General features: G+C 36.1%; 1 protein-coding gene across 3 annotated transcripts; it reads left to right on the top strand.

Annotated features, from left to right (window-relative positions):
- Positions 1 to 30,390: 30,390 nt before the first annotated feature.
- On the top strand, positions 30,391 to 59,384 carry LOC122315773 (serine/threonine protein phosphatase 2A regulatory subunit B''beta-like). Of its 3 annotated transcripts, none has more exons than XM_043131919.1 (13): positions 30,391 to 30,843; positions 34,337 to 34,546; positions 34,929 to 35,034; positions 35,104 to 35,203; positions 41,224 to 41,329; positions 41,513 to 41,603; positions 50,159 to 50,300; positions 50,474 to 50,621; positions 50,854 to 50,963; positions 54,394 to 54,550; positions 55,907 to 56,032; positions 56,148 to 56,298; positions 58,890 to 59,384. In XM_043131919.1, the coding sequence occupies exons 1-12, from the start codon at positions 30,694 to 30,696 to the stop codon at positions 56,286 to 56,288; spliced, it is 1,587 nt and encodes a 528-aa protein (XP_042987853.1). In that variant the 5' UTR covers positions 30,391 to 30,693; the 3' UTR covers positions 56,289 to 56,298; positions 58,890 to 59,384. The 3 variants fall into 3 exon arrangements, with proteins under 3 accessions (XP_042987853.1, XP_042987852.1, XP_042987851.1); XM_043131918.1 differs by having other exon boundaries at positions 30,392 to 30,843; positions 34,337 to 34,579; positions 56,148 to 56,294; XM_043131917.1 differs by having other exon boundaries at positions 30,392 to 30,843; positions 34,337 to 34,579.
- The last annotated feature ends 12,705 nt before the right edge of the window (positions 59,385 to 72,089 follow it).

The following is a 72,089-nucleotide window of genomic DNA, read 5'->3' as shown; positions in this document are numbered from 1 at the left end:
GCTTATTGGGCTGTAAAAAAAAGTTTAACTTTGATTTGAAGGCAGCAGGTGAAAAACGACTTCTTCAATTGAATGAGATGGAAGAGTTCCGGAATGATGCATATGAAAATGCAAAGATCTATAAAGAAAGGACGAAGAAGTGGCATGACAAACAGATTCTTAGGTGAGAGTTTGCACCAGGACAACAAGTTTTACTCTTCCATTCACGACTCAAACTCTTCCCAGGAAAGTTAAAATCAAGATGGACAGGTCCTTATACAATTCATGAAATTTTCTCTTTTGGAGCAGTAGATTTGAAGGACAAGACAGGGAATATTTTTAGAGTTAATGGTCAGAGATTGAAGCACTATTATGGAGAACAAATGGAGAGGAACTATGCATTTATTCCTCTTGGAGATCCTAATTGATGATGATTGAAAAGTTTGGCTGTAGACTTTAAAACAAGGTCTTATGAGAGGTAACCCATAAATCTTTCTTTCATTCTTTCATTTATTTTATTATCTTTATTTATTTAGTTTTAATAAATTGGTTTTTGATGCAGGTTTATTTAGCATGAATAAAGAGCTGAAAAATTTTAAACCTCGGAAGATTCATCATGCAACCAGGGAAGTTCCTTTTATTTCTTCAATCCTTTTTACTTTTGCATTACAATGAGGACATTGTTTAGTTTAAGTTTGGGGGTGTAAACTCCAATAGTCATTTGATCCTCTTATTTTCTAAGTCTTGGGTTGTTGATTGGTTGTTTGATTCTCTTACCAAGCATGCATTGGAGTAAGATTGAATTCTCTATGACTCTGAAATTTGTGATTGAAGATGGTTTTGAGAAAAATTTTCAAAAATTTCTTTTATGTCAAGTGGAGTTTCGTGGATACTTTGGTTTAAATCTTTAACCTTGAATATAATTGAGCACATAGTCGTTTTTCTCTTATTCCATTTTGGTTATGAAGAGAAGAAGTTGAATTAATTGAAAGAGGGAAGTTCGATTTTACTTTACTCTAGAATCCGTTGATTGGTCCTTGAGGAGAAATCCTAGTTGAGACCAAATATTAGAGAAATAATCTAGGCATTTCTTTGGCATAACCAAAAAGCTTTCCCAGCCGTCCTAAATATCATACCATCATTACATGGTGTGTTTCCATAGTCAACCCTCTTGAGCCTTTATAAGCCTTTATTTATTTTTTGAACTACATAAACCATGCCCGCTCTAAGCCTGAAAAACAATGAATCTACATTTGATAGTTTGAGAAAATACTTTGGTGGAGAGTACATTTCAAAGAGAAAATTGGTTTCATGATGAACCGTATTATGTTTGCTCTGTTTGATCAAAGAAGAAGAAGAAGAAGAAGAAAGGAAGTGACTGAAAAAAAAAAAGAAAAAAAAGAAAAAGAAAAAGAAGTCGCTAAGCGGAGTGTGAATTACCTCAGATTTTGTTAAGGGAATTGTTGGTATTGCATCAGTGATTACAGTAATAATAATGTCACAAATATGAGCATATTGCTAAGAAAGAGCTATGATTTGAATCATGTGGGTATCTCTTTTAATGTTCTTTTTACTAAGTATTTTTCCAGTTTACTTTGATTTTCCATATCCAGTTCTTTCTTAACCCTCACCCTGTGGCCTATCATTACAACCTTATTAAAGACCTTTTGATTTCTGATTTTGGTGTTGACTACATTAGTGGAGAGAATTTTTGAAAATTGGACTTATGGGGTTAAGTTTTAAGAGAATTCTTCTGATTTTGGTTGTTCTACTTTTATCTGAGTTTACAGGTGGTTTGAGGTTAAATTGACTATATCACACACACACTCAAGGTCTTAGCTTTAGGTTGAAGTAAACGCCTAACTCTTGCTTGACAAATTGTAAAATTTTTTATTGATTTTCTTGCTATCTTTGATGTTAAAAAAGTAAAATACTAGTGATGAAATCTAAATTCATAAAAGCTTGGTGAGTAATGATACTTTTCTTTGGGGTCAAGTTGATATTGCCTAAACTATCATTTGCTTTTCTTTTTGTTTGAGGACAAACAAAGTTGTAAGTTTGGGGGTATTTGATGACTTGTAAAATTTCGTATTGCAGATTTTACAAGATTGCTCGAGCGGAGGCTTTTGGCCGCTCGAGCGAATTCAGGCAAATTCAAACGCTCGACTGCCGCTCGACAGTGAGCTCGAGCGAGTTGCTGAAAAACAAAGATCGCTCAAGCGGAGACAATCAGGCAGAGTCGAACGCTCGATGTGCGCTCGACACCCCGCTCGAGCGAACATTGTATTTTGACAGATCTAGGGTCTTCCGCCGTCACATCATATAAAAGTGATTTTTCAGTCTATGGCCGCACCTTTTGACTGGAGAACATTTTTTGGGACAGAAAAACACAGCTAGAAGGATTCAAATCATCTGTTTTGGAATCATACACGAGCACAGACGGGAGAAAAGCATTGAAACATTTCCTTGAGTTTTTGAAGACGAGTTGCGGCTGCGAGGAGTATTTTTCAGTGTTTATTTTCTTCCAATATTCTCAAAACAATTATGGTAAATTCGTTTATGTTGAATTCCATTTCTAGCATGAGCTAAATTTTATTTATTCTAAGAAAACGATGTAACCTAGTTCCGAACTATACTTGATTGTCTATGCTAATTTAAGGCAATTCTCTCTTTGTTTATCTGATTTATTCTAAATTTATTGCTTCTAATTAACTGGCCATTGATTAGATGATATTTAATCTTGTGATTTGCTATCGAAAGAGGGAATCATAGAGTAGATCTTGAATATTTCAGCATAGGAAAGCATAGAGATCGAAAGACTTGTATGAACTTATGTAGTAATTAAATTATTGGTCTTATTACTTTCTTGCTTTATTAATTTGCATATTCTTGTGTGAATTAATGAACAAGAATAATTTCCAATTGACTATCGAAAGAAGCTGTTGAATGAATTAGAGATTTGCTAATGAACAAAAAGAATTAAATTAAATTAGCTGGATGAGAAAAGCGTAGTGAAGAATTAGGTAAAATCAATTTCCTAGAAGTTTTCTTTCACATTAATTTGATCTTCGAACATCAGTTTTATTGCCTTTGCGTATTTCTCTTTGAGTTTATCTCAATTTAATTTACAACTACAAAAATCTTAGTGATTCCTCTAGATAAAATCGAGATTAATATAATTTTGGTATTTGGCAAAAGTAGGGTACCAATCCCTGAGGACGATACTCTTCTTATCACTTTATTATAAAATTACGATACTGTGCACTTGCAGTTTTGCACCAATCATGCAGCGTCTAATTGCCCAGATACAAAAAATGATCTGTTGTCGTGCCCTTCTCAAGGTCCTAATGTGAATTGAATTCCTCCTACCCATTAACGTGCGGCACTCTATCCATCACCTTTAGGTACCGTGCGTGAGTTTAATTTCAACTAAACCCAAAAGAAGTGTGGCTTAAATTAATGTGTGGCTTAAATTAATTCTCCATCACAAAAGTGTTGCTGTGCATTAAAGACTCCCAAGGTCAAAGTCCTCCTTTCATTTATTAGCCTATATAAAAAAAATAAAAATAAAAATTAGAAATAAAATAAAATAAAAATAAAGAATAGAATATCAAAAATATGTTATGCATGTAAAGGAACATTGTTAAATTAAATCACAACTTATAATATTAAGCAAAAATATGCTATTTATCAATTTAAATCACAATTCGAATGTATGCATCTTAACTATTTTTTCATTTAAAACTAATAATAATGTAATGAAATAAATAAAATATATTGGTTCTAAATGTATAAAATATGCAATAACTCAGCTCAATCACACCCCCTAACTAACATTTTGCTAATCATTGAGCAAAATAGTAAAAATTAATTGAGATGAATGTTGCATAAAGATCGAAATTGAAACAGAAACAATCAAACACAATTATGAATTCTCACAAAAGTGACACGTTACTACTCAACCCCCAGGGCCTATACCCACCAAGACTATCTCAACAATCTTTCACATAGAATTGAGGCAAATGTCTCAGAACTTAAATGTATGTGTGGAGCTAAACTGGCCGTGTATTCCTCATTACTAGCCATTATTTGACATAGGATTTTTCAACCTTACAATTAATCATTGCTGATTTTAACTACCTCAAAGCCCAAGGGACTAACAGTTTTAACGCCAGCTCTATTTTTAAAGGTTGAACACTCAACCCCCAAAGTCTTGGGTAACTGTTTCTAGCCCTTTTACTTAGAAAAGTTCACTAAGTCGCCTTTATTCTTTTTTTTTTTCTAATCTTTTCAAATCTCCTTTTTTTTCTTCTCATTTTCTTCTTTTTTTTCTTTCCCTTTTTTTTGAAGCATGGCTCGGTAGTCCTGCAGTTTACTTCTCCTGTGTTAAATCAGTGAATAGTAAATAAGGAACACTACAAGCATAAGCATGTGTAAAATGTCCTTCAAAATTTGCCATTCGTTCTACAAAAATCTTATCAAGTCTCATCTCAATAAGTATAGCATCCCAGTGTTTCAAACCACACATTAATCAAATATAATGCATCAAAAATCATGCTCTATGCTTAAATTTGAAAATAAATCTTCACAAAATGATTCCGCTCAACTACTCCACCAAGATGCTTAAATTTCACAAAATATCATAAACGGAGTGTGTGTCAATCATATATGTATCAATACACATCATATTATATTTTATTTTTTAATTTTTTTTAATCTGTGCACACACGCTACCCCCAACTAGTGAGAGACATGGTCCCAATGAATCGAATTAAAGAAAGCAAAGTGCACAGAAATACGCAAGCAAAACAAAAAAAATCAACATGAAATATAAAATCAAAGCAAAATAACAAATAATAATAATAATAAATGCAAGTAAAGAAAACTGTAAAGAGGGAAAAAAAAAGCAAAACACTTCCCTGGAATCTTGCACAAGTAAGATCTCTTCGTGTAGATCAAAGACATTTAGAAATGACTTTAGACGTTATCCGTTAACAGTGAAGCAATTGTCATTTTTCGGATTGACAATGTCTACCGTGCCGTAAGGATGAACCTTTTTTACAATATACGACCCACTCTATCGGGATTTCAATTTACCAGGAAAAATACGAGAGTTGTAAAGAAGAACTTCTTAGCCAAGTGTAAAATGCTTTGGATGAATTTTCTGATCATGTAGAATTTTCATGTGTTCCTTCGCCAGCTGAGCATTGTCATAAGCATTCCAACGAGTTTCATCCAATTCATTGATCTGCAATTTTCTCAACCCTGAAACTTCATCAAGTGACATGTTAACATATTTTATAACCCAAAGAGTTTGATGCTAAATATCAACAGGTAAATGACAAGTTTTACCATAAACTAATCGATAAGGGGACATCTCTAGATTTGTTTTAAAAGCTGTCTTATAAGCCCACAAAGTATCAAGAAGCTTAACTGGCCAATCTTTCCAATTATGATTGATAGTTTTCTCTAAAATGATTTTTATCTCTCTGTTTGCCAATTCTGCTTGCCCATTTGTTTAAGGGTGATAAGGGGTAGAAACTCGATATGTGATACCATATTTCTTCATGAGTGTAGAAAATTATTTGTTGCAAAAATGAGAACCCTCATCACTTATGATAACTTTGGGCATGCCAAAAAGAGTAAACAAAGATTGCAAAATTTTTAAGACAACACGATGGTCATTTTTTTTGCAAGCGATGGCCTCCACCCATTTTGAAACATAATCTACAGCTAATAAAATATATGTATTTCCAAAGGAAATTGGAAAAGGTCTCATGAAGTCTATTTCCCAACAATAAAAAATTTCTAAAGTAAGAATAGGGGAAAGAGGCATCATGTCTCTTTTACTAATGGATCCCAATTTTTGACAAGGCTCACAAGTCTTACAAAAATTATAAGCATCTTTAAACATAGAAGGCCAGTAAAAACCGCTTTGCAAAATTTTAACAACTGTTTTCTTTGCTAAAAAATGACCACCACATGCACCCATATGACAAAATCTCAACACCGAATAAAACTCATCATCAGGAATGTATTTTCGAATTAATTGGTCCGAACAATATTTGAAAAGGTATGGATCATCAAAGTAAAAGTGTCGTACTCTAGAGAGAAATCGACGCTTATCTTGGGTGGACCATTCAGAAGGCATTCACTCAGTCATCATATAATTGACTATGTTAGGGAACCAATGAGCTCTATTAATCACAAACAGCTGCTCATCTGAGAAACTATCATCAAGAAGAAGGCTGGCATTTGAAGAGGAGGATGTTGGCAATCTAGAGAGGTGGTCAGCTACCACGTTTTCAACTCCTTTCTTGTCCTTAATGTTGATGTTGAACTCTTGAGGTAGTAGAATCCAGCGAATCAAGCATAGTTTTGCATCTTTCTTAGCCAACAAATACTTAAGAGCAGAGTGGTCAGTGAAAATAGTAATAGGAGAACCAAGAATATAAGTCTGAAATTTATCAAGTGCAAAAACCACTGCAAGCAATTCTTTTTCAGTAGTGGTATAATTTTTCTGGACATCATTTAAGGTTCTACTGGCATAATAAATCAAAAAATGTCTATTATCCACACGCTACCCCAAAACAACTCCTAAGTCATAATCACTTGCATCTGTCATGATTTCAAAGGGAAGGTCCCACTGCGGGGGTTGCATAATAAGAGCAGTGGTAAGCGACTTTTTAAGGGTATCAAAAGCTTTTTGGCACTCATCAGTCCAAAAAAATTCAATATCATTTTGTAAAAGAGTGCACAAAGGTTTTGTAATAGAACTGAACCCTTAAATAAACCGCCCATAAAAGCTAGCATGACCAAGAAAAGAACGAATCCTTAACTGTCCTAGGGATAGAAAGTTTAGATATTAATTTAATTTTTGACTTATCGGCCTTTATACCTTCAGAAGAAACAATATGTCCCAAGACAATGCCTGAGTAACCATATATTGGCATTTTTTCGAATTAAATAAAAGATTTTTTTCATCATATCTCTGGAGAATACGTACCAAATTATACAAACAACTATCAAAAGATTTCCCAAAAACAGAGAAATCATCCATGAATATTTCACAAATATCATCAATCATATAAAAAAAAATATTCATCATGCATCTTTGAAAGTAGCTGGAGCATTACACAAAGCAAAAGGCATTTTAGTAAAAGCAAAGGTGCAAAAAGAACAGATGAATGTGGTTTTCTTCTGGTCCTTTGGTGCTACAACAATTTGATAATAACTAGAGTATCCATCCAAGAAGCAATAAAATGCATTACCAGCCATTCTTTCTAAAATTTGATCTAAGAATGGTAAAGAAAAATGATCATTCCTACTAGCTTAATTAAGTTTTCTATAATCAATGCATATTCTCCAACCAATAACCATTGTAGTTGGAATCAACTCATTTTTATTATTTTTGACATCAGTTAAACTATATTTTTTTGGTACCACTTGAGTTGGACTTACCCACTTACTGTCTGAGATTGGGTAAATGATACCCACTGCGAGCAGTTTAAGTACTTCATCTTTAACAACTTCCTTCATGGTAGGATTGAGCCTAAGTTGAGTATCACGAACCAGTCTAGCATCATCTTTAAGATGGATTCTATGGGTACAAACAGCAGCATCAATACCTTTGATGTCGGCTATTGTCCAACCAATTGCGTCTCGATGCTTTTTTAAAACTTCAATCAACTGGGTTTCATCCTTCTGATTTAACTTTGAGGAAATCAACACAGGAAAAGTGTCTTCTTCAGGACCAAGAAACACATACTTTAAATCTTGAGGAAGTGGTTTCAGTTCCAACTGGGAAACTTCTTCCTTTGAAGATTTAAGTATGTTTGGTAGTGGTAGAGTTTCAAACTGGGGTTTCCATCTTACACCTACAAATTGTACTTCAAGTGGTAAAGAAAAATCTGCAAAACAATCCAAAAATTCAAAGACATCTTCATCAACATGGTCAGTTTTTTCATCAAGTAAAAATTCAAGTGTCTGAAAAATAGAATCATTATCAAAGAAAGAAAAAGTTGAGCAAATAAATTATGTTGGTGTCAAACTCTTCACAACATTCAAATCACTTGTGTCATCAAAATGTACTGGCATCTTGCAAGCATTGAAAAAGTTCAACTCAAGTGTCCCGTTCCCAAAAGTAAGTTTCGGAACTCCACTTCTGTAATTAATCAAAGCATTTGATGTAGCTAGAAATGGTCTTCCTAGGATGACAGGAGTTTGGTAAATAATGGAAGCTGGCTACTGCATATTAAGAACTACAAAATTCACTGGGTAGTAAAATTTGTCTACCTGAACCAGCACATACTCTATAATACCCCTTGGCTCCTTAACTGATCTGTCAACCAACTGTAGCATGATGGAGGTCTTTTTCAACTCACCCAATCCCAATTGCTCATACACTTAGAATGGTAGCAAGTTCACACTACTCCCCAAATCATTTAAAACTCTCCCAATGCGTGACTCACCGATTATAATGGAAATGTTAGGAGAGCTGGGATCTCTAATCTTCTGATGAGTCTTTCTCCATATCAATGCACTGACTTGCTCTGTTAGGAAAACTTTCTTTTTTACATTCAGCTTCCTCTTCACTGTGCACAAGTTCTTCAAAAATTTTGCATATGAAGGCGCTTATTGTTTGGCATCCAAGAGTGGAATATTAATCTTTACTTGCTTAAAAATCTCCTGAATTTCAGTGTGGTATTTGTTCTTTTGGCCAGCTGCCAATATCTGAGAATAGGGAACCACAAGTTGGTACCCCCTACTAGTTTCAACATCTGCACTCACAGGCTTCTTCAGCTCTGGTCTCACTGCCTCTGGTTCTTTTTCAGCTTCACCAGTCTCTGTTGCATCTTCAGGTGTAGGAGCAACTACCTGTGTGTCTATAGTCATCTCTAGTTGGGAAACTTCCTTTCCACTTCTCAAAGTAAGAATGGCCTTTGCCGTCTCAAAAACGTCCCTTAAGACATTATGCACTTGCTGTTGTTGTTGCCTGTATACTTGAGGATTAGGCTGAGGTTGTGCTGAAAATTTTCCTTTATCTAGGGTGCTCAAGGTCGTGCTCATCTTATTAATAGTGCCTCGCAACTCATTTATAGCCTGAGTGTTCTGATTGTTTATGGTGGCCTGAATCTGCATGAATTGCTAAAGTGTATTGGTCATCTGTGTCATATTGTCGTCTAGAGACTTCTTTGTAGATGACGGAGGCTGAGAACTCTGTGCAGCTACATGAGTCTGATTCCAGGAGGAGCTACAAAAAGATAGCCCTGAGAACTCTGATATGGCTGATACTGGTGCTAAGGAGCACCTGATGAAATGACTGCTACTAAGATGGTGGAGATAGGCCAGGCCGATAATTTCTCCATGAGAAATTTGGGTGATTCCTCAACCCCGGATTATATGTGTTAGAAAAAGGCTGATTATGTGCTCTGTTAACCCAGTTAGCTGATTGCATCTACTCAGACCCACTTTCTTGAAATACTGGCATAATTGGGCAGTCTTAGATCTTATGGTTCGAATCAGCATATATAGAACATGTCTCTACTACTTTCATAGCCTTCACTTTTTTCATTTCCATGACCTCCATTCTTCTAGCTAAAGCAGCTATTTGGGCTTGAACATCAGTGTGTTTCTTAAACTCATACATGCCCTCTCTAGAAATAGCCCTTATTGGCTGTGCTGTTAACGGCACTCGATCAGTACAAGTGTTCCACTGATGTGCACTCTCGGCAAGATAGTCAAAAAATGATAGTGTTTCATTTGGTTCCTTGCTAAAGAATTCCCCATTGCACATCGTCTGAACAAACTGCTTGCATTCTGGAGTGAGACCAGTGTAAAAATAGCTCACAACCTCCAAGATTCAAAACCATGATGTGGACAGATGTTTACCAAATCTTTAAATTTTTTCCAACTGACCTAAAAAGTCTCATCAGGTTTCTAATTGAATTGGCTGATTTGCTCTTGCAAAAACTGAGTTCTTTAAAATGGAAAAAATTTTGTAAGAATTCACGCTGCATATCAGACCAACTAGAGATAAAATTAGGCCTTAAAGAATTAAACCAAATCTTCGCTTTATTCTTTAAAGAGAAAGGAAATAAATGAAGGCTAATAAATTCATCAGTAGTGATCCTAGTAATAAAAGTAATGCAATCAAACTCAAAATCTGTCAAGTGCTGGTAAGGACTCTCAGAATCCATCCTGTGGAACTGAGGTATCACTGACATCATACCATGCTTAATAGAAAAATTATGTGCATCTTCAGATAAAACAATGCATGAAGATGTAGTGGTGTGAGTGGTTTGCAAATAATCCTTAAGAGTGCGTGGTGCAGGTGCAGTCATGTTTTGTTAAATTTCAATATCCTTGCTTATAGAAGAGACAGAAGAGCTATCTATCTCTAAATTGTGTACATTACTCTCAATGCTCAATGTAACTCTAAGCAACCTATTTGAACTATCTCTCACCCATGACATGAAACATCAGTCTAAATAGCATATATAAAGTTCAAGCAACTGAGTGGTAGATGACAAATTAAATGTGTAATCAGAGATAAGATAGTGAAAAAATAAAATAAAAAGAACGAGTTTAAATTTAAATTAGGCAACTTTCCCCGGCAACGACACCAAAAACTTGACTCACTCAAAAATGAGTAGCAAAAAGGCTATCCCAAATGCAGGAGGATGTCGCGTAATAATTAGGAATAAATTTCTAGATCATCTCCTCAAGAAAAGGTACTTAAAATCAAATTCGTTTAAAATGTTGAAAATATTCACAAAGAGAAAATAAAAATGATGGTATGTGCAATGAATGGAAAAGTGCAACAAGAATGAAAAAGGGAATTAGTCATGGACTAGATTCATATTTTTAGATTTTTTAATGTTGAAATGAAATGTAAAAGACTAACAAATTGAAATTAACAATCAAATAATCAACTAAACTGAACAATCTTAATTAATCTAAAAATTAAACAATAAAACTGAAATTATTTAAGTCCTAATTAAACTTTAATCAATCTTACAATGGAATTAAGAGATTAATAAAACTAAGTTAAGAATTAAACTAGATTAGAAAGTAATTGACAAAATACGAACTGAAAATTGAAAAGCTCCAAAATCAAGATTCTAGAGTTCATTATTGTATTCAAATTACAAATTCTCAAAATTAATCCATAGCAATTGTAATCACTGTTAAATGAAAGCTTAAAGAAGCGAGAAAAATAAATAACACAAAATAAATAAACAGCAAATAAATTGCCCAAATTTTTAAGCTAAAAATCTCAAAAATATTTCATAAACTTTAAACTGAAATTAAATAAAATGTAGAGAATGAAAAGAGCAAGCCAAATGAATGGAGATGAAGATGAAAAGCAGTGGAGGAGGCTGGCCAGCGACAATTGACCCTTCAAGGTTCTTCAACGGCACTGTGCGTCTCCCAAAAAGTATTTTTTTTTTGTGCGGCCTCTAATTGCCCAAATACAAAAAATCATTTGTTGTCGTGCCCTTCTCAAAGTCCTAATGTGAATTGAATTCCTCCTACCCATTGACGTGGGGCTCTCTATCCATCTCCTTTAGGTACCGTGCGTGAGTTTAATTTCAACGAAACCGAAAGAAGTTGTGCGGCATGGAAATGTCCAAGAAAAATAATGTGTGGCTTAAATTAATTCTCCATCACAAAAGTGTTGCCTTGCATTAAAGACCCCCAAGGTCAAAGTCTCATGTGAATAAATGCATATCAAGGTCAAAGTCCTCCTTTCGTTTATTAGCCTATATAAAAAAATAAAAATAAAAATTAGAAATAAAATAAAATAAAAATAAAGAATAAAATATCAAAAATATGTTTTGCATGTAAAGGAACATTGTCTAATTAAATCACAAGTTATAATATTAAGCAAAAATTATGCTATTTATCAATTTAAATCACAACTTAGATTTATGCATCTTAACTATTTTTTCATCTAAAACTAATAATAATGTAATTAAATAAATAAAATATATTGGTTCTAAATGTATAAGATATGTAATAACTCTACTCAATCAGAAAACAAATTGAAAAAGGCGTGGGGAAGGTGGGAATATGGGGGAGGAAAAAAAAATATAGGGAAGCAGGTAATAGTCGGGGTGGGGAAGGAAAGAGGGAAAATAAACAAAAAAAATCCCCATACTTAAAATGACGTAGTTTCAGCGAGTACACGTCGATGAATCTTGTGTTACAAAAAGGTCTTCTAGAGATACTACAAATTAGAGACACAAAACCCCAAGAATCCCTTAGGGTTTTGGCTATGAGGGTTGCATGCCTATCAGGACAACCTCACCTACCTCCTTGCCACTTGTCACTCATTCAAAAGGCTTTGCTTGGGAAAAACCACTTGACCTAACACTTGTCACCCATGTAGAAGGCTTCTAGAAGGAGGAAAATGATTATAGGCCTAGGAAAGGCCAAGGATCACTTGACCAATGCACCCCTCACCAAACCACTCACGTTTTCATGCCACTTGTCAAGATCGTGTAAGTTTCAAGGTGATTTCATGGGGAAGTGGCGCCTAGCAGAGCTCAAAGGACTAAGGCACGACCTACTAAGGAGATTAGGATTTCTGTTTCAAGAAGAGTGTCACGCTTATCTAAGAGTTTCAACTACTTTTTGCCAAGTGTCACTAATGTATTGATTTTCTAGAAGATTGAAATGATTGGAAAGTGGAAGAGACGCATAAGATGGAGCAAAACCCTAGTCCCTAGGTTTCGACCACCACACCACTCTCCCTCACATATGCCACTTGTCACTCACTTGGAAATCCTAGGAGGAGAGTCATGGGAAAAAGGAAGAGTTGCTTAAGGAACATGCACCCCACGCCACCCAAGTGTCTAGAGAAAAGAAAATTCACCTAGGAAACCTCACACACGCTCACCAAGGTTCTAGAAGGAAGATTTTTGTGGGATTTGAGGAAGAGAGAGGAAGTGGGTAGCTAGGGCTAAGAGCCTTTCACATGCCACTTACCAGTTGGCAAGCATGTACACGCCCACTCTCCAAGAATAATTTAGGATTTAGAGAAAAGACTCACATGCCCAAGATGTTCATTGAACCTAATCCACATGTGAGTCATGCCTAAGGGCTTTTAGGGAATTCGGTGGGAGTTATGACACTTGTCCCATTTTCAGAAGAAAACCTTTAAGGTTCCCAATATGTAGAAAATGATAAGGAAGAAGGAAGGGAATTTCAATTTGAGCAAGAGGAGGTGACACATGGAAATCACACAAACCAACCTTTGAGTTTCCGTTGTCATATGGAGATGAGACTTGGAGAACTATAAAAAGGGAAGAGGCTAATGCCCAAGGGTCTTTTCTTTTGGTGTCATTTTGCTTTTCATGTGCTTTATCTCTATTCTCTCTTTCTCTCACATGACCACCCAAGGAAAATCTTGCCTCTTCACTTTCTCTCCAAACAAATACCATTTCTACATTTCTTCTTTTTAAATCACGAGCAAAGAAAGAAGATAGGAGACAAGTTATCAAGGGAGGAGACACACGGTACAATCCCAACTCCCACTATACACACTCCCAAGTTCATGTTCAAAACACAAGGGTGTTAGTCTCAAAAGCTTGGATTCAAGAGAAATATCCACCACCACACACGCCATAAGAGTTTCTTCAAAAGAAACTAGGTTTTTTCCAATGGGGAAGGTCGAAAACTAGAAAACTAGTTTTCATCTTGTTTCTTAAGAATCTTGGCCATGATGCACAACATGCATATTACACCTATGCCATGTACATTCCCACATGCCTAAGACCTTACCAAGGTTAAGGGAAAACACGACTACAGGCCTCTAGGTTGAATGCTTAGAGTGCCACCACGAGCAAGGAACCTTAGTGACAGATTAGTTAAACGAATCTTTTTACAACTTGCTTGATCATATTGTGTTGCTTCGGATTTTCATAAGTGAACTCTCAACCTGCCTTATATAATATTCGTAAATTTGTTGTGTGAACTTTGCATTTTGGTTGATTATTGTGTATGCTTTTTGTTAAGGATAATCTTCTTGATTGTAATCAATTTTATATGATAAACTTGCCATGCTTATTGATGATGATGTTTTTGGATTGTCTTGGTTTAAGTTGTTGAATATAACATGTTATTACAAGTCTAAATGATTCAGTTGTGACCATATGAATATGCTTGGATTTGAATAATGTTTCTCTACTTGGAATACAATGAGTGTTTTTGTAAATATTGTGAACTGTGTATTCGAATGTTCTAATATTTTCAAGCCATAACATGAGATGTTCAACGTTTGATTTCATGGTTGCATGATTCATGGCATTCATATGTTCATAAGGTTTATGAAAAGGAAGGTTACAAATTTCATGTCACATGCATTCGATGAGAATGTGAATTGACTATAGGGAATTGAATAAGGAGATGATAGATAAAAAAATATGTTGCCTTGAATCAATGACCAATTAGAACAATTGTAAGGAGCTTCTGCATTCTCGAAGCTTCTGTATTCCGCATCATTCATGGATATGATGAATAAAGTATTCAGATCATACATGGATAGCTTTGTTGTTGAATTCATCGATGACATCCAAGACGTGATGAAGAGCATCAGAGACATCTTATTCAAGTACTAGACAAGCTTAGGGAGCAAAAGTAATATGCCAAATTTAGTAAGTGCTAGTTTTGCTTGAGAGAAATTAAATTTTTGGGGCATGTGATTTCCAGTAGTTGAGTAGCAATCAACTCTAGCAAAGTAGAGGCAGTAATACATTGGCAGTGATTGACTAATGTACATGAGATCAAAAGTTTTCTAGGACAGATTGGATATTACAGAAGATTCGTAGAGGGTTTCTCCAAACTCTTTGGGTAGCTCACAATTTAACCAAGAAGAATGCGAAGTTTAGGGTAAGAAATGTGAATAGAGTTTCCCAATACTGAAGAAAAGACTAACAATTGTGCCAGTGTTGGTATTGTAAAAGCCCTAAAAGCCTTATGTGGTTTATAGTGACGTGTCCAAATCAGGCCTTGGATGTGCACTCATGTAGGAAGGACTAGCAGTCGCTTACGCCTCTCGTCACTCAAAAATGAACACAATCATCCTACTTATGATTTGGAATTAGTTATAGTAGTCTTCGCCTTGAAAATATGGAATGTGATGCCCCAGACCCTACTTGGGATTTAACAAAGACTAAAACATCGAGATATGTAACTCAAAGTCACATACCCGCGTTCATGATAGTTAACATGCAATGTACCTAACATGTTTTTAGTAATATGCAATAATTGTAGCGGAATAATTAAAACTAGTAAAGGTTTGTGCAATTCAATATAGCACCAAAATTAAATACTAGTAATTCCAAAAGAAGGTTTAACCATCCATACAAAATAAGGTGCCAAACCTTGACCCTTCCAAATAATCATCAAAATGTTTTTTTCCATTACGATTGAGCTGAAATATTGCATATATTATACATTTAGAACCAATATATTTTATTTATTTTATTACATTATTATTAGTTTTATATGAAAAAAAATTAAAAATGTTAAAATGAATAAATCCAAGTTATGATTTAAGTTGGTTAATAGCATGATTTTATGCTTAATTTTATAACTTGTGATTTAATTGGACAATGTTCATTTATATGCAAAACACAATTTTGATATTCTATTCTTCCTTTTTATTTTATTTTTTTCTTATTTCTATTGTTTTTTTAGGTCCAAGGAATACAAAAATTAGAAATGAGAAAAGTCAAAGAGGCAAAAAGGCATACGACATTATTTTCAAATTATGCTTTTTGGCTTAGTATGAGATAAGCTTGCTTTATGCGGGACCCATGCTATTAGTCTTTTAGTTTGGAGAAGGGCACGGCAACACATCATTTTCATATCTAGACAATTAGTGCCGCACGAGATATATTTCTTTTGGGGGCATTTTGGCACGGCATATTTTTTTATCATTTTTAGGGCATTTTTTAGCGCCGCACATAATTCTCTTGGATCATATTTCAGCGCCGCACACTAATTAGGGTAGATTATTCATTCTTCTCTTTTCACAGAGAACTACAACATCATTGAAGAGCTCATTGAGAGGTCCAATTGCTGATATAATCTAGCCTTCTCCACTACTTTCAATCTCCATCTCCATACATTTGACTTGATCTTTTCATTATACTTTTTATTTAATTTCAATTTAAAATTTATGGTGTATTCTTGATATTTTTAGTTTAAAAGTATGGACACTTTATTTGCCGTTTATTTTATTTTATGTTAGTTATTTTTCTTATTTCTTTAAACTTCCATTAAATATGCATTACAATTACATTTTAGATTGATTAAAGGTTAATTAAGACTTTAATAAATTCATTTTTATTATTTAATTTTCAGATTAATTAAAATTGTTTAGTGTAGTTGAATCCTTAATTGTTAATTTCAATTTGTTAGCCTTTTATTTTCCATTTCGACACTCAAAAATCTAAAAATATGAATCTAGTCCATGACTAGTGCCTTTTTATTTTCGTTGCACTCTTTTATTCATTGTACATACCACCACTTTTATTTGTGAAACTTTTAACTATTTTATACGAGTTTGGATTTAAACAACTTTCTCCGATGACATGATTTAGAAATTTTATTCCTAATTATTACACGGCATCCTTCTGCACTTGAGATAGCTTTTGTGCTACTCAATTTTTAGTGAGTCACATTACTATAGTCTAAATGTCTTTTTTATCCAAAATCTTTTGGATGTATTCAAAAAGTTTCAAACTTCACAAATGAATGTTTTAGCAAACTCAAGCCATTCAACAAGAGAGGGTCTGCAAATCTCTTAGGACTCTTTGGGGCCTTAACTATTGGTGGGTCATTGCGCTTACACTTCCACGTCGCTATCTTTGGGTCATATCACAACTTCTACCCTTCTGTGGGGAATAGTAGTTTTACTACTATAGTGAGATTTCAATAAATCTAAGCAAGTTAAACAAAAAGCATACACAGATATAATATATGTATAAGGTAAATGACAAACATGAATAAATGAGCATGAATGTGCAATTTTGTCAAAGCGCATTTCTTTTTCATCTAGATTCCTTTTTCAAAACCACAGATCTTGTAATGATGTAACAAAGTAATAATATAACCATGTAACAAATATCATTTCATTTTAGTCACTTGAACACTTATTCCATATAACATTGTATGGACACCTCACAGATACCCCTATGAACTGTGGGCTCCCTACTACTTACCACATCACATTAATATAGCTATGACCAGGTGTGACTACGTCCATATAAAAAGGTCCTCAGGCAGTTCGTAATGTCTTCCCCATGTGCTTACAATATGATATGGCAGTTCACAATTCACCTTCACTTTACAATGTGTTGCACCCACTACTGTTAGACCTATTTTACTCTAGAATCCTTTAAAAAGAACTCATTCAAAGTTTATTAAATGTACTTCACCAACTTAGGGGTTACCACTCTAATTTAAGTACTCTAGAGTGGACATGGGAGTTAAACTTGGATATTCCTCCATTCTAGCATTGAGGTTGTGACAAAATCTTTTCTTTTAATACACAATCTGGAAACATGTGACATGTAACTCGTGATGAAACCATGTAACTCTTCATGTCACCATGTCATGTACTAGTACTCAATATGCCAAGCATACACCATGTAAACGGCTTGAAATAATTAGAACATTCAAACACACATACATGCTATAATATAGGGTGAATCAATATGGCACTTAACAATACAACAAGGCTTTAAGTGTGTTATTTAAACCAAAATTTCAGCTAGTACCATTTGAGCATATAAAAAAGATTCAAGTATAGTTGAAATCGATCATATCATATGACATTTGAGAGTAAACAATTTATTAAACAAAACACACAATATAGATGCAAAGTCTACACTAAGATATAAGTATATTATCCAAGAGTAAGTTATAGGCTAACTTACAAAGCTCTAAACGTAAAGAAATACCAACGATCAAGCAAAATTGAAAGTGTATGTGCTAAATATTAGATTCTTGAAATCAAAATGCTAAAAATCAAAACATGTGATCATGTACTAAGGGTTTGAACACCTAACCCTACTAGGTTTACAAGGGCCATCCATCTATCCACGTTTTCTTATCTTGTTCATGGCCTCCATCTTTTGGTTCACATTCATATACACATGGTAACAATCCTATGGTCAAATAGTACTAAGTTCTTCCTTAGTTGAAAACCTAGGGGTCAAGTGTGACAAATCTTTCCTTTATTTGATAAAAACCTAATAGCCATGTGTGCTCAAGGTGTAACAAAATCATAGCCGTATGTATGTGAAATCCTAAATGGCCAAGATCTTGCAAAGTACTTGGGATTGTGTTTTCCCCATAAGGTGACACAATGAAAATAGTTCCTGAGAAACCCTAGTGATGGTCAAATGGATCTTGATCCTTCAAGAGGTTCCTTTCCATCTATTTTGCGATCAAAGATTTAGACTCTAGAAAAGAAAAACCTTTGGCAAGACCATACTCAATAGAGTTTAAGCATGGCCACCCTCCCTTGGTCGAACACAAGCCTCATTCCCCCATACCCGGAACTTCCAAAACCTTTATTGGCATTATCGTGTGTGTGAAAAAGAATAAGACTAGGGGGGAACATTCTTACCATGCTTGGCTTCTCCCAATGCTTTTTAATTGTTCACTTGAAGTATACACAAAAGTATTTAGAAAAAAAAAAGAAAATAAAATAGTCTTGCTTCTAGAGTTGGGCAAGAAAGAGAGGAGAGGAGGAGAGAAAACTGAAAATGCAACCAATGACCCTTGAACTCCCTTCTTTCTTATGTATGGGTGTCGACCATTAATGACCATATTTATGGGTCCTCTTGCCTCCACTTTGTATCTTCATTATATTATCTTTTGCTAGAATTATGAAGAGTCATAAGAAATTCCTTTGCATAGTGCCAAGTGGCCCCTTCTTACCCTTGTTTGAGACTCCCCTCTTCATTCTTCAATGATTACTTCTCTTAGAAACATAGGGGACATCCACACATGGTTGCCAAGTGGCACAGCCGAAATCCTTAAGTCTTCATCATTAGATTCTTCTATAAATTATAAGGGACAAGTACACATATGGATGCCAAGTGGCATGGCCAAACACTTCATCTACCTTTCCCATGATTAATAATGTAGTGGCAGAATTTCTATAGGCTTTGGGAATCTCATGAAAATTTCGTAAGTTTTTATGAATCAACCAATCGCATAAGCTTTTGTCTGTCAGCATAATCGGTGTTACCATACATTATGGTGCCAGAAGCACGATTTTATTTATTTGAGATAATTAGAAATGTCAGAATGTGTTATGGTCTACACCATTAGACTTAGTTGATTATTTAAAATTTTATGGCGTAATAATTACATTTTCAGTTTTTGGATAATACGCTTGTTCAAAAATACATTTTGCTTATTTCAAGACACTTCGGGGTTGAGTTTTGATAAACGAATTGCACATTTAGATTTATGTGAATATTTAAGATTTTACAGTACAATATTTATTTTTCACTTTCCCAGAGTGAATAATAACTTTAATAGTAGCACCAAGTATAGTGTTTTCAAATTCACTGTGTGAAATATCCAAATTAAGTTAGAGTGATTTTATTTGGATACTTGACAAGATATTAGCCACACTTGATGAATAGTATTGGATACTTGGTACCAAGAAGAACCATGAGATGGATTGTGAATGAATCAAGGTGTGAGATCATGCAACTTAAGTAAAGCCCTATTTCCATCCAACCATCTAAATTGTGCCAAACCAAATAGGGTTTCAACCCTAGTAGAATTCTAAATTTTTGGAATCCAATTGAAACTCCAAAGGTTTCGTGTAACCCTAAACGGCTACCCCAAACCCTAAAGTTGACCTCCAAACCTTAATTGATCCAATTTCTAGTTTTGTGTTTAATCGCTTGATTAAATCACTTTCACATGCTATTAATTCCTCAAATTAATTTTATGAAATAATTATCCAACCTTTTAAACCTTAGAAACTTGATTGGGCAAAAAAAATTGGATTTGGCCTTGATTGCATCTCAAACCCTCTCTAAACCCCAAATTGAAGCCCACTAGGTTAAGGGCCACGAATTTTGGCTACTTTGGAAAATAATTCTTAAATAAATTTTCTACCCCCTCATGGCAAACTAGCCTCTACCCAAAATAGGCATAGGTTGTACTTGATGTGAAGGCTAAAGCCACCTCACTCGCCACTTCTCACACAACAACCCTAGACAGCAATACCATAGGCTAGTTTTGTCCATTGTTTGGGGCTAACACAGCCATCACTCAAAGTTATTCACAACCCTCTCATCACCCCTCAGTTGTGTAAGAAGGCGTCCAGTCCATTTCCCTTTCATTTCATTCCTCTTCCACACTTTTCTTGAAAAGAAACCTGAAAGTTCTTTCGGACAGTTTTTCTGAATCACTTTGCATGCCATTTTTGAAACTTTTGTAAGCATTTTCTTACAAAATTTCCTTCACAATAGTCATTCTTCTTTAAGTCTAGTTTCTATAAGTATCTATTTTTTTTTTCATTTGATCGGTCAAAAATTATTTTAGCCATGGAAAGGTTAGTCCGGGCGATAATCTGGAGAGTATGTTATATTTTAGAGTTTTTGGACAAGCTAATGAATAGAACTTGATCCAAAATTTTTATGGGATGTTGTCATGTGTATATAAATATTAGTTAAGGACTTGTTGCATGTTTGAATTTTTTTATGAAAGATTTTCTTATATCTAGAAACTTAGAAACTTGAAAAGAAAAAACCGTTTATGTTTTAATAAAGTTTGGATCTTTTGTGGTTTAATCTTATTCTAATGGCTTTGATATATTTATTTATTTGATGATACATGTTATGATGTTAGTTTGAATATTTTTTGTATTAATTTCAAATACATGGTTTTTTTATGCAAGATTCGATTAGGTTAAATGTTTGATGTTTTCGACTAGATCTATGTTTTGGTTTATTTTTAGCTATGTGATTTTAAGTTTAATATTTGTATCTACCTTAGGACACATTGCTAAACCATGTAATATTTTAGGTTTGAAGATCTCATCATTTTATGACATGGATCAAATGTTTGATCAAAGCTAGTCAAGAGAAAAAATTATGTTTTTGGACTAAATGTGAAGTCAAGTACTTCAATTGATATTTTGTAATTTTTTGTGGCTTTTTTGTGATGATTTAAAGCATGTTAGTTTTTAAGAATGTGTTATGAATATTTTAGAAGAAATATTTAAACTTTTAAAGTTCTTGGAGATCTTTTGAATTAGGTCAAACCTTGTGATGGTTTGTATTTTTAGTTAAAAAGTTTGGATATTTGTACTAAAAAGTTTTGTGTTGATGAGTAGTGTAATTTGGTTGGATGTTTTAACTATATTTTTAAACTTAGGATATGAAGATCTTTCTTACAAAATTACAGTTTAATCATGAGTTTTGAAATTGGAAGAATTGCAATAAAAATAAAGAGAAATGACTATATGTTTTGGCAATAGTGTGTTTTTCATGGTTATGATTTGTTTTAAATTTTTCTAAGTTGATATTTGAGTTTAGGACAAAATTTTCATGAAAAATGTAAATGTTGGTAATTTTTGAAGTTAGGATATGAAATCCGTAAGTTAGGAATAATCATCTTCTCACATATAAAGGGTAAAATGGTAATTTATTCTAAGTTAAGATTTTTCATGTTTCTAATTGTTAGTGACAAAGTGTCTAACTTTTAAAATCTTTACTTACAGTTTCTCATGTTTCGTGCTTGATTTCCCACAATGTGACAATCGCTGTAAGTTAGTTCTTAACTTAAGTTACTTAACTCACAATGTACACCGCCCCGCATGGGCCGGGGCGGGGGCCCCCGCCCCGCATCTAGTCCCCCTAGCGGGGGCGGGGAGAGCCCAACCCCGCCCCGCATTTCCCCCGCCCTGCCCTCACCTATATATATATGTTATATATATATAAACATAAATATTTATATTTACAAAAACATAAATATATGTTTATATATATAAATATATATTTATATTTTACAAATTGTGTATATATAAATATATATATTATAATTTGTTAGACTTGTTTACAAATTATGCATTAGCAAATTTAAAAACTATATAGTTTAAAAACTACTACACTACAACTTACACAAAATATGCATTAGTAAATTTAAAAATGACGTAATTTTAAATTATAGTCATATTTACAAAATTTAAATTTACAATTTAGATCTAAACATATATTTTTTTATCACTTTTAGATCTAGAAAAAATTTTTTAAAATAATAAAATATAGTTAATATTTGAAGTGAAAATAAAGCGGGGCAGATTGGGTATCCGCCCCGCACCCCGCCTAACGGGGCGGGGTACCCCGCCCCGCACCATGCGGGGGCGGGTGGCGGGGAGGAAAACCCCATCCTCGCATGGTGCGGGGCGGGGTGCGGGGAGGGGGCTACCCCGCACCGTATGGTGCGGGTAGCACCCCTACTTACTATCGTATTACTGTGTATTTGTGATGGATAAAGAAACTACAGCTTATGTATATATGCTATCATATATGTCATGTCATGCTATGTCACTACATGTTAGTTATTACACATATTATATTCTATCATGAAATATTTATATGTTATACAATCTATTCTATCACGTATTGCTATAAGTTACAAATATGTCATGTTATATTATGTCATCTATTACACGTATGTCATGTCACGTAATATTTTCTATAACATGTTATGCTATATTATGAAATATTGTATGTTACATGATATGCCATATTACGAAATGTTGTTTGTTATTTGTTATGTCATATTATAAAATATTGTCTGTTACATGTTATGTTAAGTCATTCATCTCATGTACATGTCATATTATGTATGTCATGTCATCTATAATTTTGTTGCATGTCACATTATGTCTCGAGTAATGAGTGTCTCTAAAACAGTATTTTCTCAATCAGTCATGTCTAATATAGTCGTGACGTAATCACTATGATTATCCAAACAACTCCATTTGTAATTCATGCGAGGTACTTCCGGCGTAATAACTTTGATTGTTAGAATACGTCTATTCAAATACTCCTGACGTAATCATTATGATTGTCAAAATATTACTAGGTATTCCTGGAGTAATCATTTTGATTGTCAAAGAATTATTAGATACTCTTGACATAATCATTTTAATTATCAAAGTATTACTAGGTACTCCTAGCGTAATCATTCTGATTGTTAGGATATCTCAATTAAAATACTCATGGGGTAATCATTCTGATTGTCTGAATATATCTGACGAAATATGTTAGGCAAAATCATTCTAATTGTTCACTATTCCTGACGAAAAGATTAGTGAATTCATTTTGATTATCAAAATTCATCTCACATTCATCCTATATTTCAAGTTCACATTCAATTCATATTTCAAGTTCACATTTATGCTTTTTCAAGTTCACTTGTAGTCATATTTCAAGTTCATGTTATATCCATGTTTCTGTTCAAGTTCGATTTATGTTCACGTTCATGTTTAAGTTCATGCTCAAGTTCAGTTTATTGAACAAGATTTCAAGTTTATGTATTTTACATTCAATTTCATATCATGTCAAGTTAAGTTTCAGATCAAGTTCATGTTATATCAAATTTCAAGTTCAGTTCAAGTCATGTAACTTCATGCCATGTTACATGTCAAGTTATTTTATGCTTTTTTATGACTTTAATTATGCATTCATGTTTTTATTGTCATGCATGTATCATTAACTTGTATGTAAGTTTTCTGTTAATTTGCTGAGATTTGAATACAAATTTAACCTTAATAGTCCTAACTACCATTCCCCTCGCATTGTAAGATATGTGTTAGGACCAAGAGAGGAAGCAAAACCTGGCAAATTAGAGGATGTTGATTAGGCAATAACAACTAGATGCGGAGCTTGTGGCCTCATTAATTAGATTTTTAGATAATATTGTGGCATTGATAGTTGAGTTACGTGAGTTGCTTGAAGAACTAGCTCAGTAGTTATATTTTGATGTTGTAACTATTAAGTTCGGTCTCCCATATTTTTGAAATTACAATCTTCTAAGATCCGCACTGTAATCATGGATGTTTATTTTGTTAAGTATATATGGATCATATTTTAAGTAATTGAGGCATTATCAATTCGATGCATAGTGTTGCTGAAAAAAAATTATTTGCTCTGAATATTGCATAGTGCTAGATGCATGTTAGGAAGATTGTATTTTTATATGTCATGAACGGGGACAGGTAACCTTATATTGCATGTCCCTATACTTTAAATGTTCATCCGATCTTAACGTAATCTGAGGGCATCACATTAATTTTCTTGGAAGTCTAAAGGACTAGAGGTGTAGAAAAAAAGGAAACCCGGTTAAACCGGACCAGATCGAACCCACTGGTTCGGTTCGATTTTAAGCGGTCAGATGTGGTACCAATTTTCATATTTTGAAAACTGATTTAAACCAAACCAGAACGGTATATATATTTATAATTTTTTATATTATATTATATATATTATGTTAAATTTTTAATTAATATAACATGAAATTCTAATTTTATTATCCAAGTCTAATAATCTTGTAACATAAGGTTAATAACATGTAATATAAAATAAAATTAATCTTATTCTCTCTCTCTCTCTCTCTCTCTCTCTCTCTCTCTCTTTTTATTTTTGAGAATTGGATTTCTTTCATTTATGAAAGCAAAGTTACAGCTTTAACCTTATACGTATAGGGAAGTTTCCAGATTACAAGCTAACTACTCACGTTTGGAGCTCCACCAGCGCACAAATTTTTGTGACTAGTATGGTCTTAACTTCTATAACTCTCTACAGACAAACCGTCTGAGAGATAATACTCTGCCTAAAAGCACAAATTTCATACCCTACCCTCTAGAGGAGGAGAGAACTTTCACTCCATGGACAAAAATTTCAAGAGACTATTTCTTTTTTATTTTTATCTACATAAAAGGAAATAATAATAAACATAAAGATATATGTGAAAATTACAAATTACAACTTAAATTTACTTCGGTAGACTTTGAAACCAACCAAACGGCCTAGGAAGCGTCCAATGTACGGGAAAACTATAGATCCACATTTTCATCTTGAAGGAAAGCAAAATACATGAAATAAAGAGACTGTGGTTGGTGGTGCGTGAGGGAAACATGCCATGCTAGGAGTGTGGTGGATAATCGAACATGAAGAAACTGATGTCCTTGACCCTAGAAACGCCACGTGTGGCGGCAGTAGGAGCTTCCCGGAGTGGTGACGCGTGGATCTCACACTCGCTTTGACCAGCGCATGTGACTCATGCTCAGCTTTGTTTGACTAAAATCTTCGGCCATCTAAAGAATCGACGACTTAGGAATCCTGCAGTGGGGAGCATGCTGGTTGTTGGGCTACGAAAAATAACAAATCGGCATTTCACCATACTTTAGAAGGAAAAACAAACAAAAAAACTAAAAAAATAAAGGGCTATACATTTTCTAGTCTAACCATATGGGAGAAGGAAGGGAGGAACTAAAGCTCCACCTCCCCTCTTTGTGGGGTTTTTCTGGGGGTAAGGCTCTGAAGAGAAAAGGGAGAGAGGTAGGGTTTTTCTATTATTCCATATGATACATTTGTTGCCCCTTTATCTTCCTAATCTTATTCCTTTTAATATAACATGATATAGCATATACATTTTAATCTTATAATATAAAATTTTAAACTTAAACATAAACATTAATATTAATATTAAGTTATTAATATAAACTTACTTTGATATATATAAATGATAAATACATTTTTGGCATAATAAATTATAATATGTATTCTTTTGTATATACATTTTTACACATTTAATCATATATACTTATATAAAGAGTCTAATTTTTTGTTTTCGCGACTGAAAACCAAAACTTTAAAAACTTCTCAAAGTTTTCATACTGTCAGAAGTTTTACAAAAACAAACACACATTTCGATCTACCAGTTTTCATCTCAAAACTTTTCAAATTTATTCTCAAGTTTTTATCTCAAAAGATCTCAAATTCTTCTCAAGTTTTTATCTCAAAAAATCTCAAGTTTCTTCTCAAGTTTCATCTAAAAAAAAATTGCACCATTGGTAAATAAATAAATAAAGGAAATAGCAAAAAAAAAAGACCAAATGGTTAAAAAAAAAGGAAGCAGTAAAAAATAATTACCACTGGTAAATAAATAAATAAAAGAAGTAGCCAAAAAAAAAACACCAAATGGTTAAAAAAAAAGGAAGCATCTCAAAAAAAAAAAAAAATACCATTGGTAAATAAATAAACAAAGGAAGCAGCAAAAAAAAAAAAACAAATGGTTAAAAAAGAAAAGGAAGCAACAAAAAAAAAAATACCATTGGTAAATAAATAAACAAATGAAGCAGCAAATAAATAAAAAAAGAAATCAGCAAAAAAAAATACCATTGGTAAATAAATAAACAAATGAAGTAGCAAAAAAAACAAAAAAAAAAAAAATTGACCAAATGGTTAAAAAAAAGGAAGCAACAAAAAAAAAAAAAAAATTGCATCATTGGTAAATAAATAAACAAAAGAAGTAGCCAAAACAAAAACAAAAAACAAAATTGACCAAATGTTTTCTCTCAATTAAAAAAAAAGCTACGAAAAAAATGCACCATTGGTAAATAAATAAACAAAGGAAGCAGCAAAAAAACAAAAAACAAAAAGGAAGTAGAAAAAAAAAAATTGTAGCATTGATAAATAAATAAGTAAATAAAATATTATAAAAAATACTACAAGTACTTGTGGGTCCCATCATATTACTAACTATAATAAAATCAAACTAATCTCATCTCATCTCTGAAAACAAACGTAAAACTTATATAAACCATAGTTAAATTTAATACTATATTAATGTGTTAATTATTATAAAATAATGTTTTTATACTATAATATAAAGATACTAATAGTTTAATATATGTAAACATTATATTATTACTAACATAGATAATTCATAAAACTGGCAAATCAGACTAAAACTGAAAAAACTGAAAGTTCTGTTTCGATAATGGGTGCAACATATTGAAAATACGATAAAAACGAATTATGAATTGTCATATCATATTGAATTAGACGCACTCACAATTAGCTCTTTGACCAGGCAATGTGATGCAATAACTAATAGGGAGCCTGAGGTTTCTAGGGGTAGCCATGAGTTATCCACCTACATTGTTATATGGAATAAGATTACGAGTGATTGATAAGAAATAAAACTTTGTTATTTTGTTACATAATTACAAAATCAGTGTTTTTGATAAAGGATCTAGATAGGAGACAAATGTGTTTTTGTCAAAGTACATGTTTATGCTCATGCATTCATACTCATGGTTTACCTTATTATGTTTATATTATCTTTGTGTTTGTCTTTTTGTATAAGTTGATGAGCTTTAATCTCATTGTAATAGTTTTCATTACCATTCTTTCTGAAATTGTAGAAATTGTGATAGGATTAGAAGACAATGATGGGAAAACGCAAGCATGAGGATCCCTCAATACTTAATAAGGTGCTGAAGAGTCTCAAGCATTCCGTGGACCCTTCACTTGCAGAGCGGCTCAAGGCAGCCAAGAAGTTTATTTGTGAAACTTTATAAATTTTTGTAAATATCCAAAAAATTATGAAAAAGAAAGGATTTCTAGAATGTAGTAGTATTAAGAAAGGATTTCTAGAATGTAGTAGTATTGATATGAGGGAAGTTACATTAGATGATTTAGAAAAAAGAGTCGTGGTTTAGACTCTCATTTTTGTATTGAAAGATTTTATAATCAAGTTACTTTTTAGATTAATAGTACTTTTATTTTGTACCATATTAAATTGCTTAATCCAAATTTTTGTTGCGATTATTGTATGTTGCAAGAAACATGTTAGGTGTATTGCATGTTAACCATCATGAACAAGTGGTATGTGACATTGTGTTACATGTCTCGATTATTCAGACTCCGTCAAATCCCAAGCAGGGTTTGGAAGTGTTACATTTGGGATTTGAAAAAGTTGGATTATTTTTTTCTATTTTTTTTAGAAATTCGAAAAAATTGTAATGATTAGATAAAGAATTTTAAAATTTTAAAATTTTAAAATTAAAAAATGTTTATATTTGAGTGGTGTGTGGATATTGAGATGAGATGGGATGGGTTAAGACCATCTCAACATCCCAATAGGGCCTTAGACCCTAACCAAAACCCTAAGGGCTTATTGGGAAAAAGTTTCATTTCAAAATTTTCATCTCATCTTATCCCTGAATATTACTCAAATACAAATACTTTCAAGTTAATCGTCACAACTTTTTCAAGTTAATCATTACAAATTTTTCAAATTTTCAAACAAAAAACAAAAAATAATTTAACTTCTTAAAATTTTCAAACAAAAATAATATTAAAAACTTATATTCTAATAATATTTTAACTTTATAATATTTTTTATTCAACTTTTTCTTTCTCATTTCCCAAAATCTCATAAAACATAACTCACTATCTCACTATTACTCATAAACTATTTTACTACTATTCACAAAATTTCCATCTCATCTTACTCTCCAGATTTGTCTTAACTCTCTTTTTTTAAAAATACTTTAATTCTTCATTAATTTAACTCCAAACACCTCAAAGATCAAACCATCATCATCATTTATACACTATTTACACAAAATAAATCAGCCCTAATTTTACATAGCAAATTGAAACCCTAGCATATTTCTCCAAAATTTTCATCATCTAAACACACATATATTCATCTATAATCAAAATTAACCATAGAAGTGAAAATTTTACATATATTTAGAGGCATAGAAAACTTACTAAATTAACTCCCCTAAGCTTGAGAAATAGTTCTTGTTTGATGTTTCTTAAGCTATGAGATAATGTATATGTTGGAGGTATGTGCTAAATGGTGAGTTTTTAACTACGTTTTTGTGAGAATTCAAAAGAGATGATCAAGAGAGTGTTTTGACCCTGACCTTCAATGGAGGAAGGGAAATGAATGAAATATGAAAAAGGGGAAAAAGAGGGCAACAGGTAAGAGCAAGGCTTATAAAGAACATCAAACTTGTGGGATCTTTACTTATAAGGGTGTGCATCTGAATCGGATTTTTTTTTTTTTTACCAGTCTGGTATAGAACCTAGAAATCCTGGTGAATCTGGGTGGTTACCCGCCTAAATTGGACCCAGGTAGGTAGGATATTATAATTCTATTTGCTCGAATCCGGTTATTTAATTGGTTATTCGTAATTGAGTGTTTTTTGAAGCAAAATTTTTGTTTCAAAACAACGTTATTTTTGTGCATGCAAAAGTATAAAAACTAGAGTTGAAAAAATAGAGTTAAAAAAAAGTGGAATTAAAACCAAATACAGGCTACAATTCAGGTATTTGGTTCCTGCACAGGTTGTAACCACTTTTTCTCGGACGATATTCTCGTTTTAATATAAATTTTAAGTATTTTAAATTAGATTAATTTACATTCTTTTGTCTAATTTGATTCATTTTTATATTTATTTTTTTGATCATATCAGAGTTTGAAGTGAGTGAGGCTACGACAAGGTGAAATTAGTAAAAATAGATGCTTTGACTTTTAAATGGGCCATTATGCTGTATTTGAGAACTGCTTTAATTATAAAAAGATTTCATAAATATAAATTTACAAGTTAACATGATTTGATATGGTGTGTTGGATTGTAAATGTATTTTTATTATAAAATAGATTTAACGTATCATATAAATCATGCTATTTTATAAGTTTACATTTGTAAGATTTTTTTTATAATTGTAACATTTCTCAATGCGTTTAATGTATGTCTACAATGGTAGTCTAATGTGTGAATGGCTTATTCACACTACTTGCCATGTGAGCATTTCCTCTTTTCTAAATAAATTGGTTGAGCAAACTAAAGTCTTGTTTGGGGGATATATGCTCAAATATTATTTGAGCTTCTTGTAATATCTTTTCTAAATATTATTAAAAATAAAACACTTTGATTTTAAATATTTAATTTTTTTATCTAATTATTATCTAATCATTATATCATAACAAAATTCAAGACAACTTTTTTAAATTTAAAAAAAATATAAAAATAATATAATTTTTCAAATTTTAAAATAAAAAATATTAAAAAATATATATAAATAATTTTTTAACTATATAATATTTTTATTCAAAATTTTTCTTCTTATTTTTTAGAATTTAATAAAATATTTTAATAAAAATTATTTATTATTATTTACAGAATTATGAAATATTCTTCCTCAGTATAATTATGAAACATTCCACGTGTTCAAACGAGATAAAGAAAAAAAATAAGAGGCAGTTGGACCCAAAAATGAAAGAAAAAGAAAGTAAACAAAACTAGTGCACATGATCTGAAGCACATGGGCACGTGTAAGTTCTTCAACAATTTCACACAGTTTCGGTTGCCATTTCACAAAGCTCGCTCTCTCCCCAATCGCAGCCATCTCTGACAAAAACTTCCCGTCGCTTTCTTAGTTTTCTCCCCTCTCGAATCTCCGATCCTTCAATTTCTCCAGGATCTAGGGTTTCTCCCGCTTCCTCACCCCATCGAAAATCAATCCAAACTTCATTGAATCTCGAAACTGAACTTTTTCGAGCTTCGATTGTTTGTAGGGTTCTTCTGATTTGATAATTGTGAATGTGAGAGAAGTAGAGGGACCGATTCTAATGAATATGGAGATCGGGACAGATGCGGCGTTGTTTGACGCCGAAATTCTGCAGCTCCCGGAGGTGTCTCCTTTGACCCTCAAATCGAATCCGGCCTTTGTTGAGAAGCTCTTTGAGCAGTGGCTCTCGCTCCCCGACTCTAATCGGCAGGTACGTGAGAGTAATGCTTTGATAATTTAATGTTTCCCTTGCATTGGTAGCTGAAATAGGTAGGTCTACGATTCTGAAACGTACTTTTCATTGCTTTACGAATGCGGTCGTTTGTATGCTTTGTTTATTGGAAGAAAAATGAATCCGAGTAGAAACATACAATGTCGAGGAATGTAGGTATACTTATGAAAAAAAAGGAATGGAGGTATTTATTTTTGCGCATGGTGATCTGTTTTTAACTTCTGGCACAAATGATAGAGGTCTCTAAACGAGAATACAATCTGGGAATGGAAATTTTATCGCTTGAAGTTTGACTAGGAAATTTGACTTTTATCTAATATTTAGGTTCATGGGAGCTGGCTTCCTGGTATTGTGGTGTACAAGTGTAACTAAGAAAAAAGCTGAGGGTAAGTGCACCCCCGGGACTAGTTAGACAAAGTCCCGGACACCTGTTGCCTATAAAAAAACAGTGTAACTAAGAAGGGCTTCTGGTTTCATAATGGGCCTTTTAGCCTTGATTTCCCGGATTCCCTATCTGTTTTTAGGTCCCTGAACAAAGATACATCAGATTTTGTAATTAGATTAAGATCGTGTTGGTTATTACCATCATAAATGGCTGCCTTGAGCGTTTGCCCGAGAGTGGAGATTTGTTGATATTGTCTTTGGCCATCTTAGAAGCAACTTCAACCAGTAAATTATTTGACATGCAGTTTTTTTCTCAGATAATAATTCAATTTGATCTTTATTTACTTTGGGGAAACAACAATTGACTTTGATTTTACTGTCCAGACAGTTGGAAGATTTTGCTCTTCAAAAAAATCTGTTGTCACAGAAAAAATATTCTATATAGTAGTTGTAGGGGTTGATGGGAAAGTGGCAAATATCACTAATTTCTGTTGATGGTAGTTTGTTGGTGGTGGCGGTGGTGGTAGTTTGTGGTTGCAGAGTGTTTGATGCAGGAGGTGATCGATTAATAGTTGCTGGCAAATTGATGGTTATGCTGACGTGGTGCTGGTTCCGTGGAGGTTCTTATGGCAGTACTTGGTAGCATGATATGTGTGGCCTAGTGTTATTTTCAATGGATGTAATTGTGGTGGTGGTTTTGTTAATTTCTTCTAACTTCCAAGATAATTGGATTCATGGTTTTCTATATAAATACAAGCTGGATTTGGGAAAATTAATTATTGCAAGTTTGGAATATTGATGTTGTTCAAATTGGAGAAAGGAGATTGCTATAATTGCCAAAGATAATGGCATCTCCTTCTTCATAAATAAGGTGTGGGGAGGGCAAAGTGAGTTGTGTATCTACATATTGTTTAAAGAAAGGAGATTTTCATGCCAAGCTATTTCTTTGGACCTGATTGAGATTTTGATTATCTACTTATCTCTAATTAATGGTTAATAGAATGCAACTAAGTTTGTTTTCACTTAGGTTTTTACATTAGCGTGCTTTTTGATCAATAATTTCATAAAACTTTTTAACAGCTTCCATGGCTTGAGACAAGGGGGTCTTTTATCTTCTTTCATTTTTATTTTAATAATGGATGTGTTGAGTGTAATGTTGGAGGCAGCGGTGGATGAGGGTTTTCTTTTTGGTTTTTTGGTGGATGTATCTTCTATTGGCAGCGTAAATGTATCACATCTCCTCTTTGTTGATAACACATTGATTTCTTGTGAGCCAGATTATGAACAAATTCATTCTTTATGGGCCTTCTACATTGTTTTGAAGCTGTTTCTGTTCTAAAGGTGAATTTGATGAAGTCTGAAATGGTACCTATAGGTTCCATGCATACTATAAGGGACTAGGCTAATATATTGGGTTGTAAGGTGTCGTCTTTGCCCATGAAATATCTTGGTCACCCCTTGGGGGCCTCTCATAAGTCAAAGGCGATATGGGAGGGTGTTATTAAAAAGATAGAGAGGAGATTGGATGGATGGAAAATGATTTTTTTTTTTTTTTTTTTTTTTCCGAAGGGGGAAGAATCACCTTAATTAAGATCACTTTATCTAACCTTCCTACGTATATTCTATCTTTATTTCCTTTGCCTGTAAGGGTAGCTAATGGAATTATAAAGATCTTTCATGCTTTCTTGTGAGGTGGTTTGTTTCCCATTCTCAAGAGGAGGATTAGGTGTTCATAAGCTGAGAATTTTTAATAAGGCACTCACTTATCAAAAAAAAAATTTTTAATAAGGCACTCCTAGGGATAAGGTGCATGTATCACCAGGAGAAAGAGAAGAGGGGGGGGGGGGGGTGTCCTTTGGAGGAACGTAGTGATGCTAGATATGGGAGCATTTGGGGAGGGTGGTGTTCAAATGAAGTAAGAGGTTTGTATGGTGTGGGAGTGTGGAAATATATTCAGAATGGATGGGGGGATTTTATTAGCAATTTCAGATTTTTGGTGGGTGGGGGATCTCGGATAAGATTTTGGCATGATATTTTGGTGTGGGGACATTGCCTAAAGAATGTTTTCCCTTCTCTTTTCAGGATTGCATTCGATTAGGGAGCTTCTATGGCAAATTATATGGACAAGTCCAATGGCTTTTTTCAGTGGAATGTGAGGTTTATTAGATCTGTACAGGTTTGGGAGGTGGGTGACATCTCAGATTTTTTCAGCATGTTGTATGCCTTGAATGTGGAGCGTGGGGGAAGGATAGGTTGCTGTGGATTCATCCAGGGAGCAAGAATTTTTTAGTTAGATCATTGTATAAGGCTATGTCGTATCAATCCCCTAATGATTTTCCTTGGAAGTGCATTTGGAGGAGTAAAGTGCCTCCCAAGGTGGCTGTTTTTGGTTGGCTGGCTTCTCTAGGAAAATTCTGACAATTGATAATTTGATAAAGGATGGTCTCGTTATCATGGATTGGTGCTCCATGTGCAAACGGAGTGGAGAATCTATGGATCACCTACTTCTACATTACGAAGTGGAAACGGTTCTATGTGACGAGATTGTAGGATTAGTATGGCTTGGGTGATGCCTGGAAGGGTAGCGGATCTTCTTGCTTGTTGGAGAGGAATTTGGGGTAATCACCAAATTGCTGCTATTTGGAAGATGGTTCCCCTATGTCTTATATGGTGTATTTGGCTTCAGAGGAACGATCGTTATTTCAAAGATAGAGAACGCTCATTGGGAGGGCTTAGAGATCTTTTCTTCCCTACTTTATTTCTTTGGGCTTCGGCTATTGGGATGGGTCCTGCTTTCATTACTTCATGATTTCTTAGTTGTTTTTTCTAGCTCTTAGCTTGTAATTGGATGTCTTATGTTGTATACTCCCTATGTACTCGGGCTATGCCCATTTACGTGGTTTAATAAGTTTCTTTTTACCTATCAAAAGACATTTTCATAAAACTAGTAACCATCTCATTGTATAATCGTAAGTAAGGTCTATTCTTTGATATATTGTTTCTTACTTGCCGAATTAGCTTATTTGACCTTCCTCTTGATGCCAATGTAAGGAGTGTTTTTAAAATTTTTTTGTTTCTCATGCTTCAGGTAACATCATTGGTTAATGAAGCAAAGGCAGGTGGTCCCTTGAATGTTCCTGGAAACTCTTCCAGTCCACATGCTTCCACAAGCAATATTTTGCCCTCAATGTTTCCTGCAGGAAGTGCCCCTCCGTTGTCACCAAGAAGTATATCTGGTTCTCCTCGGATAATGAAGCAGAGGGCTGGTCCCTCAAATTTAGCTTCACCCCTGAAAGTGGTTAGTGAGCCAGTTAAAGAATTGATACCTCAGGTTTGACAAAACTTCAATAATCATTTTTCAAAATAAAATTTGATTGCACTAGTTGTTATTCTGATTCTCTAGTGGCCATTTCCCTTTGTGCTTAGCGGGCTAGAGTGCTTTTTATGGTGTTTAAGGGTGATGATTTTTAACTTGGTCATATGTTGATTTGGGATGAGTTGTACACTTAGACATCTTGGGTTCAATTCTGCACTAGGAGTTTCCATAGATTACTTGATACATGGTTTTGAATGGTGTGGTTGTGTATTTGGGATTTACTCCGTAGATGGGTCTGAAGGGCCCTGTCTTGGTGATGTTTCATGTTGTAAAAATTTAACATGGATACTTGAAATGCCTGCAGTTTTACTTTCAAAATGGGCGTCCACCTCCAAATGAGCTAAAAGAACAATGTTTATTTAGAGCAAATCAGTTTTTCTCTGGTCACTTGGATGGACTGCAAATGCATGGTGAGATATACTCGACCATCGATGTAACACTTCAAGAACTATATACTAATTATCTATTTCGTATGTCAGAATTTAAATCGGTTACTAAGGATGTCTGCAAGCTGCCATCATTCTTCTCCACATCCATTTTCAGAAAGATTGATAGTAATAGCTCTGGTTTTGTGACGAGGTATGCACTTTTTGTTGTTGGAGAAAGAAGTGGTTATTGTCTAATCTAACTTTTTACCACATATTGTGTATTCTTAATTTTGCTACCTTTTTCAAATTCAACAGGATTTTTTTTTTTCATATTTTACAAGGAAACTCAAATATCTGAATGTTCTCTTTGCTATACTAGAAGTTCTACCCTACTCATACTTTATGGACGTGCTCCTTCCCCCACTGAACTGGACAATTGTTAAACTCCTTGCCCCTTCCCCAAGGAATGACTGGTTTTGAGCATATTTCCGCTCCATTGTTCTTGTTGGGTACGGGTACTTTCAATTAGAGTACATCACATTTATGAAAGGCTTACCATTGCCATTCATAGTGAGCTTACATGTTGGGGGTTTCTAGATGCCTTCATAAGTTTTAGATTATGCCAAATTGACTTCCTGCAAATTTATGCAGAAACTTCTGTGATTATTCACAATTTGACCAGGATAAAGGAAGAATATCTGTAATACCCAATGGTAGACCCAAACCACATGGCCTATAATCCAAAAGGACTAGTCAATGATACCAATGGAGCCCCATTGGAACCTTATAAAGAGCAATAACTTCTCCTTCCCAAATAATGTGGGATCCCATACACCACCTACTCTTATCTTTATGAACTATCATAATCTCTTCCTCTTAAATTTCCAACATCCTTTTCAGGCCAGTCCATTGTAGGTGGCATGGCTTAAGTTCCACATTTCTAGTTGGGATAGGCTCTGATACCATTTGTAACGCCCCAATGGAAAACCCAAACCATATGGCCTATACTCCTAAAGGACTAGTCAATGATACAATTGGAACCCCATTGGAACCTTATAAAGAGCAAGAACTTCTCATTCCCAAGCAATGTGGAATTCCATACACCACGTACCATCATCTTTATCATATGGGGTATCACAATATCATAGCTCTTGCAAATTCCTTAGTAGTATGACGGTGACTGATCCTAAAAGGAAGGAATGGAAAAAGCAGCATGTTGTATGATGGAGAAGGTACAATCTGGTCCAACAAACATGGATTAGGTAGCCATACTTCAAGGTGCTGATACCAAATTTTGAGTTGATTGGAGTGCTTAAGTGAATGTAGTGCATTTTATAGTTAGGCAATCATCAAAGCATGTGTTGTGCACCAAAGACCAATGTTCAACCCCCTATCGTTGAAGTGGAAATACTCATGGTTGTTTAGCAAGTTAGCATGCCAATTCTTTGCCACAAGTAGTATTCAACATGTGACAAGTTCACTTTCAGTTTATTTTACTTGTAACAGCCCCTTCCTCTAGAATTAGAGATTCTATTATTGTTACTATTCCATGAGCCATGTTCTAAGAGAATTCCATAAACATCAAAAGCAAGATGAAAATTTTATTGGTAAACTCAAGTACTTGCCATTGTAATAAAATTCATAAGCTCATACATTCTGTGAAAATTTCTGATGTTATTTATTTATTTATTTTGGATTAGTAAAACAAGGACTTTGTTGAGGATAATAATAGGCATATCCCAAGTACATGAGACATATACAAGAGTGCCACCTAAGCAAGAGTGTCCAATGATACATGGAAATCATGGCCATTCAAGTGATTGAAATTAATTACAATTGACCAATAAAATAAAGTATTAAAAAATTGAAGTCTAAACTTGTCCACTAACTGTTGATGATCCTCAATTTCACTTGCACCAAAGAAGGACCATTTTCTGTAGAGAAATGCTACAAGGAAGCCTTACACCACACCTCCACCTAACCAATATGTGATTTGTCATTTTTGCCCTTCTATCTAAACACCCCCATATTTAAGCATTAAGATAGAATGGTAAAAAGGACAAATCACATGTTGATTAGGTGGAGGTGTGTGATGTAAGGTTTCCATGTAGAATTTCTCTTTTCCATATAGCTGCGATTTGAGCATTACCATTTAGCCCATTCCAACTTGCTAGGAAGTCAACAACCCTTCTTGGCATTACCCAAGCTAATCCCACTCTAGCAAAGAAATCATTCCAGTGTGACATGGCCACCTCACAATGAAGTAGTGGGTGATCAACAGTCTCCCCACTCTTTTTGCAGATACAATATCAATCCATAATAATAAACCAGTGTTTTCTTAGATTATCTATAGGGAGAATTTATGGATTTGGGGAGAAGTGGTGCTTATGGATAAGATTTTGTATTTCAACAGCCAAGTTCTCTATTTTGGTAAATGGTTCTCCGCCTGGTTTTTTCAACAGCTCCCGTGGTTTAAGGCAAAGAGACCCATTATCTCCTTTCCTTTTTGTCTTAGTTATGGATGCTTTGAGCCGTATGATTGATGTGGCTGCTGTAGGAGGTTTTGTGTCGGGCTTCAAGGTGGGAGATGTTTTTAGGGGCAGCATCACTGTTTCTCATCTTCTCTTTGTGGACGATATCTTAATTTTCAGTGATGCTAACCAGGATCATCTTCGAGCTTTAAGAGTTTTATTGTTATGTTTTGAAACTGTCTCTGGGCTTAGAATCAATTTAATTAAGTCTGAAATCGTCCTTGTGGGTTCAGTCAGAAATATTCATGATTTGGCCAATATTCTAGGCTGTAAGGTATCTTCTTTACCTATGAAATATCTTGGGTTACCTTTGGGGGCTCCTCACAAATCTGTGTCTATTTGGGATGGGGTAATTGAGAAGATCAAGAGGAGACTAGCTGGTTGGACAAAGATTTATTTGTCCAAAGGGGGCAGAGTTACATTGATTAAAAGCACCTTGTCTAATTTACCCACTTATTACCTCTCTCTTTTCCCTATTCCAGCAGGGGTGGTTAAAAAAATTGAGAGGATTTTTAGAAATTTTTTATGGGATGGTATTGGGGAGGAATGTAAATATCATTTGGTGAGTTGGAATAAGGTATGTACTTTGGGCATGCGGAACTTAACTTTTCAATAAAGCTCTACTTGGGAAGTGGCTTTGGAGGTACAACAATGAGAGAAATGCATTGTGGAGACAGATTATAGATGCTAAATACGGAAGGATGAGGGGGAATTGGTGTACTAACGAAATAAAAGGGGTATTTGGGGTGGGATTACGGAAGTCTATTTGATTGGGATGGGGAGATTTTGTCAAAAACATTAACTTCAAAGTGGGATCCGGGACGAATATTCTCTTTTGGCATGATGTTTGGTGTGGTGATTTAGCTCTTAAATTAGCATTTCCTAGACTTTTCAGGATTGCTAAAAACAAAGGAGCTGCTGTGGCTGATTCTTATTTGTTTTCAAACAATATGTTGAATTGGAATGTAGAATTTAATAGAGATTTACAGGATTGGGAAGTGAGTGAAGCTGCTGATTTCTATGTAAAGCTCTATGCTTTAAAGATTGATCAGACTAGGGAGGATAAGATGCAGTGGGTTCATGACAACAAGTTCAGATTCTCTGCGAAATCCTTTTATAAGGTGTTAAATAGTCATGGCAACATAACATATCCCCGAAAATGCATTTGGAAAGCTAGAGTGCCTGGTAAAGTTGCATTTTTTTTTTTGCTGGTTGGTGTTGCTGGAGAAAGTTTTAACCATTGAAAATTTGAGGAAAATGGGTTTATATGTGATGGATTGGTGTTTCATGTGTAAAAAAGATGGTGAATCTGTTAACCACTTATTTCTTCATTGCGAGATGGTGGCTGCCTTGTGGAATGAGTTATTTGCAAGGGTAGGCATTGCTTGGGTGATGCTTTTTTAGGTGGTGGATTTCTTGGCTAGCTGGCAAGGTGCAGCGGGATGTAGTGGCAGTATAGCTGAATGGAGGATGATTCTTTTGTGTTTGTTTTGGTGTTTATGGCTTGAGAGAAATGGGAGGTGCTTCAGTGATTGTGAATGCACAATGGGGAAATTTAGGACTTTTTTCTTTAGCACTTTAAATTTTTGAGTGCACAATCTTGTGACGGATTGAATTTTGTAATGCCTTATTTTAGTTCTTTTTTGTTTTAGCTTGTTTTTAGGTGTATTCTCTTGTATACTTTCTGTGTACTTGGCCTATGTCTATTTACTTTGAATAAAATCTCTTATTACCTATAAAAAAAAGGCTGTTTTTAAGGGAGCCTTTGTCTTCCAAATGTGCTTCCAAGGGAATGGGTTTGCATTGTATGTGGTGAGAGACTTGTACGATGAACGAACAGTAGATCCCCCTTCCCTCATGGGTCACCACACCAACTTGTCTTCTTCACCCTCCCTCACTCTAGAAGAGTATACAAGATTTTAGAACTCAAAGAAAGCATCCACTCTTAGTCTTGTGTAGCTTTAAAGAAAGTGACGTTCCATTGGGGAGATCTACGGGATAGGTCAAGAAGATCCACAACTGAAGTTGTCTGGACCCTCGAAATGCCGTAAATAGTTGGGAAGGCTTCCTTGAGGGACCTTTTGCCACACCAAAGATCATGCTAGAATTTAATTGTAGATTCGTTATCCACCTTGAAACAAGTGTGCGTGGAGAAGCATCCCATTCTTCTTATATGCTTCCAAAGCCCCCTATCTAGTTGGTATCTCCACAACATCTTACCCATAAGAGCTTTGTTGAAACCAGCAAGTTCCAAACTCCCAAACTGCCACTTGAAATTGGGGTGCATACTGGGACCAGCTCACAAGATGGGATGTTAACTCCTTGTCCCTACCTCCCCATTGAAAATCCTGCTACAACTTCTCTAATTAGAGGGCCACCATGGTGGGTAGTAGAAACAAAGATAAGAAGTAGGTAGGTAAGTTGGAAATAGCACTTTTGATGAAAGTAACCCTTCCCACCTTGGGATAGATCCATACTTTTGCTACTAGCCAACCTTCTATCAATTTTTTCAATCACCCCATCCCAAAAAGACAGACTTGAAAGAGGCAGCCAAGGGGATAGGCTGAGATATTTCATAGGCAAAGAAGATACCTTGAACCCCAGGAGGTTGGCCATAATCTCCACCTCAGTGATATTCCCAATTCTGACTTGGGCAAGTTTCACACTCAATCCAAAAGCAACTTTGAAACAAAGATGAAGAGCTTTCAAAGCTTGAATATGATCTTGGTTGGCCTTGCAAAGGATGAGTGTCATATGCAAAAAAGAAGTGAGAGATATCTAACTAACCCATGTTTACTGCTCCCACTGAGAATCCAAAAAGGAATCTACCATCCACAATACTTGAAATCATTTTGCTGAAAGCTTCTATTACAAAAACAAAGAGTAATGGGGATAATGGATCACTTATCTCAAGCCTTGGGAGCTATTAAAAAAACCCAGTGGTAATTCACCAAAACAGAAAAGCGGGCCGAGGATATGTAGTGTTTAATCCAAGCATGTCATTTCTCCCCAAGACCACATCACTCAAGCATTTGAAGCTAGAAGTTCCAATTAACTTTTTTTTGATAATTTTTAAAGCAAACTAATCGAATAATCATGTTCCCTTCTAATTAACTTGATCATAAGCTTTTGACATATCCAGTTTGCAAAGTAAACCCGGTACTCCGACTTGATCATGCTATCCAAACATTCATTCGGCTTCAATTGTATAGTTGACTAGTTATTTTGGAGTATGGCCTAGATGTGGCTTGAGCCTCCCTTGCATTGTTACAAATGCTATTAGATCCAATTTCAATTGGGATTTGAGCCATGCAATCAATCATGGAATGGCCAAACAAGGACATTGGGAATTTAAGGGTGGAGATTGTGATACCCTGTAGTGAGAGTAAGTGGTGAATGTGACCCCATATTGCTTGGGGGAGAAGTTAATGCTCTTATAATGATTCTAAGGGGCTCCAATTGTACCATTGACAATCCCTTTTGGAGTATGGGCTTGGATGTGGTTTGGGCCTCCTTTGGGGTGTTACGTTTGATCTTTTGCTTGTTATGGAATGATAGATTGGGAACACAGGAAAAATAAAGCATAACTTGAGATTTGACTAATGCTTTTTGAAGTTTTTCCTCTTAAAGCTATTGAGTCTGTTGTCTTTGCACAATTTTTGTCCTTTATGTTTGCTTAATTTTTTAACATGGTTTGTAGGGATGCATTTCTCAATTACTGGGTAAATGGAAACATGTTGACAATGGATATAGCAACCCAAATATATACTATTTTGAAGCAACCGGATGTCAAATTTCTTACCCAGGTATTTTGTTTTGTTTTATATCTCTAGTTCTTCTCCTTATTATTTAGCTCAAAATGTGAGATATATTTGCAGCCCAGGTCACATTCATTGAATTCAATGTGTGGTATTAATTGATTGTCAAAGTTACTTGCTATGTCAATCTCTATGTCTCTATTATGTTGAGAATGTCCTACTTGGCAACAGGATGACTTCAAACCAGTGCTGCGAGAACTTTTGGCTGCTCATCCAGGGTTGGAGTTCTTGCAGAGCACACCGGAGTTTCAAGAAAGATATGGTTTGTTCTCAACCTGTTAATTGCTCTACATGTTTTGTGGCTAGCAGACATTTTTTTTTTTTTTTGTTTCCTTCATTTTTTTAGGAAAGGTTTCATCCCTCGTTACGATGTGTTGGCCATTGGGTGCATGCTATTGTTTTGGTTCCTCTAATTTCTTCTGGATTGAAGGAACTCAATCTATTGAATCTTCAAACCCTATGTCTATTTTACTCGTTGGATGGAATTGGTTCAGCATATTTTCTCTCCAAGGATGCTTGTATAATTTATATTCCTATATTCCTATTAGAACTTGAACTTGGCTCAGAAATGAAAATTGTCATCTGAATCAACACCCTTCTTTCTCTCCTCAAACAAAAACTAAATTGAACTTTTTTATTTTATTTTATTTTTTATTTTTTTTAGTAAGTAATAAGAGATTTTGTTGACAAGTAAATAGGCATAGCCCAATTACACAAGAAGTATACAAGAGAAAACACCTAAATACAAGAACTAGAGTAGGCTAAGAGCAAATCATGAAGGTTATCTCCATTCAATACAAGAAACTTTGCCCATGTACCCAAAGTACTAAAGAACTCTCTAAGTTCTCCTCTTGAGCGTTCTCTATCTTCAAAGTATCGCCCATTCCTTTCCAACTATAAGCACCACATTAAATATGAAGGAATCATCTTCCATATCACAACAATATGATGGCATTCTTTTTTAAGCTGAATTTTTACAACAGAAACCCCAACTTTCCTCCTCTCCCACCCAGCAGAAAAGGGAAATCGGTTATGCCCATTTCCCATCTTTAATATTCTGCTCATGAGGGAAACATGGAGATTGCAGATCAACTAGTCTTGTACATCTTTTCTAGTTAGTTTAATGTGGGGGATGCTTCTAATGTGGAGAGTATGTCTTCTATTTTGGGATGCAAGATATTGCAGCTGCCCATGAAATATCTTGGGCTGTTATTATCTCTCTCTCTCTCTCTCTAAGGGGTTGACCTTTCATCTTCAATCTCTGGCACTTCTCGCCGGAGATGAGCCTTGATCCTTTCAATCTATTCTTGCTTTGGATTCATCTTCTATTCCTGGCACTTCTCGTAGGGGATAGTTCCTATTCTTTCCAACCTTTTCTTCTCATTTATTTTCCGTTCTTTTTGCTTTTCACTGTCTTTCTTTGCTGTTGGACATTGGTGATGGAGAGTAGTTTTTGGATTGAAGCCAAGTTTTTTGTAATCAGAAGATGGGAGGGGAATCTCTTCAGTATTGTCGAGAAATGTAATAAATTTACGAAGGCCCTTTACCTCAATAGGGAGGTGGTGATCTGGTTGGCCAAGATGTTTGCAGGAAGTCTGAAGTTCTTGAGTAATAGGGCCCCATATCTGACCAAAAGGGGTGGTAATAGTCTTCGTGGTCCAAGTCTGGAAAAATTCGTTCGGCAGGTTTGTGAAGTTGTTGGAGTTGGGTTCTAGTAAAGGAAATAGAATTCTTGCTATTCTTGAAGAGAGGCCTGGAACTGGGTGGGAAAGGTTTGCTAGGAAGTCTATGGAGGTTACTAGTTTGAATTCCTCTGTTTTGGCCCCTGGAAACAGAGCTAGTAGTAACAAGGGTATTGCAAGGGGACCAGTGGTTAGCAATAGAGGAGGAGGGGCTTCTAAGATGGCGCAGCCGTCGTTGATGTACAAGGAGGTCCTTCAACAGAAGACGGCACCGGTGCAACACAGGGGAAGAGGCTACGAATCTGGGAAGATTACTCTTGCGATGGATATCACCTACCGAAAAACCAGCCAAGAACCCATTGTTAACCATCCCTGGAATCATTCTACTGCATACCTCCATGACTATGACAAAGAGGAGAGGGGGCAAAGGATACCCTTGTCGAAGACCACAGGAACTGCTAAAAAAACCAACCGGGCTACCATTCACCAAAACTGAGAATTGTGTCGTCGAAATGCACCACCTAATCCAAGAGCATCATCTCTCTTTAAAACCACACCTCCCAAGCAAATACAACAAGAACTCCTAGTTAACATGGTCGTAAGCCTTTTCCATATCCAACTTGCACAAGTGATCCGATTGCACAATTTTAGCCTACTATCAAGGCATTCATTGGTGATAAGTATTGAGTCCAAAATTTGTCTTCCCCTAACAAAGGTGTTTTGGGGTTTCATAATGATAATCCCCAAAACTCCTCCCAGACGGTTAGCAAGCACTTTGGAAATGATCTTATACACCTCATTCACAAGGCTAATGGGCCGGTAATCCTTTACCTTCGATGCCCTAGTCTTCTTGGGAATAAGTGCCATAAAAGTGATATCTTTAGAAGAATGGATATTGCTTGGCTAATGCCTTCGAGGGTGGTGGAATTATTGGCTTGTTGGAAGGAACTTCAAGGCTGCCCTCAAGTGGCGGTAGTGTGGAAGATGTTTCTGCTGTGCATCATGTGGTGTACATGGTTGGAAAAGAATGAGAGGTGCTTTGAAGATAAAGAGCAGCACATTGGTGGAGCTCCAGAATTTTTTTATGCGCACTTTAATGCTTTGGTTCTTAGTTATTGTACTTGATGGAAACAATGTGCATGACTTTCTTTCCTTAATCTAGATTGTATTTAGGTGTTCTTTTGTATACTTCTTGTGTACACGGGCTACGCCTCTTTCATTCGTATGAATAAAATTTATTTATTACTTGTAAAAAAAAAAAAGTGCAATAAAAGTGGCAGACTTTTTTCAAATTTCCTACTTGAAAAAAATTCATGAAATACCTTCATTAAATCCTCCTTCACCACTTCCCAGCAAAATTGAAAGAAACCTATCAAAAATCGATCTGACCCAGGGCTGTCTTTGGCCATCTTTCTCACCACTTCATGGACCTCAGCCTTAAATGGTGTTTCCAACCATGTGACATCTTGTTGCTCGATGGGCTCAAAAGCTTGCCCATCAATCTTCGTAACATTTGGTTGTTGGCTAACACTCTTGGTTGTAAGGTTTCCTCCCTTCCTATGAATTATCTGAGACTTCCTTTGGGGGCTGCCTCCAAGGCGAAAACCATTTGGGATGCATTTATTGAAAAGATTGAATGAAGATTGGCAGGTTGGAAGAGAATGTATCTGTCGAAAGGGGGTAGGATTACTCTAATCAAAAGCACTCTTTCGAATCTACCTATATCCTTGTTTCCCATTCCCGTGAGCGTGGTGATACGCATTGAAAAATTGCATCGCGATTTTCTATTGAGTGGTCTTGGGGAAGAATTTAAATTTCATCTGGTCAAGTGGGACAAGATTTGTTCCCCAATCTCTTATGGAGGCTTGGGAATTAGAAATCTGAGGTTGTTCAACCAGGCTTTACTTGGGAAATGGCTTTGGCGTTACAATATGGAAAATGAAGCTTTATGGAAGTTGGTGATTGATCACAAATATGGAGGCTCGTTTGGGGGGGGGGGGGGATGGAAGCACATTAGACGAGGGTGAGGAGTGTTTGCTCATCATATCATATTGATGGGAGATGGCTCAAGAACTAAATTTTGGTACGATATTTGCTGTGGAGATAGGGCTCTCAAGGACTCATTCCCCACAATGTTTTTACTTGCCCATGAGAAGGAAGCTTCACTGGAGGATCCCATGGTGATAGATGGGGCTTCAATCCAGTGGAATCTAAACTTCACTAGGGTGGCCCAAGATTGGGAAATCAATACTTTTGTAGATTTCTTCCGACTCTTTAAGCCTCGTTTGGTTACGCAGTTTAAATGAGATGGGATGAGATGTTTTGTTGAAAGTTGAATAAAATATTGTTATAATATAATTTTTTAATATTATTTTTGTTTTGAAATTTGAAAAAGTTGAATTGTTTATTATATTTTGTGTGGGAGTTTTGGAAAGTTGTAATGATTATATGAGATGAGATAAGATAGTTTGGTTTTGTGTAGCCAAACCAACCCTTATACTCCATGAGACCGAGCAACCAAGGAGCTGATTCTTTATGGTGGACACCTGCCAGAAAGGGTATATTTTCAGTTTGTTCTTTCTGTAAGGTCCTCACACTACCGCAAAATAATCAATCATGGAAAAGAAGTTGGAGAAATAAGGCCCCTCCTCGGGCGGCATTTTTTGCATGGACTGCATCTTTGGGGAAGATTTTAACGATGGATAATCTACGGAAACGAGGGATGATAGTGGTGGAATGGTGTTGTATGTGTAAACAAAGTAGTGAGACTGTGGACCATCTTTTACTACATTGCGAGATTGCTAGAGCGTTATGGGTAGACATTTTCAAACGGTTAGAGCTAGCCTGGGTTATGCCTGCGACAGTGGTTGAATTTCTGGCATGCTGGTTGAACTTTGGCGGTATTCCACAAATCTCAGCCATGTGGAAAATGATTCCTATATGTATTCTTTGGTGCATTTGGTAGGAACAAAATAACCGGATATTTGAAGATCGGGAACGTTGTCTTGAGGAGATTAGATTGCTTTTTGTTAGCTCTTTATTTTCTTGGACCAGATCTGTAGATTTTAATGGCCTCGATATTCATGACTTCCTTATGTCTATTTCTTCTGTCTAATTAGATGTTATTTCTTGTATACTCCCTGTATTTTTGGGCTATACCTATTCTTATTAATACATTACAATCATTTAGCTATAAAAAATACTGGCCAACATGCTAAAAGATCTAACACTTAAATACTTGCCAACATGCTAAAAGATCTAACACTTGCTTGGGCATCACTCAAGCAATGCCCATCCTACCAAAAATCTCATCTCACAAAATTTTAGCCACCTCAAAATGTAGAAATAAATGGTCAACAGATTCACCATCTTTTTTACACAAGAAGCACCAATCCACAACAAAAAAACCACACTTTCTCAAATTATCCGTGCTCAAGATTTTTCTAAGAGATGCCAACCAAGAAAAAAAAAATGCAATCTTACTAGGCACCTTAGATCTCCAGATGCTCTTCCAAGGGAATTTGTTGGCACAATGACAAGTTAACGCCTTATAAAAGGAGCTAATTGAAACTCTGGAATTTTCAGCGTGTATCCACCGCAAACTGTCTTCCCTTCCTTGCACAATCTTCATGTGGTATAATCTTCCAAAAAAGTCAGAAACACTGTTCACTTTTCAGTCATGCACATCTCTAATGAAATTTAAATTCCATTGAAGATTATTGTTTAACAAAATAGAGGAGTTAGCCACTGCAGCTTCTTAATCACTAGCAAAATACGTCTGACCCTCCAGGTTTTGTGCCTGTAGAAGCTAGGATAATTTTGCTATTTGCCTATGCAAATCTGCAATCATCATGCCTTGTACGTTATGATCGCTGTGAGGGACTTCCTCAATCGGAACTTGCCCTCACCGACCAAGACCTCTACCACCATCCATGTAAACAAATGATAAATCACCCCAAGAAAATGCTAAAGCTTTGATGCCCACTGATGCCGGATGTAGAATAAGAATTATTTTGGAGGCTAGCTAAACAACAGAAGCTAGAGATTGAGATTGAGAAAAATGCAAATAGAGAGAAAAATCTGAGATTAGGGTTTCTTCATAAAAAATCGAACTATCTTTTTGAAGCCCACAAGCTGGGCTTATATAGCTAAGGAAAAGAGGCAAAATTACAATTATGACCAAATAATAAAATAGGGATAAAATAAGTATCTTGCTAAATCTAGCTGAAAATCTGGTATACAATTGGTCCTCAAAATGAACATTACCGTAATAGAAAAATAACTTAAAATGACGATTCGAAAGAGAAAACAACTGATTTTGGGCTCAAAAGGGAACCAACAGGCGCAGTGTGGTGACTACGATGTGTGCGCTGAGGAGAGCTTTCCGGATTAAGGACATTGGCGCGATTCTGACAATTGTAGCCAAAGTTATGGCCAAAATACAGGCAAGTGTGCAAGCCAACCGAGGAATGTCGTTCCTTGCCCAATCGAGGAATGCCGCTTCTTGCCCAACCAAGGAATGCTCATCTCTTCCTGCCGGTTTTGCGCTAATCTCCCTTCTCGAGGTAGTCTAGTGCTATTAACGTTGCATATGTCTGCCGAGCATATCGGACTTGGATTCCCCTACATCACCTGTGCACTCCTGAGATTAGTTGAACTTTGTTTTTGGACATTTGGTGCCATTAAAAGAAATTGTGTTCTAAGCTAGGTCTTTTTTTTTTTTTTTAAATAGTTCTGAGCTAGTTGTATCCTAGAAGCTGAAAGTGGATTGATTATCCATTTTCATGGTGATCAAATTATACTTTGTTTGGGTTTCAATTGAGTTTGGAAAAGGTATGTAGCCCCATCTCGAATGGGGGTTTGGGCATTAGAGACATGAGAACCTTCAATCGGGTATTACTAGGTAAATGGCTGTGGAGATACCATAAGGAACCTGATGCTTTGTGGAAGATGGTAATAGAGAGCAAATATGGGGACCTATGGGGGGTTGGTGTACAAAAGAAGTGAGAGGAGCACATGGAGTGGGTTTGTGGATACATATAAGAAAAGGGTGGGAGGTCTTCACTCGTCATACCCGAATCCGTTTAGGAGGAGGAACCCGTATTAAGTTTTGGTACGACACTTGGTGTGATCATGTGGCTTTAAAGGAATCTTTTCCTGCATTATTCAGATTTGCAAGAGACATTGATGTTTCAGTAGCTGATGTACTGGAAATATCAGGGGAGCACATTCAATGGAACATCAACTTCAGTAGGGCGGCACAAGATTGGGAGATGAGCAGTTTTGAAGCCTTTTATAGCCTTTTGTATTCTATTAAACCAGGTAACTCACAGGATAGTTTATGGTGGATACCTATAGCTAAAGGTTCTTTTTTGGTGCGCTCTTTCTGTAAGTCTCTTACCCAAGAGACACATGTTCAGTTTCCATGGCGAAAGATATGGAGGCATAAGGCGCCACCCAAAGCAGCTTTCTTTGTGTGGACTGTAGAATTGGGTAAGATTCTCACAACTGATAACTTGAGGAAGCGCAGGGTGATCATCGTAGATTGGTGCTGTATGTGTAGGAAGGGAGGTGAATCGGTGAACCATCTCTTAATACACTGTGAGGTAGCGAGAAGGTTATGGAATGAGGTTCTTGGCAGAGTGGACTTGGCTTGGGTTATGCCAGAGACGGTGGGTGGGGTTTTGGCCAGTTGGAAAAATCTGAGAGGAAATCAACAGATAAAAGCGGTGTGGAAGATGATCCCTATATGCATCATGTGGTGTTTATGGCGAGAGCGCAATGACAGGACATTTGAGGACAAAGAGAGATCGATGGAGGATTTGATAGTTTTTGCCTTTAGAACTCTTTGTACATGGACCATAGCGGTTGATTTCAATGGTTTGGGGTTACATGAATTCCTTATATCCATTGATCATACATAGAACTGGTCACTAAACTTTGTATCAGGCTTTTGCCTTCTTTTGATAATATATTTATTTTACTTATCAAAAAAAAAAAAAAAAAATTGAGTTTGGACCTGACCTATGGTTCCGAACAACTACTTGTGGCGATTATAAAGGAGACCTCAGTCAATTATATTGCTGATCAGGAACGATCAGGAACTAATGTAAACTATTAGGAGGTTCTCCTTAGATTAGTTCGGATGTGGATTCTTCTAAGCTGATTGAAATTGAGTGGGCTTACCGCAGAAGAGCATAAGAACTTTACTTAGGTTTTACTTTTTTTTAATAAGTAAAACCTTTTTTTTTTTAACTTATTAAAAAAAAAAAAGAAATCTACTTAGGTTTTCTTTGATCTGCAGTATAACTACATATTTGAGGTTAATGACTGTTGTGGGCAAGGCAGGTACTGCCATTTCTACCTAGAATGATAATTTGAGAAGACAATTTTTTTACAGTTTAATATTATTAACGAGCAAAAGGTGCAACCAAGTACACCAGAAATATACATACAGAATCACCTATTTGGAGAGAGTAATAAACAAAGACCAAGTAAAACTGGAGAGATTCATGACTGCTGTCATCCAAAGATAAAAAGAATCTGAAGAAGAAATACTTTAGCTCCTCATATCCTTCTTGCCGTTCTTCAAGCTGCGAGCCTTCCTCTTCCTGCAAATGCACCACACTATGCAAATTGGGACCATCTTTCACAAAGTTTTCTATGATGGCTGCCAAACTAACCAATCCAACAACATTTAGGTCCACTACCTGTCTCGACATTACTCAATTTTACCTGAGTGGTCTGAAAATGGCTATATTATGTAGAACTTCCCCAAGAATTTATGGCGATCTATTGTATGTGGGTATTAGCTTTAATATATGCTTGCTTATACGTAGTACAAATTAATGTAGCTTTGTGTACAATATTATACATCGTAAATACTGATTTTGAACCAGAGACTACTCTTGAATTTGTTGTACTTCTGCTTCATAAAAGAAGTATGTGCACCACTTTCTGATATATTTTTCCTTGATTCATGGTTTAGCTGTTGATTTATAATTAGCTTGTAATTGATATGACAATAACCACTCATCTTTTGGCATGCCCTTATGTTCCTTATGCGTGTCAAAAGGTGGAATTGTTACTTATCTGTTGCAACTTGGTAACTTAAAATATTATTGCATTGGGACAGCTGAAACTGTAATATACAGAATATTTTACTACATAAATAGAGCTGGAAATGGTCATCTTAGCCTCCGGGAGCTGAAACGTGGTAACTTAATTGACGCAATGCAACATGCAGACGAAGAAGAGGACATCAACAAAGTATTGAGGTATAACAAATGAAGGTCACCTTAAAATAAAAGATAAAATGGTGGTTAAATAGGGAACTAATGTTTATTACAAGTAACACAATCAAGAATTTGTTTTAAGAACCATGCTTAGTGAAAAATATCTAGTATCAAAATTTTAACACTTTTACCCTTTCTTTATTCACACTTCTCAGGTACTTCTCTTATGAACATTTTTATGTTATATACTGCAAGTTTTGGGAGCTGGATACAGATCATGATTTTTTGATCGACAAAGAGAACCTTATCAGATATGGTAACCATGCGCTTACCTACCGGATTGTTGATAGAATATTTTCTCAGGTTTGTGTCAGTTGGGCATTGCTTTAGATCAGTTTACCTGCTATTCAGTGGAAGAAATTTCTTCCATTGAAGGATTCTAATTACTATTTCTCTCTTTTATATTATCTATCCAATCTCTCTCTCTCTCTCTCTCTCTCTCTCTCTCTCTCTCTCTCTCTCTCTCGATATTATGTGTGTGTGTGTGTGTATTGATGATATGAACACTCACTTGCTATTCTTTAATATCTGTCAGGTTGCAAGGAAGTTCACTAGTAAGGTTGAGGGAAAGATGGGGTATGAAGATTTTGTGTACTTCATATTGTCAGAGGAGGATAAATCATCTGAACCTAGTCTTGAGTATTGGTATGACTGGACATCTTATTTACGTTATACATCACTTTCGTTGCTTCTCATAATTTTGATGCATTTATTAGTACTCAATAGGGAGGAAGGGTTATGAAACGAGACATACATGTCTTCCTTTGGGTGGTTCAGTTAATTATTAGGGATGGGAGAAAGAGATATATGCTTTTAATCATATACGAAATGTTTAGAAGTGCTCATGAAATGAAAACTTGGATGAAATTCTTGCAAAATTAAGAAAGGCCTCCGAACAAACATGTTAGTGCATGCTATCTTGATTGGCAAGGCCTTAAACAAAGGCAAGCGTGAGACTCAAGCCTTGGTTCTACTTACCACTGCCTTGGGCACAATGTTAAACAAGGGGAAACGGGTTAAGTCGTAGTATGCAGAGGTGGCGATGGTTGGTGCATCCACGAAGCAATGAGCCAGAAGAGATGGAAGCTGGAGGTGGCGATGGGGGGAGTGGGCCATGCATCAGTGATGCAGCAAAGGAGTAAGGGTAAAAAGGGAAGATTGGCAGGGACAAGTGTTACCGTTGAAGGAGTAGGGGTAAAAAGTGCTTTACTTAATGCCATCAAGGCAGGATATTCCCATCCAATATCTGAGCCTATTCTCAATTCGGCCAAAAAAAGAGAAGAGAACTAAAGAGGCTTACTTGGGCAATGAATGATGATGTAGGAGAGAGGAGCTCTAGCCAGGGACGGTCCAATGGAAGGGCAAAGGTGGTCTCTTTATGAAACGAAAAATAATAGCATGGAATGTAATGAGGCTGAACAGGTTACGAGACTGTCAAGCGGCTCCAAATTAGAAACTTAATTTGTCAATGAAAGGGAGATGTAGTTTGTTGGCAAGAGACAAAGCTGGAATTTATCACAAGAGGATTTGTTCGGAGTTTATCGAGATGTAACATGTTGGTTGGTCTTACCTTCCATCAAAATGAACATCTAGGGGTGTCTTAGTTATGTATGACAAAGGGTGGTGGAGAGATTGGATGAGTGTGTGAGAGAGCTCACCGTGTCTAGCTCATTTAAGAACATATAAGATGAATTACTGTGGGCATTTGCAGGTGCATATGGCCCAAATATTGACTCTGAAAGGTTAATGTGGGAAGAGTTGGCAGTTGGTGGGATAGACCATGGCCCATAGGTGGTGATTTTAGTGTCAATCGTTTTCCAAATCTCACATTAATCGCGCTATGCTGGAATTCTCTGATTGCATTTTCGAACCAGATCTTATGCATAGGGGTGAAAGAAAGAACTGATGCACTGTTCAAACCAATCAATTCAGCTAGTTTGGGTTCACTGAACTGGTTTTTCTTGGAATTTGGTTTGGTCTCTAGTTTCCGTGTTTTGTGAACCAAACCAAACCAAACCAAATTATACATAATTATTATATGATATATATTATATATATATCATAAATATAATAATCATAGCATGAAATTTTGATCTTATGATTTATGCTTCCTTGATATAAACTTACTCTTATGTATGAATATTAATATTAAGTTATTAACATTTTATTTACTAATTTAACATGTTTTTGGCTATGATTTGGTTAAATCATGCGTGCTTGGTTTACTTAGTATTTGACAATATGCGATTTTAATTTATTTTATTTTGGCTAAGTAGTTGGTATGTAGTTGTTCTGTAATTTTCGTTTATATACTTTGGACGGCTGGACCTTTGCTTTGGTGGTTGCAATTGCAATTGTTTTACTGCACTTGAAATTGCTTTGGTGGTTGCTTTTGCAATTTTCTTTTGTAGACAAGATACTACTGAAAGGATAAAGAATGCGACATGTCTTGTTAAATGCAGATTTAGAAGGCACTGTAGATACCAGAATTGCAAAATCATTTCGTGCAACTTTTGAAAACATGCTTATCTCACAGAGTTACGTTCCGCCAAACTAATATGTCAAACATCCCCTCGTCTTCCTCACAATTCCTAGCCAAGATTTATCAACTTCTGTTTTCCTTTCCAAAGAATTTCCCAGCTCTAAATGTTTCTTAAATTGAGCCAACCACAATTCCTCCTGTCCTCTATTTGAATCGTATTTTTACTTATTTCCTCATTCGATTGACTTGTGTTTCACTCGTGCGTGAAACAGCCATATTCTTCCTCTTCAAATTCACATTATATAAGCAAGTCAAAGCATATTTAACTTTATTAGTCAACACTATAACCTCGACAACATCATTAGTATACCAGGTTTGCAAACAAAATTCAAGGTTTCGCAACTTGTATCAAGGATCAAGAACCAACTTAATACACAACAGCATATTCCATTCTATCTGCAAATTCTCTATAGACACGAATAAATCGGACTGACTTGACGGATATGATAGATGTTTTTTTTTTAAGTAAGAAGATATTTTATTGATATTCTTAATTATAAAAAAATAAATATATTTTATTGATATAAAGTTGACGGATATGATAGATGGAATGGGTAGCTTTTCTTCTAATGTAGACACAGGTTCTTGTGTTCTGACTTAGTTATGACTGTCTCCCTTTCATTATCTTCTGCAACCATCAATACTTTTCAAATTTATCTTTCACACTTGTCGCCATTTTTCTCGACACATAACCCCTTCCTTCATACTCCGTCTTAATTGCATCTTGAATTATAACTAGCTCCATAACAAAAATAAAGGCACTTGATATTCCTACCCTTGTGAATTGCAAGCTTGTTAAAAAAGTTCAAGAAATTTCACAAACAACGTAGCTTTTTTTAAATCCTCAGTATACTTGGGTCATAACTTTCACAAATAACTAACTGAACAAAAACACTTTCACAAATAACTAGATTACCTTTTATAGTCTTAAGTGTGAAGATTCATACGCTTACACTAGTAAATATATTTTTTATTTATGCAATATTTTTGTATTTATTAGATAAAAAATTATGTTTTTGCTGGTTTGGTTGGTTTCAGTGTGCAAAATTCAAACCAAAAAACCAAATGGAAAAATGGAAAAGGTATAACCAAAACAAAACCAACTGAGATGCATAGAAAACCAAACCAAACAGTGAAAAACTGGTCAATTCGATTTTACTGATCTCCTTACAAGCATATTCAGAGGTGAAATGATGAAAATGACATACCATTAAAACAACTAAAATAATTTTAAAACTTTGAAGAACAGAAAAATAAAAAAGAGGTAGCGCAGATCCACAACTTCCTGCAGCCTCAATATTATAAAACCCGTCTTTATCTTGTCACGAACATATTCCATTTTTTATGTTCGTCTAAACTGAACTAGAAGTAATACATATTAGAGATTGAATTAATTTCTTTCTGAACTTGTTATTAATTCATATATAAGACATGTCTGCCATGGGTGACTTTATTCTGAGATCCTTTGATATCCATAAAAACTATTTATGCAATCAGCAGTGCTCTAGTTTTGACACTATATTGTCTTTTCAGGTTCAAATGCATCGATCTGGATGGAAATGGGATTCTTACACGGAACGAACTGCAATTCTTTTATGAGGAGCAGTTGCATCGAATGGAATGCATGGCCCAAGAGCCCGTGCTCTTTGAGGATATATTGTGCCAAATAATTGACATGATTGGGCCTGAGGTTCACCTTCTCTTTTACGCTTCTGGCTGTTTTGTTTTCATTGACAGGATTTTTCAATAAAAGTTACTGCTAATGATAATTGATTACCATATATACTAGAGCACTAATTGGTAACTAAAGCTTTTTTTGAGTGAAGTGATGTTGGACGTCCAGATAACATTTTTTTTCCTCTGTTTTTGGGTAAATTCCAAAAAGAATATTTGGAATATTTGTAATTCTTTGTCTTAGTTCTGTTTTGCTTTAACTTGTATTTTAGGTGTATTCTCTTATATGCTTCCTGTGTACTTGGGCTATGCCTATTTACTTGGAATAAAATCTCTTATTACCTATAAAAAAAAAAAACCAAAAAGAATAAATAAATAGAACTCAAACTACAACCCTCATCTTAAACACACTTTCAAACCATAACTTGTAACATCTCACCCCTAAATTGAACATTTTTTGTAACAACCCAAATGAAAGCCCAAGCCACATTTGGGTTTTTACTCCAAAAGGTAGTATAATTGGAGCCCATTGGAACCATTATAGCAGATAGTACGGTATCACAATCTCTTCCTCTCAAATTCTTGATGTCCTTGTTGAGCTAGTTCATCGTAGGTGGCACAAATCAAGTCCCACGCTTCTGGTTGAGATAGACTATGATACCATTTGTAGCTCCTCAAGTGAAAGCCCGAACCTCATATAGGCCTTTACACCAAAATGACTAATCAATTATACAATTAGAGTTAGAGTCCATTGGAACCATGACAAAAGAGCAAGAACTTCTCTCTCCCAAGCAATGTGGGATTCCACACACTACCTACACATATTAATTAGTAGACAGTACGGGGTATCACATTTTATTGCGAAGTTTCCTCCAATTCAAAGTGGGAGCTTAATTGTTCTCCACTAAGAGGTTGGTGACCATGGGAGCGAGGACCATGGCTCTTAAGACGGGCTGCTGATATCTTATACTTTTATTTTTTTTCAAAATATTTTTTCTTGAGTTAGCTTTTATTGTATATGGGAGTAATTTCCTCAATTTACCCCCATTTGATGCCCCGACCTGGCCCAATGGGCAACTTGTAACAATTGGTGTTTGTTGGAGTTGTTATGAATCATTGTTTTTGAGACTGAATAATATTTTGTTAGGGTCTTTTGTAATTATCCCTTCCATTTTCATTTCCTTTCTTTTGGACTAAAAAAGTAGTGTAGAAACATAGTTTACTTTCCAAGTCTAGAAACAAATTTAGTAGGAAACTGGTCCTTTGATAAAAATGCTTATTTTTTAGCGAATGTTTTTTGAATATTGTTACAAAGACATCAGCAATTAGAGATTATTTCGCTGGTTTTTACTATGAGTTTTTGTGCTTGCAGAATGAGAGCTATATCACACTGCGTGACCTGAAAGGATGTAAACTCTCAGGAAGTGTATTTAATATCCTTTTTAACCTTAATAAGTTTATGGCCTTTGAAACTCGTGATCCATTTCTCATTCGCCAGGTACTTGAAATGCTTCTATTTCTTAATACTGTTTGATGACACATTAGAAGAGAAAAAAAGTGGTACACTGCTGCTTGCCATTGTTGGTGACAGAATAACATTGTGTTTTGAGCAGGAACGCGAGAATCCAACATTGACAGAATGGGATCGCTTTGCGCATAGAGAATATATTAGACTTTCGATGGAGGAAGATGTTGAAGATGCTTCTAATGGGAGTGCAGAAGTTTGGGATGAATCACTTGAGGCTCCTTTCTGATTTAAGTTAGGTAGACTACGTCAGTTTCTGTGATTATAGTTCGTATTCTTTTCTTTCTTCCGTCATTTCGTTTCTAATATATATATATATATATTTAAGGTGTGTATATATCAGTTTAAGCTTTGAAACTAAGATTATTTCAGCAGTGTCAAGTTTGGTAATTTTAAATAAATTTATTCTTGCCAAGAATATATACACATCTGTGTGTGCCTTATTGGATGAGTTAGCTTTTGTATGTGGCGTTGACTCTTAGTAGCAGGGAAATGCTAGATTTTTAGCTAGGAAAAGTATTATACATTTCTTTTTTGGACAGAAAATAATATTTTTTTGGTCGAGTAAATAGGCAAAGCAAGTACACAGGAAGTTTACATAGAGAACAGCTAGTTACAATTGAGGATCTAGAAATGGATACAAGAAAATCATGGAAACTAGTCCCACTGAGGAAATTGACAGAAGCCCACACGAATAAAGTATGGAAATCTTATACATTTCTTATCTCATGTTCTAATTTGGAAAAGAATATAAGATGTAGTTAATTCTCCAAAACTAGTGATTAAATGGCATGTAATACTGCTCACTTTAAGTAAATTTTGAGTGTAATCACTGCTAGTTGTCACTTTTTGCTCTCCATGTGTTCACTACTTTCCCTGCACTTAAAGCTGGACAGATGAAAGTTAAGTGGAGATGGAATTTTGGAGTTTTGCTGTAACAGCACTTTCCCATAAGGTTAGGAATGTCACCAACATAAACAAACACGAGGCAGGTATAAAAGATTCTATCAATATAATAAAAAAAAGTTTAATTCAAAGATCGTTAATGAAAATCATCAGGAGTACTTATTGGAAAACCATAGTCACGTGTTTACTCATAAAAACTATTAATAATTACAAAAAAATTAATTAAATTTCTAATAAAGTCATAAAAATTGTGAGTTCTGATGGGGAAGTTTGTTTCCTTCCTCCGAGCCCAAGGTTCTGATGGGAGATTTTCTTCTCAGGGTTGGAAGTTTCTCTTTGCAGTCGTTACAGGCTCCTAATGAGCTATTTTGGAGGTACTGAGAGGGTTTCAGAGGGGATGGAAGCGGTGGAGGGAGATGCGGAATTGGGAAAGAGGGCTGTGGAAAGGCAATATACTATGAGAGGCTTAATCGTTTATTTCTGGTTCTGTCAGCCTAGGGTGGCAGGGAGTGGCGGCACAATGGTGGTAGCAGTCATGATAGTCCTTTAACACTTTGATATGTAACTTAGTGGAGTGACTAGGGTTTAATCTAAGGAAGATGGGTGGCATAAGTGTGTGTATGGGACCGCCTCTGGTTAATAGGCTTAATTTCCGGTGAGACGCACTGTTGTTTTGAACCCTAATCCTCTATCTCTGTATGCGTGCTTGTTGTCCAAGAATATAATGCCAGCTCCACCCATGGGTAGCCCAAGTGGCAAGGGCGAACTTGTGTGCATGAGCCCCATGTCACAAGTTCGATTTCCCCTGGGATCAAACTGCGATTTAATTGGGAGGCCATGGTGGTGGATTGTTGTGTTAGTCTCCCCGGAGGGTTTGGGTTCCATGGGTGAGTCCTAAGGGCTCTGCAGTAGGATGGTTCCCTCGTCATTTGAAAAGAAAAAGGAAAAAAAAAAAAAAAAAAATTTCCTGCTGTTTCATTGTTTCAAACCAAGATTAGGAGTCCTAATTGACTACCTTTCTCGGCAGCAGCATAATGAGGATATAAATCAACCTAAGGTGGAGTTTCTAATTGTACAAAATGATATCTAAGTGTCGGCCAGCTACAATTCTAGGGTTCTTGATTTTACCTAGTAAAACTAGGGGTCCTAGTTCATCTAGGAATTTTCCTTAATAAGAAACACTGGCTGTGTGATTATTACTTCAAACCTCTGTCCTAACCTTAAAATCATAGGAATTGGGGTGACATTTGGCCCTCGTAACAAGTTATGCTTTATCACTTCTTTGTTAAGAAATTCACCTTGATGTTATGTTTTGGGATTTATAGTGCAAGTACATTTATCGGTGGGATCTGTGAATTTCAAGTATTAATTTTCTCGTCTGGTTTGATAAAAGAATTGACTTTCAGATTTCTCTGACATTCTAAACTTTTCTTTCAAACATATCATAATCTCAAAATTTATGGGCAGGTGAAATTGATTACCTAATACCACCGAAATCATCATTCCCAAACCAATGCCGTTACCTTTTGCAATGCTGCCACCATCTTTACTGACCATCTCCACCAGCCCCACCACCATAGCCATTACATCCACACTATCACCAACATTGTTGTTGCCACCACTGCAATGATTTTCAATGCCATTGCAACTCACCTCTATGGACATCTTAACACCACATGGCAATTGACTTCGTAATTACTGCTATAATTTTTATATTTATTCAAACAGTAGAAGTTTAAAGTGATGAGAATCTTAATTCCATCAATTTACTATATTTTCTATTTATTAGATTTCTTGTTTGTTGTAAACTCTAGTTAGGTATTTCTCAAGTATACTCCGTGTACTTGGGATTTGCCTATTATTATGAATAAAACTACTTTATTACCAATCAAAAAATTATTATATTTGTTGTTTCTCACTTCAGGTCTTGCCAATGAAGCTCCGGGTTCTTGTAAATTGGCCATCTGTCAAAGACACTCTTGAATTCATGTATCTGCTCTTGAATGGGCTGTGCAGATACTATCGACCACCTTAGGCAGAAATTCTTTGCCTGGCTTTGTCGAATGGGCTTTTGATGGGCCAGAAATGATTGTTCAGATCCCTCTGCATTAAATTGAGAAACAATGAGAGTTACAAAGGAACCTCCCTTTACATACATCATTCAAAACTCTCTCCCGGAGGTGAGTATATAATGCCAGATTGAAGTAATTCGGAGCATTTAGTACAATATTTGATTATTTTTCCTCTTTGGATTATCTTTGTAAGATATCATTTATGCCATCCTTTCCTTTTTAAGTTAGTGGATCGTTCTTTTAATACTTCAAATTGTATGGTAGTGTGTCCTGGCAGTGCTTTTGGCGATTTTGGCTTAAATTCTGGTCATTTATCAATTTGATTCTAGTTTGTTTTATCCTTGACATGAATAAGGTGTCGTCAATCTCTTCATTAGTTAATACCCTATCACTATGTTTGTGAATAAACTATCTTCTACTCGAAAATAAACCAATAACATGGTTGCGTGTATTCGTCTGTTAAATGGACAGTAGCTGTATAATTATTCTGCTGAGAATTTTAGGAATCAAAACTTGATGATTGGGAAATATAAATGTTGTTTATGTGTAGAGGTTGCGTCCATAACTTCTCTGTTGTGAAACAAAGAGTCGCAATGAAATAAATAGCTGAGCTGGTCAATGTTTTCTTATGTTCGTCATGCGGGAAATTTTAACGTGGAAATATCATTTGTTCTGTTTTTTGTCTGGTGTGATAATTAATAGATGTTTGGGAAAAGAGATCACGAGAATTCTGCGAAATTATTTGTAAATAGTAATGAAATATGTTGAATGATATTTTATTGAGTTTTGGGAAAGAATAAAAAATTGAATAAAAATATTATAAAATTAAAATATTTTTATAATATAATTTTTGTTTAGAATTTGAAAAAGTTGTATTATTTTTGGTATTTTGTTTGAAAATTTGAAAAAAGTTATAATGATTAGGTAATGATTAGATGAAAAAGTTAAAAATTAAAATTGAAGTCTTTGTTTTTTTTTTGGATGGGAATACCCTTAAGCCATTTCATTGAACTAAAGAAGAGATAGAATGAGGAAGTTCCTCCATAGTTACAATAAAATCAAAAATGGTAAGAGTATCTTTTGCTAGCAAGTGGGCTATGGTGTTACCATTTTTCCTTATATGAGAAACAGTCACTTTGCAAAAGATTTAAAACATATTCTAGTCTCACATAAGAAAATACTTGAGCTACATCATGCTTCCTTTTCTTCTTGTATAGCCTTTGTTGCCTAGAGTGAGTCTCCCTCCATTTCAACTTGTGCCAAACCCAGATCCTTTGCAAAATGAGCTGCTACTAGAGTTTCATAGGATTCAGCTAGAAGGGGATCAGGAAAAAACATTTTCTTCTGCCTCATGGTTGCTATGATCTGGCTCATATCATCCTTTATGATTATCCCTATGCCAATCACTCCCTTTACTTTGTCTACTGCCCCATACCAATTGGCTTTGAACCAGTTCAACGGTGGAGCCTGTCATATCTTAGCTGAAGTACACGTCTCTTGGCCCATTTTAATTGAAAAGTATGTGTTTGAGTGATGTTTGTGAAAGAAATTATGAGATAAAATAAAATGAGATGAGATAGGTTTTGCTTGACCACTGAGAATTTTCAGATGAGAATTTTGAGTTTTAAGATTAAATATTAAAATATTATATTTTAATATTATTATTATTTTGAGATTTGAAAAAGTTAAGAAAAAGTTGAATTGTTTATTATATTTTGTATGAGGATTTGAGAAAGTTGTAATGATGAGATGAGAATTTTGTATTTGAGATGAAAAATTTCAATGGCCAAACAATACCTAAGGGTGTAACTGATTTGATTCAGTTTGGTTTTGAACATATTTTAGAACTGAACACGTATATACCGGTTTTGAGATTTGAAGAACTGATACTACACTGGTTATATTCCTAAATCGGTGTTTTCGGTTTAAACGGTTCGGGTTTGGTTTTTTAAGTATCTTGTATCATATATATAATATAATATATAATAATATAGTGATAATATATAGTAGCATATTATAATATATTATAATTGTATTCTAGACTATAGTAATGTATTATATTATATAATATAGTGATATATTATAGTATATTATAATATATAATAATATAATATTAGTATAACTATTTGTATAATATTTTATACAACATAAAAAATTAATATATATATATCTGGTTTGGTGTTTAGAAAAAAAAAAAAAATCGAAATCGGATTAATTTTGATAAGTTTAAAAAAAAAAAAAAACTTGGTACTGACCTCGTGTATTTGGGTGTTGAGGTATTTTCAATACTTCTCAACTCTTTTCACTACTATTCATTATTTTATTATTACTTTTTACCTATTTTTATTATTATTTTTTATTTTTTACTTATTTTTTATTACTATTTATTACTTTATTATTACTTTTTATTACTATTTACAATTCTTCTCATCACTTACGAAGATCCAAACTTAAGCGTCCAACTCAATCTCTTTTCACCTAAATCTATTGGTTTCGTACAATCCGGTCCATTTGCCTGGTCATATATATGTACTTTTTTTTTTTTTTTTTTTTCCTCTCACGAGATGGTTTGTATTACCAAATAATACTTAAATTTACTTACAATATTTTATACAAACTGAGGTGACGTCATGGACTTCAGCTAATAAATTGAAGTTCACCTATCCAACTGTTACAGCATTTAAAAATTAAAAATATAATTAACCAAATTAATTTATTTGAAAACAGAAATAAAGACGACCAACTTTGGGGTTGGCAGCTACACCTTGTATGGCCAACCAATCCTTGGGATGAGGGTCGGCCAAATCCTGGGTCTGACTCTGTTAAGACCCTTCTTCTTGATCTACGATGATGGTGAAGACGCACGGTGGCTAGTACAATTTTGTTTTTTCCAATATTTTTAAAAATCCTTTTAATTTCAATTCAAATATTATCTAATCTAAACATATATATATATATATATTATGGTTATTTTTCATCCAATTATTTTGTTTTAAACTTACGAAAAAAAAGTAAAACAAAGCTTCCTTTAAAAAAATATGCGGAAAACTTTTCAACTGTTGACCGATTTCTTTTACAGGTAAAAGCTTTGCATGATCAAACTTCAAAAAAACAAAAAAAGGGTTTTTTGGCATAATGCTCTGATGTCCTTCCTTTTCCTCTCTAGCTGAGAGTGAGAAAGTGTAAGATTGAGTTTCTTTGCATCTCGATGCAAAGAATTTGTCTCTCAGTATAGACTGTGAGTCTGGTTTTTTTTTTTCTTTTTGGCTAGCTCTAGCCTTCTAGTTATAGTTTTCTCTCCCAAATTTTCATCCAGTGTCCCTGCTTACAACGTTAAAGAATGGTAAAGGAGGATCTATTTGAGTTATGGAAAGGCCTGAACCTTACTGAAAACGAGGAGAGGCCAGTTCAACTACTAGAACAGGACGTGCTTGCAACAAGGCAAAAAGGTATCAACTGCCTCCTAGCAATGGTTATCAACGAAAGAAATGTTAACAAAGAAGCATTCCACTCCACCATGCCTCAGGTCTGGAGGGTGGAAGACGGCATCACCTTCACTGAAGTAGGTGATAATAGTTTCATCATGGAGTTCCAAAAGTTGGAAGACAAAGAAAAAGTGCTCCAAGGAAGACCTTGGACGTTTGACAGAAATCTCATTGTTATACAAGACATTGACAGCACCCTCCATTCAAATGAAATGAGCTTCGCTCACGAGCTATGCTCACGAGCTATTCTGGGTTCAACTACATAACGTCTCCTTTGCTGGTATGAATGAAGCCTATGGGAAGAAAATTGCCACAACAATTGGCAAAGTTCTTAAGGTTGACGTGGATGTAGAAGGGCAAAGTGGGGCAGGTACCTAAGGGTGCAAGTGGAGGTGGACATTACCAAACCATTGGCCAGAGGAAGATGCCTTCAAATTGGTACAAGACAAATCTGGATCGCTTTCTAACATGAGAGGCTTCAGGCCTTTTGTTTCATATGCGGCATGATTAAACACCCAAGGGAAGGATGTCAAATTAAGAAGGCTGCTAACCAGGCTCAAGCTGAGCTTCCTGCTCAATTCGGGCATTGGTTAAGAGTTGCCCCAACTAGGCCCTCAGCTATGGCAGCAAAGCACTATAGAGGTAGAGCAGACTTCAACAACACAGAAACAAGCCAACAACAACCAGGCACGGCGGGGGCAGGTAAAGCAACCAGTAAAAGTACAACAGAAAGAGGCATGACACAGAGCAAGTGGCCAGCAGAGAACTTAGAACCAGAAAGGCATGAGCCTTTACAAAAGGCGCCTGCAACATCACCAACTCATGCAGAAAGTCAAAACTACAACACGACAGGTAACCCTACTGATACTGCACTAGCTGGGATTGCTGACTTACTAAAATTTGAAGAGGCCCCTAGTATGGTACAACCTCCTTGTTCACAATTACAAAAGTCCCAAATTGAAAAATGTCCACATGATGAAATGGAACACGAACCTGCACACATAGTCAATGGGGTTGGAGAGGGCCTTTGTAAGTTCCCAAACACAATTAGGAACAGTTGTGAACAGACTCCCCTTCACATATAGTCAACTGTCATAGCCTCAGTCAAAACTAGACAATCCACTTGGAAAAGGAAAGCTTGAGATCCCCACACTCCCAATACAATTGCTCCTGCAGTGTTAGTGGAAAAAGGAAAGAAAAGAACTTTAAACAAAATCTTAAGTGACATTTCAAATCGCAGAATTCAGGCCTTGAGTTTCATCATTCTAATCAAAAGGTGGGGCTGCTTGAACCATGAAATGCATCAGCTGGAACTGTTAGGGGCTTGGGAACCCTCGAACAGTTCGAGAGCTCCACCTCCTGGTGAGGGAAAAGGTCCCAAACTTTGTCTTCCTCATGGAAACAAAGTGCAGCAGAAATAGAGTGGAACAAATAAGGAATCAAATTGGTTATCAACAAAGCTTTGTGGTGAACAGCAAGGGATACAATGGAGGTTTGGCCTTCCTCTGGAAAGATAACAAGGATGTAGCTCTAGAAACATACACCAGAAACCATATCTCTATCTCAGTAAAAATACTAGAATCATAATGTCCAGTCATACTTATTTGGTTCTATGGAAACCTTGAAACTTCAAAAAGAAATGGCAGTTGGGAGCTCTTAAAGGCTTGGAAACCAAAAGATGATAATGCATGGATCTGTTTAGGGGACTTCAATGAAATTCTGCACCAACATGAGAAAAAAGGGGCAGCATGCAAACCATACAGGCAAATGGAATTATTCAGAGAAATAGTTGAGGCATGTGACTTGAGTGAGATACAATTCCTAGGAAATCACTTTACTTGGAGTAACAGAAGAGAGGGAAGGTCTTTTACCAAAGAAAAACTTGACAGAGCCTTTGGAAACCCATCTTGGTTCAGACTATATGAAGATTCCTATGTCACTTCCCTGGCAGCCCATAGCTCTGACCATAGCCCAATTTTGTTACAACAGGGTACTAATGAGGTACGCAGATACAAAGCAAGACCTTTTCAGGTATGAATTAAAATGGGATAGAAGAGAAGAATGCAAGGAGCTCATAGAAAAAACCTGGACTGCACCAGTCAATCACTTGTCGAGTATCAAAGAAGTTACACAAGGTTTGGAGAGATGCAAGCACCACCTCCTGACCTGGAACAAAAAATCCTTCCTAAACCAAAAAGGGATCATACCAGCAAAACTAAACCAACTTAAAATTCTGCAAGACTCAAATGAGGGGTATGACAATGAGACTATTAACACCCTGAGAAAAGAGGTGGACTGCCTACTTGAAGAGGAAGACATGAGATGGAAACAAAGGGCTAAGCAATAATGGTTGAAAGAGGGTGATATAAATACTAGTTTCTTCAACAAGTGTGCAAGTCAAAGGAAAAGAAACAATTCCATCAAAACAGTCTCAGATGAACATGGCAGACAGGCCTCTAGTCCAGAAGGAATAGGTCAACTGTTTCAAATGTTCTTCCAGCACCTTTTCACATCATCAGAGCCAAGCAAGATTAAGGAATGCATCAAACACACAAAAGTTTCCATAACTGAAGACATGAACAAATCTTTAAACAAGAAGATTGAGAATTCTGAGATTGAAGAGGCCGTATTTAGCATGAATGGGCTGGGGTCTCCAGGACCTGATGGCTTCCCTGCCATCTTCTACCAAACCCATTAGACAACAGTAGGACCTAAAGAATGTGCTGCAATCAAAGAAGCTTTCCAAACTGATTCATGGCCTAGCGAGTTTAATGCCACTTATATTGCCTTAATTCCCAAGACCAAGAATCCAACCAAAGTCATTGAGTTCAGACCTATCTTATTGTGCAATGTAAGTTACAAAATCCTTGCAAAAGTCTTAGCCAATAGGCTAAAAAAGATCTTCCCAACAGTCATTTCACCATCCCAAAGTACTTATGTCCCGAGAAGGTTGATGACTGATAATGTCATAGTTGCTTTTGAGGCACTCCACACCATGCAAGGGAAACTGAAAGGAAGGGAAGGTTACATGGCTTTGAAGTTAGACATGAGTAAGACATATGACAGAATAGAATGAGTCTTCTTGGCAGCAGTAATGACAAAAATGGAGTTTTCTAAGAAGTGGATTGAGGTAATCGTGAGGTGTATCTCAACTGTTTCCTATGCCATCCTCATAAATGGCATGCCTCGAGTCTTTCACTCCTACTCGTGGCATCAGACAGGGTGATCCATTATGACCCTACCTCTTTATTCTCTGTGCTGAAACCCTCAGTTGCAAGCTACAAGCAGCTAAAACAACTGGGGCACTAACAGGAGTCCCTCTAGCTTGAAACCAGATCAACATAAGTCACTTATTCTTTGCTGATGATAGCCTTCTCTTCTGCAAGGCTAACCCCTTAGAGTAGAGTAGATTAATCTATCTGTTAGAAGTTTATGAAAATGCCTCAGGCCAGAGGTTGAACAAAGATAAGACTTCTATTTATTTCAGCAAAAACACCAACCAAGAAGTGAAAGGGATCATTATTCAGATTGCAGGCATCCAAGCCACACAGCCCTATAAAAAGCACCTAGGACTGCCAGCCCTCATTGGAAGATCTAGTTCTAAGGGCTTCAAAAACATCCTGGATAGGGCAAGGAGCAGAATCAGCAATTGGAAAACCATGTCCCTCTCCCAAGCAGGAAAAGAAATACTAATAAAAGTAGTGATCCAAGCTATACCATCCTACTGCATGGGAGTCTTCAAGATCCCAAAAAACATTCTCATGGAATTCAACCGCATTATGCAGTAGTTTTGGTGAGGACAAAAGGTTGAAGAGAAGAAGATTCACTGGCGTTCATGGGACAAAATGGGATCAGCAAAAGCTGCAGGTGGGCTTGGATTTCGAAACTTTGAAAACTTCAACCTGGCCATGTCAGCCAAACAAGGATGGAGACTACTTCAAAATCCCCCACCTTGGTTGCAAAAGTCCTATCCACTAAGTACTTCCTGAAGGAGACTTCTTTCAGGCAAAGCAAGGAAAAAACCCTTCTCTCATATGGAAAATCATCATGGCAGCCAAACCACTAATTGAGGAAGGGATGATATAGAGAATTGGGAATGGCCTCAAGACAAAGGTTTGGCATGACAAGTGGTTACTAGTCCCAACATCATTCAAAATAAAAACCAAGGTTACTAGACTCAGTCCAGAGGCAAAGGTTGCTGAATTAATAGACCAAGACACAAAAGCATGGAAGGCACAACTCATCAAAGACATTTTCTCAGAAGAGGAAGCGGCATCAATTCAGAAAATCCCTATTAGCATCTGCAACAGTCTTGATAGGATTATATGGAGAGGCACTAACAATGGAACTTTCACAGTAAGAAGTGCTTACCACATGTAGAATGACATCCAATAGAGATCCAAGTGACAATCCAGTTGTGAGACAGTCAAAGAAAATTGGGGCAAATTGTGGAGCCTAGCTATGTCAAATCTAGAAAAACTTTTCATATGGAAGGCATGCAACAACATTCTACCAACAAAGCAAAACCTGTTTAGGAAGAAAGTTGTTAAAGAACCTAACTGTCCAATTTGCCTGTATCAAGTTGAAAGCACTGAACATGCCATTTGGGAATGTGAATCTGTGCAAGATGTGTGGGGCTCATTGTGATGACCCGCTTTTACGTGTATTTTCACTGAAGGGTTGTTTTTAATTTAATTAATATATTGGTTTATTTATTTTAAATTATTGTGTTTTCAAATTGGTTTTTATTTATTTGATACGGTGTTTAATTTAATTAGTTGTTTTACGATTTTTTAATCTCGTTTTCGGCGGATTTGTTTTGCTTTTCGAAGTGAGGATTGAACCTCATTTCTTTCCTACATCTTTTCTTTTTCCTTTTCCCTTTTTCTCTTTTTCTCTTTTCTTTCCTTTTTCTTTTTCTTTTTCTTTTTCTTCTTCCTTTTTCCTCCCCTCTCCCGAGCGTAACCCCCCCGTTCGTCTCTCTCTCTCTCTCTCTCTCTCTCTCTCTCTCTCTCTCTCTCTCTCACGCCGGAAACTTCATCAGCCCAGACCCACCGTCGCCGGCCACCGTGCGGCACACCACCCCTACCAAAATCTTCCCCTCCCTCCGGTAAACCACCCCACCAATTTTCACCGCCAACGGAGCCGCCGTTTGGTCGGAAAAAGCCCAACAAGCCTCACGGATTTTGCTCCGATCCGCCGCCGTCGCTCCACCTCCGGCCACCACCTATTCACCACTTCATCACTGACTCCTTGCCGTCCTAACCCACCCATTTCCGGCCTCTAACAGCCACCGGAATAGCTCCCATGAGCTAGTTTCCGTTTTGGGAAATCCGGCCTTCCTCCGCCGTTTCCGCCGCCACCCACGGTCAAACTTCACTTTCATTAGTTTCATAAACATCCTTAGACCCTTTCCTATAATCCCGAGCCTTGGTTTGTCCCCGTTCAAAAGTGGGTATTTTACAACCCACTGCCACAGTGAATTTTCACTGTTACGTTGCTTTCCTTCCGCCGTTTGCAACGCCGCGTGTTTTCTAAAAATACCATATAGCGCTGTAAGTATTTTCCAAACCCTACTTTTAGATTTAAATATATTTTGCTCTTTCAATAATTAATTGTTGTTGGTTGGCTGATTCCGGACTGAGTCTGAGGAGTTCGGGGGTCGGATGGATTGAGTACGGAGTGCTTGGTTTTGCTTGTTTGTGTTTGCTTGAGTATTTGAGCCATGAGGCGTGAGTTGCATATTGTGTTTATGTGCATATTTTTTTAATCGAGAAAATTTCGTTTTATTAGCGTAAATAGTTTTGGGTGTGTGTGTCTCACGAGCCCAAGCCGGGATGGGTTAATATCTCGGTGGAGCTCCTCTGGTCACTCGGGAGTGGATAATACTGAGTGATATCCCCAGTGTTAGCGCTTCTAGAACCGCATAAGCCATTCGTAATCTTCAGTGATGCGTCTAAGTTTGGTTTGGGTTGTGTCCTTATGCAGGAAGGACGGGTTGTTGCCTATGCATCTTGTCGGCTAAAGGACCATGAGAAGAACTATCCGACGCACGATTTGGAATTGGCTGCTATTATTTTTGCTCTCAAGATCTGGCGGCACTTTTTGTATGGGGAAGCATGTGAGGTATACACTGATCACAAGAGCTTGAAGCATTTGTTTTCCCAGAAAAATCTGAATACGAGGCAGAGGCGATGGCTAGGGCTAATTAGTGACTACGAGTGTGAGATCAAGTATCATCCGGGGAAGGCTAATATAGTTGCTGATGCTTTGACCCGAAAATCGCACTTGGAAGATGAAGCCGAGCCGTCAGAATTGGATTCTTTGCTTTGTGGGATGAGAAGGCTCCTTATTGAAAGTTCACAGCAAGAAGAGATTCTATCTTCAGTTCTTGACATTCGGGCAACTGATTTTGAGGAATTGAAGACTCTTCAAAGGAAGGATCCGAAGCTGCTGAATATCAGAAAAAGAGTCAGAAGATCTCGAGGGCCGCTGCACTATACTATGGATAATGATGGAATACTTTGGATCATCACAGCAACAACGGTTTATTCAGTTACCTCGGTTGACAATTCTAGAGTAAGCAAGTGAGGAGCACCCTTTGAATGCATTGCGACGCCCCCAAGTCCCCACGCACGGACACGGGGAAATCGAGACGTCCAGATGATGACAACCCGAGTCACCATCCTATCGACGAGTGTCAAGTGTGTGTAAAAGCAACAAATGTGCACGAAAAAGCATGCAGCGGATAGCAAAGTCATATAACTAAGTACCAGAATTTTTCTTGTTTAAATACAAAGATGTTTAAAACATACATAATAAAATATTACGTAACACAAATATTATTCAAAGCAACAACAAGATATTAACTTCAACTCAGAACTCCGGCCAAGCCGCATCCTCGGGCTCAGCCTCCTCCTCTTCCTCGAACTCTGCACCAAAATCTACGGTACCAAAAATGGTGCCGTAGGTAAGTAAAATCCAAACACCACTAGATAAAAGTATATAAAACTCAAACAATATGCATGAAAGGATGCCAATGCTCAAAACCCATGAAATCATATTTTTCCACGCACGCCAAAAATCCCATTTGGCCCAAAAACATAACCTTTCCAAATATCCCGCCAAAAGTCATATTTGGCCCATAGCCAACTCAAACCATTAACCAATTAATCCTTATGCACCATGACCTCCCCTAGGGGTCATCCGCACACCCTGGCTCATATGCCACACTGCAGGTAACGACCACGTGTGTGACACCTAAACGAGCGATGGCTAGTTCCGTGCCCTGTGCGTTCGTAGCCAAGCATTCTCTAGCCCTCGCCAGCAAAGGGCCACGGAGTCGGTGCGTAGAGCAATGCCCAGTTCCGCGCCCAGCAGGTTCGTAGCCAAGCATTCCCTAGCCCCTGCTCCCGTCGTCGCCCAGCGACAACTCAGGGGACGTCACTCAGTATATTACGCTCCCGAGTGACCAGAGGAGCTCCACCGAGATGATAACACATCCCAACTTGGGCTCGTGAGACACACGCTCCCAAAATCCATTTACGCCAATAAAATGCGATTTTCTCAATTTAATTAAAATGCACATGTATGCAATATGTAAGGCACGCCTCATGGCACAAATAACCAAGCAATCACAAACAGTCAAAACCAAGCACTCCGTCCTCAATCCATCCGACCCCCGAACTCCTCGGACTCAGTCCGGAATCAACGAACCAACAAATAAATATTTATTGAATGAGAAAAATATATTTAAATCTAAAAGTAGGGTTTGGAAAATACTTACAGCGCTATATATTAATTTTCGATGGATCGGCGCATAGCAACTGGTGAAGGAAAAGCAACGTAACAGTGAAATTTCACTGTGGCCGTGGGTTGTAAAATATCCACTTTTGAACGGGGACAAACCAAAGCTCGGGATTGATAGGGAATGGTATAGGGATGTTTATGAAACTAAGGGAAGTGGAGTTTGGCCGTGGGTGGCGGCGAAAATGGCGGTAGGAGGCCAAAATACCCAAATCAGAAAGCTAGCTTGTGGGGACTGTTCCGGCTACGGATTGAGGCCGGAAATGGGTGGGTTAGGATGGCAAGGAGTCGGTGATGAAGTGGTGAATAGGTGGTGGCCGGAGGTGGAGCGACGGCGGCAAATCGAAGCAAAAGCCGTTCGGCTTTAAGTGACTATTCCGGCTAAACAACGGCTCGGATGACGGTGAAAGTTGGTGGGGGTGATCACCGGCCGGAGGGGAAGAAAACTGGGTGGGTGGTGTGCCGCACGGTGGCCGGTGGCGGTGGTTCTGGGTGGAGAGAGAAAAATGAACAGAAATGGGTGTGGAGAGAGAGAGTCGCGCGGGAGAGAACTAGGAGGAAGAGAAAGAAAGAAAGAAAAAGAAGAAAAAGAGAAAGAAGAAAAAAAAGAAAAGAGAAAAAGAAATGATGAGGGAAAAGAAATGAGGTCTAATCCTTACTCCGGAAACCAAAACAGATCTGCTGAAAACGATATTAAAAACTGTAAAACGACTAAATAAATTAAATACAAAATCCAATAAATTAAAAACCAATTTAAAACACAATAATTTAAAATAAATAAACCAATATATTAATTAAATTAAAAACAACCCTTCAGTGAAAATACACAAAAAAGCGGGTCATCACATCCTCCCCCCTTAAAAACAAATTTCGAGGATGAAATTTGCAAGATGAAACACCAACTTAAAACGAGCCACATAATTGCACATAAAACCACCTATGACCAAGATTAAGAAACGTACCTTCATTACTCAAACAAGTATGGGTACTGCTCTCTCATATCCGCTACTCGCTCCCAAGAGAAATCTTGAGCTAACGAATCTCCCCATGCCACCTTAACCAAATGTATCATCTTGGACCTCAACTGTTGCTCCTTCCAATCCATGATCTGCGACGGAACAACATCATAAGTAAGGTCCGATTTCAACTGAATACTCTCTGGGTCGACAAAGCGTGGCTCTTGTTGTCCAAAGCTCTTCTTCAAGGATGATACGTGGAAGACATCATGAATATCCCCAAAATATTCTAGCAAAACAACTCTATAGGCGACGGACCCTACCTTCTCCAAAATCTGAAAAGGGCCGACATACCTCGAATCCAGTTTCCTCTTTTTACCAAAACGCTTAACTCCTCTCATGGGAGAGACTTTGAGATAAACCCAATCACCTTCCTCAAAAGATAACACTCTCCTCCTGGTATCAGCGTAGCTTTTCTGACGATTCTGAGCTACCGCCATTTTATCTCTAATGATCCGAACTTGGTTTTGCATCTCTTGAACTATTTCGAGTCCAATTATCTTACTCTCGCCGACTTCATCCCAACACAAAGGCGATCTGCACTTCCTCCCATAGAAAGCTTCATAAGGAGCCATCTGAATGGTCGCATGGAAGCTATTATTATACGCAAACTCTATGAGCGGCAAGTGGTTTTCCCAACTCCCTTGAAATTCCATGACACATGCTCGCAACATGTCTTCAAGGGTCTGAATGGTGCGCTCTGATTGGCCGTCTATCTGCGGGTGATATGCAGTACTGAATTTCA

This window comes from Carya illinoinensis, chromosome 7 (genome assembly GCF_018687715.1).
Source record: "Carya illinoinensis cultivar Pawnee chromosome 7, C.illinoinensisPawnee_v1, whole genome shotgun sequence".
NCBI lineage: Eukaryota > Viridiplantae > Streptophyta > Magnoliopsida > Fagales > Juglandaceae > Carya > Carya illinoinensis.
This window is presented reverse-complemented; position numbering and strand designations above follow the sequence as displayed.

What these genes read in the sequence shown, in the direction of transcription:
- LOC122315773 (XM_043131918.1), top strand. Translation starts at nt 30,694, where the DNA reads ATGAATATGGAGATCGGGACAGATGCGGCGTTGTTTGACGCCGAAATT. An exon ending in TCCCCGACTCTAATCGGCAG is followed by an intron (nt 30,844 to 34,336) that starts GTACGTGAGAGT and finishes CTCATGCTTCAG; the next exon opens with GTAACATCATTGGTTAATGA. An exon ending in ATGTCAAATTTCTTACCCAG is followed by an intron (nt 41,330 to 41,512) that starts GTATTTTGTTTT and finishes ACTTGGCAACAG; the next exon opens with GATGACTTCAAACCAGTGCT.